Source organism: Marmota monax, unplaced genomic scaffold, assembly GCF_021218885.2.
Source record: "Marmota monax isolate L192 unplaced genomic scaffold, Marmota_monax_Labrador192_F-V1.1 WCK01_AAM20220418_F8-fsc00253, whole genome shotgun sequence".
NCBI lineage: Eukaryota > Metazoa > Chordata > Mammalia > Rodentia > Sciuridae > Marmota > Marmota monax.
The window spans coordinates 2,768,066-2,840,154 of NW_026695237.1; the positions used below are offsets into that span (position 1 = coordinate 2,768,066).

General features: G+C 41.3%; 1 long non-coding RNA gene and 1 pseudogene across 1 annotated transcript; one reads left to right on the top strand and one right to left on the bottom strand.

The window, feature by feature from the left end:
- The first annotated feature begins 5,216 nt into the window (after positions 1-5,216).
- On the top strand, positions 5,217-7,500 carry LOC124089458 (testis-expressed protein 38-like; annotated as a pseudogene).
- Positions 7,501-16,115: 8,615 nt separating this feature from the next.
- LOC124089435 (uncharacterized) lies at positions 16,116-38,417 on the bottom strand. Its single transcript, XR_006850734.2, has 3 exons — positions 37,597-38,417; positions 20,010-20,055; positions 16,116-19,231 (listed from the first exon to the last, which is right to left on the bottom strand). It is a non-coding gene; the product is annotated as an uncharacterized LOC124089435 (long non-coding RNA).
- Between the last annotated feature and the right edge of the window lie 33,672 nt (positions 38,418-72,089).

Below are 72,089 nucleotides of genomic sequence, written 5' to 3' on the forward strand. Positions count from 1 at the left end.
AACTTTTTACTTTACCACACAGAGATTATCTCATCTAGAAACATTTCTTTTTCTTCCGCTTTCATATTAAAACATATTTCCACATCTTGAATCTTTTTATATCTCTTTTTTAGCTGTTAACCCTTTTTATAAATTCACATTCTGAAACAACCCTTATAAAATTTCTGATTTAGACAAATTACTCCACTTTAATAAGATGAAAGACTTTCATGTTTTTTATGGTACTATAATTCTATAATTGAAACCCAACTGAAACTTCTTATACTCTTTGTATATAAATTACACCTGATAGAATCTTAACTCTTAGTAACCTTGTTTCAGCAAAGACACAGACACAAAGCAATATTAAACTTTTTTTTCCATTTACCAACTTATGAAAACACACATAATGTTTAAATATATTACCTTATGTAACTTAATAAGTAAAGTGTACTTGATTTTATATTTAGTGGTTGATATTTTAACACTTTAGCTTTGTAAATTAATCAGATGTCTGTAAAAACCAAGATCTTAGACAAGTATAGTAAACAGAATTAGCCATCTTTTTCTTGTTGAAGAAAAATCTTTCTACAGGATCACATGATGGTCCCATTGTGATATTTTTAACAACTCCTCTTTAAAAAGCCATGGGCTACATTTTTTTATTGTATCAACATATGCCCTAACTGTTCTTGGTCTTACTGGGGTGCCTCCTTCCTCTAACAATTTCTCTTCCTCGGAGGTGAACAACTTCAAACCTTGAGTCAACCATTTTCCCCAGTTTGCCTGAGAAAGTTCTAGGAACAGGCAACTTGAAATAAAAACAAAATAAATCAAAACAAGAACACATTGTTTTTTGAAATGGTCACCCATTCTCTTGCCTTTCCTCAGGGGCGAGCAATTTCATTTACCTCTAAGCTTCAGACTTTCCCCGTACGGGCCACCAAATGCAGCAGTCTGTCTGGGCACAAAATAACCGAGCCACCACAAAAGCCTTGTAGATTCAAACAGCAACTTTTTATTCCCGAACTCTCACCCGCACTCTACACGCACGTTCAGGGAAAAATACACTCCCTCCACCAGGCTCTGAGTACCAATTTTCTCAGAACCCTGTGAGAACTCAACGGGAACTCAAGGAGCAGGTGCCTGAGGCAGCAGGATACACCCTATTCCCAGCAGGATCCACCCTAAACCTGGAGCCACCCTAATCCAGCAGGATCCACCCTAAACCTAGAGCCATCCTAATCCAGCAGGATCCACCCTAAACCTGGAGCCACCCTAATCCCTGAGCAGGGTCTCCTTAACCAAAAATGCCATGTCATTCCTACTTGGCTATGGCTCTCAGCATCCAGGTATACAAGTTTTTAAGGTAGGATCTTTAAAAGAACATTATATCAAGTTGGTGTTCTCCAAACTAAAGTTGCATGGTAATTTTGGGCTTATTAGAATGATAAACTTTATTAGAGATTTATTTATATCATTTAATATTCTATAACTGGACCTATTATAGATAAGATCTCAAGTTTTATGTTACTTTTTACACTGAGGTACAATTTAAATGTATTTTTAAGTTAATGAGAGCCTAATGTATGTAAAAGGTTAATATTGTAAAACACAAACATTTTGCAACATTTTCACAAAAGGGTAAAAGTTTTCAGCCTTTCTGTAATTTGTATTTTAAATGTAATACCATATTGTGTTAACTATTATTCATGTGACCTCAAGCAACAATACATATAAACTTTATATAATGATATTTAAAAAACAAAAATCAGCTTCAAAACTAGAACAATTTACTTAAGATTTATAAAGAGCCCCACCTTACCTGAGATAAGGCTCTGCCTCCCATCTTAATACATGTCAGAATAACCTCACAGCAGGCTAGACTTCACTTCATTTAAAGTTGTATTGAAAATATTGATTTTTGTTGTTAAGATTATTAGGATCTCAAATAGGGGTTATAATATAACACAGTTGAAGTTCAAGGTAGCTATTACACAAACTAAACACATTTTTACTCTTATTAATTTTATTTCGTATTTTCCTTATAAACTGTATACATGTTGCCTGTTAATGTTTTACAAAAGTATTGCTTCAAGAACACACAACCTGGGTTAATTTAAGATAAGCAATCACTTAAATGACAGATAAGATATCACAGACCTCAATTAATGTGAGGTTATATACATTAAAGTTAAACCACAGTATTCTTAATTTAAGACTGGTGAGACTGACTTGCTAGATGTATAACATCAAGTCTTAAAAATTAAAGTTAATTCACCTATAGGGAAGAGGGGAGGGAAGGAAGGGGAGGAGACAGGGGATTAACAAGGATGGTGGAATGTGATGGACATCATTATCCAAAGTCATGTATGAAGACATGAATTGGGTATCAACCTACTTTATATACAAACAGAGATATGAAAAATCGTGGTAGATATGTGTGATAAGAATTGTAATGCACAAAAAGTACATGTATAAAGACATGAACTGGAGTGAACATACTTTGTATACAAAGATATGAAAAATTGTGCTCTATATGTGTAATAAGAATTGTAATGCATTCTGCTGTCATGTATTTAAAAAATAAAATCAATAATAAAAATTAAAGTTAAATTAAAAGGGACAAAAAACCCTATATTTGGCTCTTGCCCTCTGAGTCAATGTAAACCCAAGGAACAGGGAACTTCTCTAGAGAGCTTTGCAACTCTGGGCCACACAACCTCCCAAACAGAGAGATTAATGAGACTCCTGGAGAACAGAAAGCCAATCAATGCTCTTGCCATGAAATGGAGAGTTATTGGAGAAGGGATATATTTCTGGTGTTTTCAAGGGAAGCCACATGGTCAACAAGACCTGGATCCCTCCTAGTGCAAATGGCAGTAGCAGAACTAAAAAATTGCTCCCAAGTTCCCCCAAGAGTGACTCCCATGGAAACTCAGCTGACTCTTAATAATAGACAGAAACAAAAGTCAGTTTGACTTGCTTCATCTTAAACACCTAGTAAAAACAGTTAAAACCAGAACATAGCCATTCCTGGGTATTTAAAGATAAATAATAATAATTAAATATAACTTAAGATTTACACTTATGTTAGCCCCCAAAATAAGTAAGACTGGAGACTACAAAGAAGGATTCTCAGGCAGGAATGCCTGATTAAAAGAAAAAAATACTATCAAGAGAAACGGCCAGAGTCAGAAGTTTTTAGTTAATTTAAGGCCTACAGATATTCCTAACCTACACAGGTAGGCTTGATATTTGCTAGTATGATATTTACATTCCCAAGAACCAGAAATAAAGGGTTCTCTACTAGACACAGAGGTCACACAAGCAAAAATTTTACAAGATCAGATGACATTGAGTAGTTTAACTACATCTCATGGGGGTGGACAGCTATAACATTAAAAGTTAAATGTTGTGTTTACATTCCTGATAACTCTAAAGATGTTAAAGATTTACATTCCTATATAAAGGCCTTATACACTCTGCCCTTATTATGGGGACAGCTTCTCAATCTCCACACTTCCTGGTGAAAAAATAGTACCTTCTGTCATCTTCATGATATTCTTTGGCAATATTTGTTCAGTACTCATTTTTTTTTCCTCTCTTACATAGAAGCACCCATTAACATAGGAATTTACATCCTGTTCTTCTCCAACCAGACTGAACTCCTAAGCTGCCTCACTTCACATAGCCCCCTCTAAGCTCCAAAGTAGCCAGAACAATCACCTCCACCTTTCTTACAACAATGGAGATAGAAATAGATACACAATATAAATAGGTAAATCCAGTCAGGTTGCATCAGGGAGGCCAGTTTTGGGTGCGTCTGAGAAGTTGGGAACTGTTACCTGAGGGATTAAAATTTCTTCAGAGTTCTTCCTCTGCACTAGCAAAGTTTTGGAAGGGACACATAAGACAAGGAAGGAATGATAAACCCAGCCTAATTCCTCCTAAATATTGGGAGCAATTTCATCAAAAAGCCATGAAAAGTTCATTTCTGCTTTACTATAAATTACTATGATTTCTAAAATTGCTTGGAATGCCTGCCCATGCCTTGAATGCCCTCTCTAAAACTTTAGTGAAGCTTCATAAATTCTGGCTTTCCCTGGCCAGATAACAACCCTCTTTGAAACCTTAGTGGCACTTCATAATTTCAAAGGTTGGAAACTAAATTTACTCCCTAAGTGCTGAACCATTTATACCATTAACCTATTGCCTACCTTTCTATTACACTTGTCAAAACCCTGTTATCTGTAAGTTCTCAAGACATCTCCCTTTTGAAACTTTTTGTTGTATAAAACTGTGCTATTACAGAGTCATAGCACTGTCTTCTATTACCACAGGTTTCTGGAGAGAAACAGTCCTAGAGGGTCGAAATAACAAGCTTGCTTTAATTTGAATTAAATTGGACTCAGTGGTCTTTTCTTTTTCTTGTAGTTTAACAAGATTAGCTCTGCTATGTGCTTTTGGAATGTAGTAGATAAGTAATAAGTCTAGGAGGGCTGGCTTGTATCTGGCTCAGGATCATTGCAGTTTTTCCTCACAGCATCCATCTTCACTGGCTAACTCATCATCTCCTAGGGCTCAGGTCCCATGTCCACACCTCAACTGAACCTTCCTGGATGAAGTCTAACATTCTTTATACACCAAAATTGTCTCTTTTATTTTACCTGCTTCAATCCCTTCATGGCAGTTTCACACTTTGAATTGCCTATATCTTTCTTTTCTTTAATTTAACAGGTTTCCATACCAATGGATACAGATATATATATATATATATATATATATATATATATATATATATATATATATATACACACACACACACACACACACACACACACACACACACACACACACAAAGCAGGCAAAGAAAAACAGGGATAAAGAGACACTTGAGCAGGGAACTAAAATAAATGAGTAAAGGATCTCTATGAATATCTGAGAGACAAGATTCACAAGAAGGGGGAAGAGACACATGGGAGTGGCTGATGAGAATATTCAGGCATTTGGAGGCCTTGGTCAAGGATTGTGGTTTTTCACCTGAGGACTATGGGAAGTCACTGCATGTGGGAGCAGACTAGCATGATCTATGCTGTCAAGGCTCATTCTGGCTACTGAAGAAAATGGGAGGAACTCAATGGTGCCAAGGATCCAAGCCAGGACCAGTGGTACTAGCTATTGGAGGCTGCCATAGGCTTCATGAGAAAATTTCCCTCTAACTGAGCTGGTCCAAAATGAATCCAGATGCTCCAGGAGATGGTAAGCAAGTCCCCCTGAATTCCAGCAATTTTCAGGGATTTGGAGGTGAGTAGGAAAGTACTAATCTCATTACTCCATTATCTGATGGAAGCTGAATTAAACAGGTCTCCAAGTCTCCTCCAAATGGAGACCATAGGGTGCTGGGATTGATTCAGTACCATCAGGTAGCATCAGAGTGCTGCTGAGTTGGAGTTTTGACCATGTGGGAGGACGAGGATGTGTTCAGAGCTAGAAATGTGGTGAGAGGCACTCCTGAGTGAAGGAGTAGTTTGGGCAAAAGTCCAGAGTTCTTAGTGGACTCTGGGATGCCCAGAAGGGAATGGTGTCTGAAGGATGGGGAAGAAGATGAAGCTGGAAAGAAATACAGGATAAAGGAGAGCACCCACAGGGACAGATGATGCCCAAGAAACACTGGTAGAAGAAAGAAAAGAGACATTGGAAGAGCCACAGAAGGAGGTTTCGACTACATGAAATTTTGGAGCTGTTTGTCTCTCTGACAACTTGGTCAGAAACTTCTTGATGACAAGGCTGTCCAAAGATCACTGTGTTCTCTACCCCACTCCTCTCTGAAAAATCCATGTAAAGGGCTGGGATTGTGGCACAGTGGTAGAGCACTAGCCTAGCATGTGTGAGGCACTGTGTTTGATTCTAAGCACACCACATCAATAATTAATAAAATGAAGGTCCACTGACAATTAAAAAAATAGAAGAAGAAAAAGAAGGAGAAGGAGAAGGGAGAAGGAAGAAGGAGAAATTATCCATAAATGGCTTTGTAACAACCCACTGAAATAATCCATAAATGGCTTTGTAACAACTCACTGCATAAACAGAAACTCCTGAGGGTGTGAGGGCCCTTTCCTGGGGGCTGTTCTGTGAGTTCCCCATATGAAGTGGGGAACAGACAATTCGGTGTTGGGACTATTCTTTGATGGAAGACAACGATGCTCATGACATGTCACAAAATAGAGTCCCTTCCTTCCATCAACTGTCACCCACTCCACAACCGCCAATCTGGAATTCTCAGTGCTCAGAACCCACTGATCTCATCTTGAGGGCATAATGGGGCTGGGGCCTTCTGAGGACTCCCATTGGTGGAATGAGCAGTGGGGGAGTTCATTATTTCCAAAGCCATAGGACTGGTAAGAAGCTTCAACTGATGGATTCCCCAAAGGAGGACCTGGGCCTTCCTGGACATAAGTAGCCCTACTGTCCTTTGAGTGTAGGGGAATACCCTTTGTAGGGATAGGGTGGTGGCTGCCTTCCTGCAGGAAGTGCTAAGCAGTTAAGAGGTAGGCTCCACCAGAAGAGGAGGGACTCCTTGGAGACATAGATCATGCTCTGCCCAAACAGAAAAGCAAGGAGTCTTGCCATCAAGTGGGGAGCTTGAATTGCTCAAGGATATTGTGCATAGTGAGGCATCTCAGTCTGAAGGACAGGATGGGGTCTGGGACTGGGAGCCAGAAGTACTGACTGAGTCTGGGTAGGTCATGGCCCCTGTACACAAGCATTCCTTATCTATCAAAGGCGAAAGTGGCCTCTTAGGCTTCCTGCCAAACTAGCTTGGACGCAATGAGAATTCTATGAGATGTGTCTTTGAGGAGGGTGGGAAGGAAGGAATGGATGAATGAGCCAAGTCAAGCAGAGGAAGGAGAAAGAGTTGAGGTCCCATGTTACAGCTGTCAGTTTGCCTCTTCATTTTCAGCCTCAGTGTGGGTGCCACTGTACTTTGGATTGCTGGGTCTGCGCTATGTGATAACTGTGGGGATGCACTGATTTCCTGTGCTGGAAGAAGAAACTGGAGGAGCATGCCCAGCAGTGGGTGGAAGTGCTGAGAGCCACCACCTTCACTTACAGCCCACTCCTGTACTGGAGAAACAAAGGATGGCAATGTGGCATGAATGCAGCTATCAATACAGGCCTTTCCCCGGCTGGTCCCCAAACTGACATTCAAGTGGAGATTCCAGATTCTCTGTGGCAGTCAGACACCTGTGAAGGCAGACACTATGCCATCAGAGGAAGTAGCACCAAGGCACAGGCCCCTGTTCCTCTGCAACATGCTCTGCTGGCCACACAGCAGCTCTTATCTAACCTGATGCCACAGCGGCAGTCCAAATCCCCACTCCTGATTATCTTTCAGGAGATACCTTTTGCTCCACCCCTCCGCTGAACCTACCTTCCATGCTGGACCACTCTGCCTCCTACCCCTATCTCCACTGGAAGTGGAAAGAAATGTCCATTCTCATTCCTTTCCCATTCTAGTCCTTGGGGTGAATGTTTCAATGCATACTTTGTTCTTTAGATTTTCAGTCTCTGCTCACTGAAGCTGAGAACTTCAGGTACCAGGACTATTAGAAAAAGGAGCTAACCTCAGGCAATTGACATTGCCACCCAGGTCAGAGCCCTGATAGATGTTACAATAGTAAATGTTTTGTGTCTCGATGGCTCTTAATAGGGCAATGCTCTTCCCTTCTAGGATGGGGGAACAGGTCTTACCAATAAAATGAGATTTGGAGGGTGGCTGTGAAGAGATACATGGAAACAATACATGTGGAGGAGCTCAATTCCCTCCCCCAATCACTGGAGCTCCAAGGTGTACCACCCCTGGACAAGGTCCCCAGAGGCACTGCTCTTCTGCAGCATGGCAAGTGGATGTTGAAGATCTTCCACTTGCTGGGAGATGTATGATTAGCCTGGTGTGGGAGTACTTGCTACCAGGTAAGCTGATGCCCAAAGAGAGTTGCCACAAGATTAGGGAGCAAAAAAGGTTAGGACCACGTCACCCAAAGTTCTTCTGTTGCCCAAACAAAAGGTTTCAAGGGAGGCTACATGGTTCTTCCAAATCCAATCATACTTGTCAAAGGAGGGGTGGAAACCTTCACACTCTAGTGCCTTTTTTATGAGCATCATCAAAAGAAATGCATCTGCTCATAGTATAGAGTTAGTTCCCTATCCAAAGTCAAGCATTCTTCTGCTCCTAGAATCCTTCCCATTCAATGGGAATGATTTTCAGAATGACTCCAACTGATGTTTAAGTCCATTTTATACAGAAATGATGAGTCCAAACTAGGGCTGGTGGAATATGTGTTTGCCTATTTGTGGATGCACACTGCATGGCGAATTCTATTTCCAGCTCAACATTCCCCATTCTTCCCTTAATTCACCAGATTCCAAATCAAGTATAAGGTGGCCTTTTTCTAAATGGAAAGAGTACATCAGCTTCATCTTGGTGCACTGAGGCATCCCTCCCCTGTTGGCATTAGTGCTGATGAAACACCTCTTCCACCTCCTGTATGGGAACAAACTGATTAAGTCTGTGTGAAATGTTCAGTAAGTGTTCAGGTCTCAACCTACAGCTGTCAGTCAACTTTCCTTTATTTTTTTCATCCTCAGTGTGGGAGAAAATTGTACTTTGAATTGCTGTAGCTATGCTCTGTGATCACTGTGGGCTGCATTCTCTTTCTGCACTTGAAGAGGAAACTGGAGGAGCAGTGGGTGGAATTGCTGAGAGGTGCCACCTTCACTAACAGCCCACTCCTGTACTGGAGAATCAAGGGACGTCAATGTGGTATGAATGCAGCTATCAACACAGGCCATTTTCTGGCTAGTCCCAAAACTGAGATTCAAGTCAAGATTCCAGATTCTTTGTGGGAGTCAGACACCTGCGAAGGCAGGCAATATGCCATCGGAGGAAGCAGTGCCAAGGCACAGGCACAAGAGAACCAAAGTATTCCAGTGCACCTTCTGCAAATGCAAGGGTCATTGCAGACACAATTGTCCCCATTGCTTCCAAGAGAAGCCATGTAAGATCATCCAGACTCAGACCCCTCCTGACAAGGGGCACCACTCATAGAGGAAAGCTAAAGTCAGAGGTCTTCATAAATGTCCTCAAGGTGATGTCTGAGGTATCTCAGCTAATTCTTAGGAATAGATAGGAACAAGGTAAGTTTGGACCAATTTGGGCAGGGGAGGATAGCCTGAAATCACAGGAGTACATGGATGTTGAAAAGTGAAAATAATTTTTTTTTTGTTTAAAAAAGCAGAGATACACTTGTGGCAGCCCTACAAACAATAAGTAATTCTGAAGGCCTTGGAAAAAGGGTTCTTCTCTGAAATGAAGTTCATGAAATGCCACAAAATAGCTTCTTTTAGTCTAATTAAAAAAGACTTGGACATGAAATTGTAATGGGCAATGAAAATCAAGGCATATTCAGTGACCTAACAGGCAGACTAGATGATGAGCACTTGGAAAGAAGAAGATCAGTTTGTGGAATGCTGGAGGATTACAAATTTCCTAACATCAAGAAGAAAGAAAAATTGAGAAGTTATGAAACATTTGTAGGCAGGTTCCCAATATAATATTTATTTTTCTTCATTGCAGATGAAAATTGCAGACAGGTTCTAGAGTCTGTATTTGTACAGGTATGCTCTGCTTTCCTATAAGACAGGCAGAACTTTAGGAGTAATCACCTGCTGAGAGAGGGAGAAATGCGAGCAGGAAACCTATTGGAAAGATAATACAATCATCTACGCATAGGGTCTTAAAGGCTTGGAATGAGATGGAGGCAACAATAGTGGCATAGGAGAAATACGAGTTGGTCAGGTATATGAGAGCAAGACATTGAAAGATGAGTTGGCTTATTGCACAGATCACGTTCTGTCCAAACAGAAAAGATACATGGGAGTGTTAAACCATGACACAAAGAAAAGACCACTGACTCCAATTTAAATCAAATTAAAACAAGCTTGTAATTTTGACAGGCCAGGATTGTCTCTCCTGAAACCCATGGGAATAGAAGACCAATGCTACAGCTCTCTAGGAACACAGCTTTATAGCACAGAAACATGCATACAAAGGGGGAGTGTCTTTAGAACTTACAGATAACAGAATTTTGACAAGCATAACACAAAGGCAGGTAGTAGGTTAATGGTCTAAATGTTTCAGCATTTAGGGAGTAAGTTTAGATCCCAGTATGAGGATTTATGAGGTGCCACTAGAGTTTCAGAGAGGGTCATTATCTGGCCAGGGAAAGCCAGAGATTATGAGGCATCACTAAAGTTTCAAAGAGGGCTGCTATCTTGTCAGTGAAAGCTAGGCATGGGTGAGTTCAAGGAATGGGCAAGCATTCCAAGCAAGTTTAAAACATCAAAATACAGCCAGGCTAAATAGAAATCCTAATATTTTACAGAAAACACAAATGAATCTTTTATAACTTGTGAAACGTTGGCTCCTGATCTTAATACGGAATTAGTCTGGGTTTATCATTCCCCCCTTGTTTTACGTATCCCTTTCAAATCTTTGACATGGAGCAATCAGTAATGTCAATCATATATGTTAATACGGTCAATTATACATAATAGAATTAAGTTGTAGTCCTCCAAACCTGAGCACATAGTTAATGATTCATGGGACAAGAACTAATAGGAGAGGATGCAAATTATAGGACCTACAAGGGAAGTTAACCATGGAAACCAGTTTCCCAAGCCTGGCCAAGAGTTGTCCATTTGAATTTTGTTGATCTCCGTTTTTATTTCATTCCTCTGTTGTTGGATAACACTAGAATAATCGGTAATATTAAAACAACACATGCCTGGAAATTGTTGACAGCCCAAATGATATCTCAGAAAAAGAAAGTCAATAGCTCCTCTATTTTGTAGTACTGAGATTCAGAGTCCTTTCATCCCCTGATTAATTTCTACTAAGAATTGTGCCATAAGGTTAGCTGTTTTGCTAAAACTACAGACTAATTTCATGATTTCTCTGTATTCCTACCACTAGATCCACAATTGGCAAAAAGAAAGCTGCTGCAATTGCGAAATCTAGGGGGTCCAAGTGGATTAAATTGTTATTGCAATTGAGGGGCAGACTTCGGATGTCTTGGTGGGGAAATGCCAGGGATGGCAGTAAGGGAAAGATCCATCCAATAGAGCAGATCCCACAGAAATTGGTAGGCAAAGCCTGGAAACTCATCTTATTACAGAGAAAAGCCCATCCTGTAGGAAGTCATTTGCCATTGGGTAGGGAGATATTTTGTTTAATAGAACAATTAGGTGGGGTTTGGGGAAGGATGCACTCTATGCATAAACAATGTTTTTGGACATCAGTGAAGCTGGCAAGGCTGACTCTGCATGGGACACAGGTCAGTCTTGCTGTGTAGCCCTATCAGCAGTGACCTTAATATAGTCATCATATTTTATAGAGAGGTCCATAAGATGATTAGCTAACAACTGATGGATGGAACTTCCTTCTTGTATGCAGAAGGAACTTTTGTTCATAGTATCAACAGCCAATTGTAACCAAAAGGTTTGATTGTTTGTAGAATTTAGGAGGCTCATGGAAATATCCACATTTAAAGTAGCACTTGAATAGTCGGTATCCACTATGGCCCTCTTTTTAAACTTAATAAAAGAATATTGTCCTGAATCTTGAGGGTGAGCTGAGTATTTATAGATTCCAAAATTTATATGATCCCCTTGAGACTGGTCTGTAAGATTTTTACATGGTCCCTCCCTGAATACCAGACTGAAAATTTCTTGATTTTCTTTACACCATCTTATAGGGCCTATTATTGGATCCTGACAGGAGTAAGTACAATTTAATATTAGTGAGGATCTTACAATGGCAGGTCCTACCTGCGCTACAAAGGGGTGCAAGGTTGGTTGAGGCTAGCATAGCTAACACCCAAGAATACATATATATTCCAACAGGGAAAAATTATTAGCATAATGTTTACAATAACAAGGAAAAGCAATAAGAAGTTAATGACAAAATATTAACCCTTAGAAATTTTAAAATTTAAAGGTCCATGCTCAGTCACTTTCCATCTTTGGCAGCTAGATTCTCCTCCAGTGGGTTCTGAAGGTGCTTTCTTAAGCTAAGAATGATGAATCCAAGCAGGAATACCAGCAACTTTGAGGGCAGTGGGAATGTGGAGAATCACAATAGAAGGGCCTTTTCACCTGGGTTCGATGGTATTAGTTTTCAAACATTGTATGAGCACAGCATCGCCAGGTTGGAATGAATGATCAACCAATCTATGTCCAACAGGCTGAGCAGCCTGAACCTGAAGAAAGATCTTATCCATGAATAGTTGTGACCCTGAGATTGGAATGTCTCCTAGCAGATCTAGGTGTACTCTGGAAACTATAGGCAGTGGCCGCCCATAAATTATTTCATATGCAGTAAATTTTTCCTCATAAGGAATGCAATGGGCCCTCAATAGGGCAAAAAGCAGGAGATTAACCCAGTTAACACCAGTCTCAAGGATTAATTTAGACAGTGTTTACTTCTATTCATCCTTTCTACCTTCCCTGATCTTTGAGGGTGGTACATACAGCATAATTTCTAGTTTATATTAAGGGCCTTTGAAATCAATTGAGATAATTTATACATAAAGGCCAGGCCATTGTCAGACCCCAAAATTAGAGGGAAGCCAAATCTAGGAACATTCTCATTTATTAGTTTTTTATCTGCTATTTGTGCCATTTCCATCCAGATTGGAAAAGCTTCTGCCCAGCCAGAGACAGTTTCAACAAAGACTAACAAGTATTTATATTCATATAGTCCAAGTTTAATTTCAGTAAAGCCTAATTCCCAAAATTTACCAGGTACAGAATCTTAACTCCTGTTTCCTTGTGGAAGTTGATCCTTCTAGCATTTACCTGTGCACATGTCATGCAACAATTTGAGATATCTTGAAACATCCTTCGATGTCCCCGAAGCCAAACATAGGATGAGATTAATTATGACATCTTCTTGGGTGATAAATGCATGGCTGGATGAAGATCAGTTAACCACTTTCTCCCTAGTAGCTTAGATATGCAGATTTTTCCATTTGGGAGGTTCCACCAGCCATGACAGTTTTGTTGGGCACCCAATGAGAAGATAAGTTTATTTTTTTCTGTAGTGTGTGAAGAGGCCTCCTCCCCAATTTTAACTGAAAATTTTGGATAATTGGAGAGTTGTTGGATAGTTTGGTGTCTCAGATCTCCAAGGGCTATTTCCCTGGCTGTTTGATCAGCCAAGTTGTTACCCTGAGTCTGGGGACTATCATCTTTGCAGTGTCCAGGCCAGTGGATAATTATCTGGCAACCAGATAGATAGCCTCCAGTAATTGAAGAATTTCTTGTTTATTTTCAATGGTCTTACCACATGAAGTTAAAAGTCCCCTTTGTTTATATATCTGTCCCTGCACATGTGCTGTAGCAAAAACATAGTGGCTGTTTGTGTAAATATTCACCTGTTTTTCTTGTGCTCATCTCAATGCCTGTGTGATAGCAATGATTTCTGCTTTTTGGGTTGATGAGCCCCTGGGCAAACCCTGTGCCCAAATAACTTCTTTTTGGCCCATATCTACTGCTACTCCCACATACCTCATTCCATCTCAGATGTAATTGCTGCCAGCAGTGTAAAGGTCTGCATCTCTGACACTGAGAAGAATTTCAGTCAGGTCTAGTCAAGTACATTGGATGACATCCAGCATCTATGAGCGGTCATGAATTGGCTCCTACAGGTTGTTGTCTGGCAGCAGGGTTGTTGAATTGACTGCCATGGATTTATTGAATGTTAATCTGTCCTTGTCTAGGAGGAAAGCCTGTTATTAAGTGATGCGGGCATTTGACATCCAATGATTTGTGGCATCCCTCAATAGATCTTCCTCTGTGTGTGGAACAGTCACAGTAAGAGTCTGCCCCAGAGTTAGTTTGTCTGTGTCCGTTATCAGGAGTGCAGTAGCCACTCTGGCTCTTAAACAAGGAGGCCACCCTGATGCTACCAGATCAAGCCTTTTTGAAATTTAGGAAATTGATCTTTTCTATAGCCCTAGATTTTGGGTAAGCACTCCCTTTGCAATACCCTTTATCTCATGAACATACAGATGGAAGGGCTTAGAGGGTATCAGGGAAGCTTAGGACAGGAGCCTACCAGAGCCTTTTTTAGATTTTTAAAGGCTAATTCATTTTCTACAGTCCAAGCTAAAGGTCAGTTGCCTCCCACAGTTGCAATATAGAGAGACTTGTCAATATCAGCAAATCCAGGTATCCAAAGGCGGCAGTATCTGACTGCCCCTAGGAATTTCCTAACCTGCTTTTTAGAGTGGGATTGGGATCTTCATTATGGCCTCTATGTGGGCTTGGGACAGCAGCTTTTTCCCTTCCATCAGTTCATATCCTAAATAAGTAACTTGAGGAGAACAGATTTGTGCTTTGTTTTTGGAGACTCAATACCCCAATTGAGCCAAGGTCCTCATTATGCCCCAGGTGGCCTTTCAACAGTCCCTTTCATCCCTTGCTGCTAGCAAAAGATCATCCTCATATTGAATCAAGGTTATCTTGGGGTACTCACTGCAGAAAAGGCTCAAATCTTTGTTGAGTTCTTCATAGAAGATGGTGGGGGAGCTCTTAAATCCCTGAGGTAGTGGAGTCCAGGTTGGTTGTCCCAATATTCCCTGCTCCAGGTCAGTCAATTCAAATGCAAAGATGGGATGACTCAGTTTTGACAAAGGAATGGAGAAAAATACATCTTTCAAATCTAATACCATATAGATCTTATGTTCTGATGCCAACAGACTGAGCAAGGTATAAGGGTTTGGGACAGTTGGGTATATGGTTTCTACCCATTTGTTCACTTCCCTCAAGTTCTGTACTGGTCTCTAATCATGAGTCCCAGGCCTTTGGACAGGCAGCAAAGGGGTGTTCCAAGGTGACTGATATCTAATTAGTATTTCCTGTTCTAGGAGACATCTAATATGGGTTTTGATTCTTTCTCTCGCTTCAGAGCTGATGGGGTATTGTCTAACCTGAATTGGCATAGCCCCAGATATTAGTTGTATTACAACCTAGAGGGTTATCCTTAGCCCAAACTGTAAGAATTTCTTGGATTAATAGTTTTTTTTTTTTTCCATTTTCCTTCTAAGCTTGGGTAAGATTTTGAGAGAGCAGATATTCCTCCCTTAATGGGCATGATATAGTTAAAGCTCTTGTAGGACTCCCTGATTGTAGGGAATTCATATCCCCTGAAAATGATATAGTTTCCTAAAGTTTGCTTAGAAGTTTCCATCCCAGCAATGGGAAAGGGCATTCAGGGATAACAATGAGAGAGTGAGTCACAGTTCCTTGTCCTACATCAGCAGTGGTCCATTTATAATTTTTAATTTCTCCTATTTCTCCTTGTACTTCCATATTTTCATTAGTGAGGGGTCCTGGTGGCTTCTGCAACACCAAATGTGAAGCCCCTGTATCCACTAAGAAATTTAGAGGTTGGCTCCCAGTTTTGAAGGTTACCATTGGCTCTTGGGAGCCTAGTTTGTAAGAGCCATGGTCCCCCTATTCTTCTAAAGTTAGAGCTGGTTTTAGATGAGGGGATTTGGCCTGCAGCTGGGGAAAGTCCTTTTGATTTTGTTGGGGGCATTTATTTTTTCCAGTGTCCGAATTCCCAGCAATAAGAATACTGATCTGTCTTTTGCCTCTGCTGTATGCAGTCTGCATCTGTCTGGGATTGAAAATTTCAGGAGACTGTAGCACAGCCCCTATGGCCCAATTTATTTCCTTTATCAGTAGAGCATCCTGGCTGTTTCTGTTTTCAAACACCTTTTGAGCTATCTCCAATAGCTCTGACCTGTTCTTCCTCAGAAAGCCATCAATCTTTTGAACATTTTTATGGATGTCTGGAGCCCGCCGAGGTATAAAAGCCAGGTTAATCGCCTTCAGGTGTTTTGGGTTCTCAAGCTCTATAGGAGTATATATAGATGGTATGCCTACAGGAAGGAGCCTTATCAGAAATGCTGAAGGCGACATGTCAGGGCTTTGTTTTACCTGTGGCAGTGAGTGGAAGTGCTGAGAGCTGCCAAATTTGCTTACAGCTCACCCCTGTACTGGAAAAACAAAGAACGGCATTGTGGCATGAATGCAGTATCAACACAGGCCCTTCCCTGGCAGGCCCCCAAATTGAGATTCAAGTCAAGTTTCCAGATTCTTTGTGGCAGTTGGACACCTGTGAAGGCAGGTACTATGCCATCAGAGGAAGCAGCACCAAGGCACAGGCCCCTGTTCCCCTGCAACCTGCACTACTGGCTGCACAGCAGCTCTAATCTAACCTGATGCCACAGCAGCAGTCCAAATCCCCACTCCTGATTATCTTTCAGGAGATATCTTTTGCTCTTCCCCTCTGCATGCTTATCCTGACTCCCATGGTGAACCATTCTGCCTTTTACCCTGTCTCCATTGGAAGTGGAAGGAATGTCCACTCCCATTTCCTTCCCACTCTAGCCCTTGGGGTGAATGTTTCAATATACACATTTTGCTTTAGAGTTTTAACCTTTGCTCAATGAAGTTGAAAACTTCCAGGGATATTAGAAAAGGGAGCTAACCTAAGGCAATTGACATTGACATAGAGGTCAGATTCCATGCAGTTTTTACTGTAGTAAATGTTTTGAAAATATTCAGAGTCATTTGCATCTCAATGGCCCTTACCTGGGCAATGTCCTTCCTCTCTAGAGTGGGGGAACCAGTCTCACCAATACAAGGAGATTTGGAGGGTGGCTGGGAAGAGACACTTGGAAACAATACTTGTGGAGGAGCTCAATTCCCTCCCTCCATTACTGGAGCTCCAAGGTGTGCCACCCCTGGACAAGGTCCCAAGAGACACTGGGACCTCTTGGTGGATATCAAATATCTTCTACTTCCTGGGAGATGTGTGATTATCCTGGTCTGGGAGTACTTGCTACCCAGTAAGCTGATGCCCAAAGAGAGTTACCACAAGATTAAGGAGCAAAAAAGGTTAGCACCACGTCACCCAAAGTTCTTCTGTTGCCAAAACCAAAAGGTTTCAAGGGAGGCTACATGACTCTTCCAAACCAAATCATACTTGTCAAAAGTGAGGTCCAAGCCCTCAAACTGTAGTGACTTTCTTATGACCATCATGAAAACAAATGCATCTGCTCATATTATACATTTAGGTCCCTACCAAAAGTCAAGCATGCTTCAGCTCCTAGAATCCTCCCATTCAATGGCAATGATTTTTAGAAGAATTTAAACTGATGTGTCAGTCCATTTTATACAAAAATGAGAAGTCCCAACTAGGGCTGGTGGAATATGTTATGTCACTAATGTGTTTGCCTATTGGTGGATGCACACTGCATGGAGAAGTCTATTTCCAGCTGAACATTCTCCATTCTTCTCTTAATAGACCAGATTAAAAAATCAGGTACAAGGGGGCCTTTTCCTAAATGGAAGTCGAGGGCATAAGCTTCACCTTGGTGCGCTGAGGCATCGCTCCCTTGGTGATGGCATCATCACCTCTTCCACCCCCTGTATAGGAACAAAACCATCAAGTCACCTTAAATGTTCTCAAGCCAGCCCTGTGCTCACATTTGTGTGAACTCCACAGAGGCATTCCCCTTTATAACTGTTATCTGTTAGTGTATGGCAAATGTATTCCTTCTAAACAACAACCTGGTTTTAGTGCAGATCATAAGCCATCACCTACAGTACAGGTAGTACAGAATGCTGACATCCAATACTCATGCTGACTCTGATTAAATGGAAGGGATAAGGGAAAGTTGTAAGATGATCCATAGAATCTGCAGATCAGAGAGACTGAGAGGACCCCAGAGAACAGGAAGCCATCCCGTGCACCTTCTGCAAAGCGGAGGGTCATTGCAGACACAATTATTTCCAATGCTTCCCAGAGAAGCCATTAAGGTCAGCCAGACACAGACCCACCCTGGCAAGAGGCACTACTCATAGAGGAGAGCTAAAGAAGTCAGAGGTCTTCAAAAATGTCCCCAAATTGATGTCTGAGGTATCTCAATTATTGCATAGGAATACATAGGAAAAAAATCAATTTGGACCAACTAGGTCCTCAAACACAGTACAGGATACCTAAAATCACAGCCCTGTGTGGATGTTGAAAAAGAAAAGGAATATTGGTTTCTTTGATTGTTGATTAAGGTAAAGATGCACTTGTGTCAGCCCTACCTCACACTAAGGGACACTGGAGGCCAAGAAAAAAGGGTTCCTCTATGAGAGAGTAACCCCAATCACAAGATTCACTAACTGGTCTTGAGTTCATTTCAGTGAGAGTGCAATGAAATGCTGGATAGGAAGCAGTAGGCATAATGCCTGGCAGAGTGTGCTACTTTTACTCTTGTTTTGATAATCAGTACACATACCTGAAATGAAGTTCATGAAATGCCACAAAAACAGCTTCTTGGGTTTGAATTAGAAAAGACTCGGACATGAAATTGTAATGGGCAATGAAAATCAAGGCATGTAAGATGACTCAATAAGCAGATTGGGTGATAAGCACACAGAAGGAAGAAATCAGGAAGCCTTTTGTCAATGTTTGTAGAATTCTGGAGGATTAGGAATTCCAAACATCAAGAAGTAAGGAAGGAAGGAGGGGAGGGAGGGAGGGAGGTAGGAAGGAATGAAAGAAGAAGTAGTTATGGAACATTTGAAGGCAGGTTCCCAATATAACCTTTATTTTTATTCACTGAAGATGAAAACTGGCAGACCGGTTCTAGAGTCTATGTGTCAACCAGTATGCTCTGCTTTCCTATAAGATAGGCAGAACTTGAAGAGGATTCAGCTGGTGAGCATCACATATGTAGAGGGGAAGAAATGAGAGCAGAACACCTATCAGAAGCATCACACAGTCTTCTAGGCATAAGGTCTTGAGGAATTGGAGTGAGACGTAGACACTAGTTGTGGAAAGGGGGAAAGAAGAGATGGTCAGCTCTGTGAGAGCAAGATAGTGAAAAGAGGAGCTTGCTCATGGCACTCTTGAAAGAATTTAGCACTTTTGCCTCATAGGATTACTTCTTCATTTGTACAGGAAAGAGACATAAGAAAATGTTGGCTCTTTCTGCATTCAGATTGGTTTCACAGAACACATTTTCATCCAGTATACCAATTCATTTGGATACATCACCTGTTTGATTTCTTCTGCACCTTGCTCTTTCACCCTCTCAACCTTAAAGAGGGAACTGAGGGTCTGAAAAAGAGAGAATAAGAAGTAATCAACACCTAGGGTAGAAACAATAACAACAAATGCCCCTCCCCACACCTTGATTCTGGCTCTCAGGCTTGTTGGAAACAGCCTGTCAGCACAATGGAACAGATCTTCCAGAAGCACAGGAAACCTATGTGAAGAGCTGTAGGCGGGCAAGGCTGGGCTTGTGGCTAAGTGGTCCAATGCTGGCCGGGCATGTATGAGGCCCTGGTTTCTATGGTGTGCACACAGTATCAATGATTACATTCTCTAACTAAGGAATTCCAAAGAAAAACTGTAGGATCGGGAACACTAAGACCTCAGGCCACACAGCCTTTCACAGTCCTACTCCTGGGCAGTACCTATGAGGTCTCCATGTTCAGGCTTCACCAGCACCAATGAGGGTGAAGTCCTGCAGCACTTTGAATCATTGAAAGATACTTGAATGCAACTGTCCTTTGACCAGAGATGCTTCCTCATCTGCACATGAAGTGACAGATTACCCATGTTTTCCTTGGATTTTTTTCAATGACTGGCTAGGGAATGTAGCGGTGTTACTATATTTCCTTCCAGTATGCTCCAGCACCCCTGGAACACATACTGAAACCAGGTGTCATGGCAAGGCCACAGCAGGCCATGGAAATATCTCTCAGGTCTCTTTGAAAAACCATCTTGCACAAAATCAGTGAATCCTGGCCAATATTTTCAAATTTTCAGCCCCTTGTTGGAAATGTCTCCCAGAGCTTTAAACTCGGATCTCTGTGTTTCCTTAGGAACCTACCTGTTCCAGAGTGGGTCCTCTAATGCAGGCTGTTTCCCCAAGGCACCTGTGTGAAATACATGATAAGACACAATATTAATCTATGCTTTCTAATTTTTTAAGAGAGAGAGAGAGAGAAATTTTTAATATTTATTTCTCAGTTTTCGGTGGACACAACATCTTTATTTTATTTTTTATGTGGTGCTGAGGATCAAACCCAGCACCCTGCACATGCCAGGCGAGTGTGTTAACACTTGAGCCACATCCCCAGCACTAAATCTATGCTTTCTTCATAGGGAAAAGAAAACCAATCTAGTTGAGGTGCACAAACTCCAATGATTTTGCACCTAAGAACTCACTCTCCTTTCCACTCTCTCTAACACTTCTACACTTCATGCTGAGAATGATGGATTTGGAAAGAGCTAGTCCCTGACCAAAATTCTGAGGTGCATAGATGAGAGAGGATTTGTCAGTAACCACTCTCTGCTAGTACTGAGGGTCCATTCTAGAGGTGTCACTGTGAATTTCAGGGATGCCTTGGCAGAATGAGCTCTCTTGGGTCTCCTGTGCTTGGCCATTTCACCTCTTTCCCTTGGAGCTGCAGAGGGGGTAAGAAATAGAAAGATACCTTGGGAAGAAAAGATACTTGGGAAGATGTTTCCCATTTCGGACAGCATTTCAAAGGGCAGGTGGCCAGAGTGGACTAGAGTCTACTAAAGGGTTGTGCTGGCCACTCCAAACCCCGCCTGTGGGCTCTCTCTGCTCTGCAGGTGCCATGGCCCCCCTAATCCAGAGAGCCTGCCCTGATTCATGCCTTCCCTCCTCACAACCAGCCCTCTTTTGGTGCCAATCCTGCTCTGGGGAGGTGACTGAACCCGAGGGTGCTCACGAGCTAGCTCCTCGGAAAACGTTCTTGGCACTCATATCACTCATTCCTCTAGCATCAAAGGTTGTTTCCCCAGACATCCTCACAGGAGCTGCTTCTCTCTACTGAAGTTTCTAGGTGACTTCCATTTTGTCAGAATCAGGCAGGCATTATCCTCCTTTTCCAGATGAGGAAGCTGAGGCTGAGGACCTTATATTAAGTGATTTCTCCCAGTTATATCCCAGAGCTGATCTTTAGAAAATACTCCCAAACTTCAGTTACCCTATACTTCCTAAAGCCAAATTGCAGCTCCAACCACATGGGAACTACTTCCTGGAGTCACCCAGAATTGGGCCCAATGACTTCTTCTATAGGCTTGTTTGGATACCTGCAATGCATGTTGCCTCTCTCAACCCCAATGCAACTATCCTTTTCACCTCTGAGACCAACAGTGAGTTCCTGAGGTCAGGGCCAGTGATGTGCACATCTGTCTGGCTTGCTCCCCACATGAGCGCATCCTCTGTGAAGGCACTCAGTGATGTGCATTGTGTGCAAATCTGGCTGAGGAAACCCTTCCTGAGGCAAGTTCAGATCCTACAACTCTGCTCTCTCACACCTGTACTTAGAAAGATCAGATCAGCCCTGCTCTGTGCTGTTTAGAATGAAGTAGAGGGTTAAAAAGTTTAGGTGTGCTGGCCTGTAACTGGCTCAGGATCATTGCAGTTAATCTCACTGCATCCAGCTGCACAGGCTGCCTGATCATCTCCTAGGGCTTCGTTCCCATGTCCACTCCTCAAGGGAACCTTCATAAATGAACTCTCTCCGTCTTTGCATATCTTAATTGTCTCTTTGACTTCAACTCTTTTATTCCCTTCATGGAAATTTCACTCTCTGAATTGCTTCTATCCTTCTTTTCTTTGATTCCACTGGTTTCCATTCCACTGGATACAGACAAAAAATAAATATATGTTGTGTGATGAGAATACTATGTTGATGAACAAAGCAGACAAAGAAAGATGAAAATAAAGAGACACTCAAGCAGAGAACTAAAAATTGAGCAAAGAGTCTCTATGAAGAAGGGAAAGAAAAGCTTCCCAGGAAGTGGAAAGAGACACATGGGAGTGGCTGGTGAGAATGCTCAGGCATTTGGAGGCCTTGGTTCAGGATTGTGGTTTTCCATCAGAGGGCAATGAGAAGTCACTGCATGTGGGAGCAGACTGGCATGATCTGTGCTGTCAAGGCTCATTCTGGCTACTGAAGAAAATGGGAGGAACTAAATGGTAACAAGGAGCCAAGCCAGGACCAGGGGTACAAGCTTCTTGGGGTCTGCCCTCAGCTTCATGAGCAAATATCTCTCCAACTGAGCTGGTCAAAAGTGAACCCAGCTGCCTCAGGAGAACTCAAGCAAGTCCCTGAGTGACAGCATACTGTGATGATTGGGTGGTGAGTAGGGTTGTCCTAACCTCATGACTCTGCTATCTGATGGGAGTTGGATTAGACATGTCTCCAAGTCTCCTCCTACTGGAGACCACGGGGTTCTGGGAAATCCATGGAAAGCACTGTATGCCACCATGTTGGGGTGTTTGCCACGTGGGAGGACAAGGATGTGTTTGGTGGTAGAAATGTGATGAGAGTGAAGGGGCAGTCTGAGCCAAAGTCCAGAGTTCCTGGTGGACTCTGGCATGCCAGAAGGGAATGGTGTCTGAAGGATGGGGAGGGAGATGAAGCTGGAAAGGGATACAGGATCACATAGGAGATAGCCCCCACTGGGACGGATAATGCCAAAGAAACACTGGTTGAAGAAACAACAGACAGAGTCCAGGAGCCACAGAAGGAATTTTGCACCACAAGGTAATTTAGAGCTTGTGTCTCCTTGACTACTCATGCAGAAACTTATTGTTGCCTGGGCTGTCCAATGTTCACTGTGTTCCCTGACCCACTTCCCTCTGAAAAACATCCACAGGGCTGGGATTGTGGCACCGTGGTACAGCACAGCCTAGCATGTGTGAGACACTGTGTTGGATTCTAAGCACAACACATCAATCAATTAATAAAATGAGGGTCCATCCACAATTAAAAAAACATAAAAAAGAGAAGAAGAAGAAGAAGAAGAAGAAGAAGAAGAAGAAGAAGAAGAAGAAGAGGAGGAGGAGGAGGAGGAGGAGGAGGAGGAGGAGGAGGAGGAGGAGCAACAACAACAAGAACAACAACAAGAAGCAGCAGCTATGCAGAAATGGCTCCCTAACCACCAACCCCATACATAGAAACTCCTGAGGGTGTGAGGGCCTTTTCCTGTGGGCTGTTCTGTGCATTCCCAATATGAACTTGGGAACAGACAATTCTGTCTTGGGACCATTGTTTGATGGAAGACAACTATGCTCATGACATGTCACAAGATGGAGTCCCTTCCTTGCATCAACTGTCACCCACTCCACAACCACCTATCCTAGAATTCTCAGTGCTCAGAACCCTCTGACCTCATCTTGAGGACATAATGAGGCTGAGGCCTTTTGAGGACTCCCATTGGTGGAACAAGCAGTGGGGGAGTTCATTCTTTCCAGAGCCTTAGGACTGGTAAGAAGCCTCCAACTGATGGATTCCCCAAAGGAGGACCTGGGCTTTCCTGGATGTAAGTAGCCCTCCTGTTCCTGGAGTGTAGGGGAATTCCTTTGGAAGGATGGGGAGGTGGCTGCCTGTGGGAAGTGCTAAGCAGTTAAGAGGTAGGCTCCACTAGAAGAGGAGGGACTCCAGGTAGACACAGACTACATTCTTCCCAAACAGAAAAGCTACATGGGAGTCCTTGTCAAGAGGGGAGCTTTGACTTCCTCAAGGACCTTGCCCTTAGTGAGTCTGAAGGATCAGATAGGTCCGGGACTGGGAGCCAGAAGGTCTGACAGAGTCCGGGTAGATCATGGCCCCTGTACACCTAGTGTTCCTTATCTGTCAAAGGTGAAAGTGGCCTCTCAGGCTTCCTGCCAAACTAGCTTCGACTCAATCAGAAGAGAATTGGCATGTCTTGGAGGAGGGTGGGAATAAATGAATGGATGAATGAACCAGGTCAAGTAGAGGAAGAAGAAAGAGTCCAGGTCTCAAGCTACAGCTGTCAGCTTGCCTCTTTCTGTTTCAGCCTTAAATTGGATTCCCTTTATTATGGATTACTGGGGCTGTATTATGTGATCACTGTGGGCTTCCTTCTCTTTCTTTGCTGCAAGAGGAAAGTGGAGGAGCATTCCTGGCAGTTGGTGAAAGTGCTGAGAGCCGCCACCTTCATTTACAGCCCACTCACTCCTGTACTGGAGAAACAAAAAACAACAATATGGCGTGAAGTCAGCTTTCAACACAGGCCCTTCCTCGGCTGGTCCCCAAACTGACTAGCCAGTGGAGATTCCAGATTCTGTGTGGTAGTTGGACACCTGTGAAGGCAGGCACTATGCCATCAGAGGAAGCAGCACCAAGCCACAGGCTCCTGTTACTCTGCCACCTGCGCTGCTGGCCGCACAGTAGCTCTTCCTTCACCTGGTACCACAGCACCAACCTACATCTCCACTCTCGATTATCTTTCAGGAGATACCTTTTGCAACACCCCATCCACATGCTGAACCTACCTCTCATGCCGGATCACTCTGCTTCCTACCACTGATTCACAGGGAACAAACATACCACATTAATAGGGCCGGAGTTCTAATTCCTATCCCTCTAACCCTAAGACGCTATCAAATGCATTGCTCCGTTTTTCAGATGATCTTCCAATAATCAGCAGATATCCACTAGAGAAAAATCACTCCAAAAACTGACCTTATTTCCCTAAGCATTTATTTTCTCCTAGATATTCATCCTCTTATTGCTTCTCAAATACCTTCAAATAGTTGGGTAGGGGAGGAACTGGCTTTTTTATTTGTTGTATGAAGAAAGATTTATTTCCAAATATTTTCTATCCCATAACAGAGTAGAAACAGCAACCTCCCTCTTTAACTTTCATACTCAAATGTCTTACATTCCCGACTTCCTCCAATATAGACTGACTTTTCTCCCTGAGCAAATTTCTCTATAACTACCTTTCTTCCTGTCCTGTATTAGAAGCAAAAATACCCCTTAATGTTTGTAACCTAACATTCTCAATTCAATTTTATCTATGTACTCTAAAACCGTACCACCACACCCATTATTCTCTCCATAGCTTTCTTTCCAGTCATACCCAGCCAATCTAATAGCTGCCTCTGTTTGCCTTCTTCACACTTTAAGCAACCAGCTACCATTATATTGATCTCATTCTCACCCCTGAGAAAAGTTTTAAAACATGGCCTAGACTCACCCCCTCTATTACCTCCAGTGCATCCTCTTTGCTCTTCCTTGGAGTAGGACTTTTACATTAATCTCTATAACAAAATTACATTTTTGGTATTGCTAGGGAAGATCCTCATTACTTAAATATTGGCATGCTTTTAGATTGAGGAGGAGTACATCGGTTTGCTTGCTGTATTTTTTATGTGTGTTCAAGAAGACACTGACAAATCCTTCAGACTACAAATTTCTCACTTTTGACCTCTGGTATACCTCAGTCTTCTGGTTCTTCTAACTTTCTTTGAAATTCTCAGATTTTCTGCTGATTCTTCTTCTTTCAAAGAATGACCTCTGATGTTTCTATTATTTGCATGGTTGTATTATAAGACTCATTTTGCTTCTCTGCTAAACAGTTAAATCTACATTTCTAGACCTCTTCCTCATAGCTCCTCTTTAATTTTACAACTTCCTACTGACTTATATTGGCCAGCATTTGAGTGCAACATGTTTGTAATTCAATTCAAAATTTTCCTCAAATTATACTACCCACCTATGTAGTGCATCCAGATTAATGACAGCATTATAAATTCTACATAGTAAACAGTACTCATCTTTTTCATCCATTAATAACCTATGGACAAATTGTGTCTATTCCATTTTCACTATTTTCCTGAATAGATACCTTCCTTTCCAACTTGATTAGCACTGTCTGCATGCAGGTTGTTGTGATAGTAAGCATAGAGATGACAAAAGTTTAACAAGTCTCTCAGACATTAATCTCTTGTCTGAAATCCATGTTTTACCCAAAACACAGAATATATTTTAGGAAATGCCTTTTTGAAACCCTTCAAAACATCCATAGAAATAAAAATTTACTTTAAAAACTAGAATTTTAAAGCTAATGAATACATTATCTTCAATGAAAGAGTCAGTGGGTAATCTTCATAGCTAAATGGAAATAAAAGAATGAAGAGTCAGTGAGAATGAACTGTATCAATGGAAACTACACAACCTGAAAAACAGAAAAGAGACTGAACAAACAGATAGACTGAACATAATGGACCTATACAACAATATCAAAAAGTCAAGCATAAGGATAACTGGAGTTCCAAAACGTGAGGGGTGAATAGGTCCTTCAAAATTAATGAAATAAGGACTAAACATATCCATGTAAAATAGATAAACATATAGAATCAAGAAACTGAGTGAACCTCCCCCCACTCAAAAAAAAAGAACTTCAAAGTATATAATCAAGCTATTGAAAACCAAAGATACAAAGAAAATCTAACGCAGTCAAATGAAAATGAAATCCTCCATTCAGAGGACACTGAATTCTCTATCCAACAAAAATATCCTTCAGGAATTATGACAAACTGGAAACACCTTCATACTAAGGAGAAAAATCCATCACCTGCAGACATGACTACAAGAAATGTGGAAAGAAACTTTGTAGACTGAATGCAAATGTTACTAGAGCCCAAACTGAAAATTTCATGTGTTCTTCCGTAGTTAGGTACTAATGTACATGTCTTGTGAAAAAAATACAGTAAACTGGGCTGGGGATGTGGCTCAAGTGGTAATGCGCTCGCCTGGCATGTGTGCGGCCCGGGTTTGATCCTCAGCACCACATACAAACAAAGATGTTGTGTCCGCCGAAAACTAAAAAATATTAGAAAAAATTCTCTCTCTTTCTCTCTCTCTCTCTCTCTCAAAAAAATACTGTAAACTAAGAAAGAGGTTGATGTAAATATAATGAGAACCAGAACAAAATAAGTGTAAGGAATTTTCCAAGATGAGAGAGAAAGAAAACCCCAGGATAGCAAATGTGTATCAAACATAGAGGGCAACCTCTACATTAGAGGATACCAATTTAGATTGAAAAAAGTGCCAAAAGAAAGAATGTTATTACCAAGATCACCACACAGAACTGCCATAAAAACAAACATGCAGATACATGGAACAGAATGAAGAGCCCCGACATAAATATTTATGATCTACTGATCTTCAACAAAGATGCCAAGAGCATACAATAGGAGAGCACAGCCTCTTCAATAAATGGTGCTAGGAAAACAGGACATCCAAATGCAAATGTATGAAATTAAGACAATATTAAAAAATTATCTCAAATTTGTTTAAGGCCTAAATAGAATACTTGACAGTGCAAAATTATTTGAAGACAAAGAATAAAGCTCTATGAAACTGGATCTGGGCAAACATTTTTTGGAATATAAACCCCAAAATACACATACCAAAAAAAAAAAAGCAGAAAAAGCACAAATGAGATTGTATCAAACCAACCAGCTCTCCAGCACAGCAAGAGAAACAATCAATAAAATAAACAGAAACATATTAAGGAACTCAGAACAACTCATGAGTAAGAAAACAACCCTAGTAATCAATCTTATGGTGTGTCCTTTTTTTAAGCCTTTAGTTCCTTAAGATGAAGAGCTAAAGGCTTTAACTGAGCCCTGGTTTAACTGGAGGGAAACAAGACTCCCAAAATCTTATCAGCTACTGAGTTTTATAAATCTTAAATACAGATTTGGCAAATTCAAAGTACAGAAACAATGAGGGCCTGGTCACAGAGGGTGGTACAGGCCAATCACATAAGCTGAGGCATTCAGGCTCCTACAGCTCTGCAAACTCTTCTGCTTAGAAAAAAGGAACAGGAGGCTGAGCAGGGACCTACTGGGAGTCACATGGTTGTTAGAAACAGACCTCAGAACAAGAACTCAGGCCTATTCATGGCCCATCACTGTTCTGAAGCCTTAGCAATTGCAGGCTAAGATGGCAATAAACATGCCCTTTCCTTTATGCTAGACTCCTACAAAATGCTCCCACTCCATGAGGCTTCTGAAGGGAGACACAGCTGGATGGAACTGGAGACAAAAGCAAGTAAGAAGGCAAGGCCCCTCCTGCCACTCTCCTCACTGAGAACAAGAGCAATCAAGTTTTCCACAGATGGCCATCACTATGTGGACCTCTCAGGAGCTGTGCTGCCAGAGCCAAGTAAAAGTCTCAATAAGCATCAGACAGATGGGTCTGTATTATTCATAAGCTAAATTTCTGCCCTCCTACAGGCATCAGGGGGATCAGAAATTACCCATTTGGAAGTTCTGTACACATTCAATGGACAAGCATTAGGAAACATCATCTCCACATGGTGGGGAGTGGAGGGAGGACCTGGGGTTCCCAACCCAGAATCAAAAGCTCTGTGAAGATCAGGCAGAAGTTTCTTCTCTTGCCTGATAACCTGGCATCCTTGCTTACTCCCTACTCATCGCTAATACTTGCACTTCATCTTCTGCCCAATACTCCCCCAGAGCCAAAGACTTCAGCAGCCACAAGCTCTGCATGACATCTTCACTCTCCTTCACTCTGCTCTCGTTTCACAGGCCTCCTTGCTTTTGTCTATTCCCAATTCAAGGTCTTTGCATATGGCTTATCCTTCTGCCAGGAACACTCTATCTGCAGATGTCTATGTCCTCTCTTCCTTCAGATCTCAGCTCAAATATTATCCCCTCAGACATCTAGCAGACAATATCCACCCTTGTTCTTGATATCAGCTCAAACATCTTGAATGATAGCTTTAAGTAAACCCTATCTTGCCCATACAATCTCTATAGCTCCCTGCTAATTGTTCAGGTGAGTTAAATGATGTGGGCAGGTTTTAGTCCTACATAGACTGAGATAAATGTACCTTTCTGCCTCATTTGTTTCTTTGAATGTACCTGATCCAAGCCATGTTTCCAGTGACCAATACAAAAATCCGAAGCTCTTTCCTGCTGCTCTCTATATGCCAGGACTACAAGAGCCTGTAAAAGTAGTGCTTCAATTCTAACTGCTCCATGGACTAGCTGGGTGATCTCAAAGCAGGCTGATTAACACATGCCTTTGGGTCCTCACATATCAAGTAAACAAGATGGTGGTTCTCCTCAATGGGCTGTGGTGGGGAGTTAAAGAGAGGTGGCTTGGGGTCTTCTTGGAACAGTGCCAAGCACCACATAATACTTCCACAAGAATCGAGGAATTAGACCTGAATGTCAGCACAAAGTCCATCCTCATCAATGGGCCAAGCCACTTTACAGGTGAGATGCTGAGGCATCTCAGGAAATTTGTTCCAGACAACACATCAAAGCAATTACAGCCCCCACATTTCCTCTGAACCCTAAACATGCATATGAAAAAATTTAAAAGAAGTGAGAATCATTTACTTAAGAAGAGGATGCACTTGGAGAATGAACAATAGGTTACTGAATGATCAATGGGTTATAGAAGACATCAAGGAGGAAATTAAAAAATTCTTAGAGATTAATGAAAACACAGACACAACATATCGGAATCTATGGGACACATTGAAAGCAGTTCTAAGAGGAAAATTCATTGCTTGGAGTTCATTCCTTAAAAAAAGAAAAAACCAACAAATAAATGATCTCATACTTCATCTCAAAATCCTAGAAAAAGAAGAGCAAAACAACAGCAAAAGAAGTAGAAGGCAAGAAATAATTAAAATCAGAGCTGAAATTAATGAAATCGAAACAAAAGAAACAATTGAAAAAATTGACAAAACTAAAAGTTGGTTCTTTGAAAAAATAAATAAAATCGACAGACCCTTAGCCATGCTAACGAAGAGAAGAAGAGAGAGAACTCAAATTACTAGCATATGGGATGAAAAAGGCAATATCACAACAGACACTTCAGAAATACAGATGATAATCAGAAATTATTTTGAATCCTTATACTCCAATAAAATAGAAGATAGTAAAGGCATCGATAAATTTCTTAAGTCATATGATCTGCCCAGATTGAGTCAGGAGGATATAGACAACCTAAACAGACCAATATCAATTGAAGAAATAGAAGAAACCATCAAAAGACTACCAACTAAGAAAAGCCCAGGACCGGATGGGTATACAGCAGAGTTTTATAAAACCTTTAAAGAGGAACTAACACCAATACTTTTCAAGCTACTTCAGGAAATAGAAAAAGAGGGAGAACTTCCAAATTCATTCTACGAGGCCAACATCACCCTGATTCCTAAACCAGACAAAGACACTTCAAAGAAAGTAAACTACAGACCAATATCTCTAATGAACCTAGATGCAAAAATCCTCAATAAAATTCTGGTGAATTGGATACAAAAACATATCAAAAAAATTGTGCACCATGATCAAGTAGGATTCATCCCTGGGATGCAAGGCTGGTTCAATATACAGAAATCAATAAATGTTATTCACCACATCAATAGACTTAAAAACAAGAACCATATGATCATCTCGATAGATGCAGAAAAAGCATTCGACAAAGTACAGCATCACTTTATGTTCAAAACTCTAGAAAAACTAGGGATAACAGGAACATACCTCAATATTGTAAAAGCAATCTATGCTAAGCCTCAGGCTAGCATCATTCTGAATGGAGAAAAATTGAAGGCATTCCCTCTAAAATCTGGAACAAGACAGGGATGCCCTCTCTCACCACTTCTGTTCAACATAGTTCTCGAAACACTGGCCAGAGCAATTAGACAGACGAAAGAAATTAAAGGCATCAAAATAGGAAAAGAAGAACTTAAATTATCACTATTTGCTGATGACATGATTCTATACCTAGCAGACCCAAAAGGGTCTACAAAGAAACTATTAGAGCTAATAAATGAATTCAGCAAAGTGGCAGGATATAAAATCAACACGCATAAATCAAAGGCATTCCTGTATATCAGCGACAAATCCTCTGAAATGGAAATGAGGACAACCACTCTATTCCCAATATCCTCAAAAAAAATAAAATACTTGGGAATCAACCTAACAAAAGAGGTGAAAGACTTATACAATGAAAACTACAGAACCCTAAAGAGAGAAATAGAAGAAGATCTTAGAAGATGGAAAAATATACCCTGTTCATGAATAGGCAGAACTAACATCATCAAAATGGCGATATTACCAAAAGTTCTCTATAGGTTTAATGCAATGCCAATCAAAATCCCAATGGCATTTCTTGTAGAAATAGAGAAAGCAATCATGAAATTCATATGGAAAAATAAAAGACCCAGAATAGCAAAAACAATGCTAAGCAGGAAGTGTGAATCAGGCGGTATAGCGATACCAGACTTCAAACTATACTACAGAGCAATAGTAACAAAAACAGCATGGTACTGGTACCAAAACAGGCAGGTGGACCAATGGTACAGAATAGAGGACACAGAAACCAATCCACAAAACTACAACTATCTTATATTTGATAAAGGGGCTAAAAGCATGCAATGGAGGAAGGATAGCATCTTCAACAAATGGTGCTGGGAAAACTGGAAATCCATATGCAACAAAATGAAACTGAATCCCTTTCTCTCGCCATGCACAAAAGTTAACTCAAAATGGATCAAGGAGCTTGATATCAAATCAGAGATGCGCCATCTGATAGAAGAAAAAGTTGGCTACGATGTACATACTGTGGGGTCGGGCTCCAAATTCCTCAATAGGACACCCATAGCACAAGAGTTAATAACTAGAATCAACAAATGGGACTTACTCAAACTAAAAAGTTTTTTCTCAGCAAAAGAAACAATAAGAGAGGTAAACAGGGAGCCTACATCCTGGGAACAAATCTTTACTCCTCACACTTCAGATAGAGCCCTAATATCCAGAGTATACAAAGAACTCAAAAAATTAGACAATAAGAGAACAAATAACCCAATCAACAAATGGGCCAAGGACCTGAACAGACACTTCTCTGAGGAGGACATACAATCAATCAACAAGTACATGAAAAAATGCTCACCATGTCTAGCAGTCAGAGAAATGCAAATCAAAACCACCCTAAGATACCATCTCACTCCAGTAAGATTGGCAGCCATTATGAAGTCAAACAACAACAAGTGCTGGCGAGGATGTGGGGAAAAGGGTACACTTGTACTTTGCTGGTGGAACTGCAAATTGGTGCAGCCAATTTGGAAAGCAGTATGGAGATTTCTTGGAAAGCTGGGAATGGAACCACCATTTGACCCAGCTATTCCCTTTCTCGGTCTATTCCCTAAAGACCTAAAAAGAGCATGCCACAGGGACACTGCTACATCGATGTTCATAGCAGCACAATTCACAATAGCAAGACTGTGGAACCAACCTAGATGCCCTTCAGTAGACAAATGGATAAAAAAAAATGTGGCATTTATACACAATGGAGTATTACTCTGCATTAAAAAATGACAAAATCATAGAATTTACAGGGAAATGGATGGCATTACAGCAGATTATGGTAAGTGAAGCTAGGCAATCCCTAAAAAAGCAAATGCCAAATGTCTTCTTTGATATAAGGAGAGTAAGTTAGAACAGGGTAGGGAGGAAGAGCATAAGAAGATTAACATTAAACAGGGATGAGAGGTGGGAGGGAAAGGGAGAGAGAAGGGAAATTGCATGGAAATGGAAGGAGACCCTCAGGGTTATACAAAATTACATACAAGAGGAAATGAGGGGAAACGGAAAAATAATACAAGGGGGAGAAATGAATGACAGTAGAGGGGGTAGAGAGAGAAGAGGGGAGGGGAGGGGAGGGGGGATAATAGAAGATAGGAAAGGCAGCAGAATACAACAGACACTAGTATGGCAATATGTAAATCAGTGGATGTGTAACTGATGTGATTCTGCAATCTGTATACGGGGTAAAAATGGGAGTTCATAACCTACTTGAATCAAAGTGTGAAATATGATATATCAAGAACTATGTAATGTTTTGAACAACCAACAATAAAAATTAAAAAAAGAAGAGGATGGGCACATATGACAGCTAGAAGGAGCATAGTGGGCATGGGTTACATTAGCGTCAGATGACAGCAGACTTTCCAATTTTACCATTGCAGATTAAGCATCCCTAATCCACAAATCCAAAATCTCAAACCTTTTGATGTCAACTTGATGCCACGGGTAGAAAATTCAACACCTGAACTCATATGACAGTTCACTTCAAAATAACAGACCCAGAATAGCCAAAGGAATCCTTAGCAAGAAAAGTGAAGCAGGAGGCATCACAATACCAGACCTTAAGCTATACTATAGAGCAATAGTAACAAAAATACCATGATATTGGCACCAAAATAGACATGTAGACCAATGGTACAGAATAGAGACACAGAAATCAACCCACATAAATACAGTTATCTCAAACTAGACAAAGGCAACAAAAACATATATAACCTCTTCAACAAACAGTGCTGGGAAAACTGGAAATTCATGTGTAGCAAGTTCAAATTAAACCTCTATTTCTCAATACACACAAAACTCAAAGTGGTTCAAGGATCTAGGAATTAGACCAGATATACCTAATATAAGAAAAAGTAGGCCCAAATTTCATCATGTCAGATTAGGATCCAACTTCCTTAACAAGAGTCCTAAAGCACAAGAAACAAAAGCAAGAATCACTAAATGGGATGGATTCAAACTAAAACAATCTTCTCAGCAAAAGAGATAATCATCAAGGTAAAGAGAGAGCCTACAGTATGGGAGTGTAATTTTACCACACATACATCAGATAGAGCACTAATTTCCAGTATATTTAGAGAACTCAAAAAACTTAAAATCAAACAAACAAACAAAAAAACAATCCAAACATTAAATGGGCTAAGCAACTGAACAGAAATTTCTCAGAAGATATACAAGCAATCAACAAATTGATTATTTGTATTTGTATTGATATACAAGCAATCAACATCTTTAGTGGTTAGAGAAATTTAAATCAAAACTACTCTAAAATTTCATTTCAACCCGGTCAGAATGGAAGTTATGAAAAATACAAGAAATAATAAGTATCAGATAGGATGTGGGGAAAAGGTACACTCATACATTGTTGGTGGCTGCAAACTAGTGCAACCTCTTTGAAAAGCAGGATGGAGATTCCTCAGAAAACTTGGAATGGAATCACCATTTGACCCAGCTATCCCACTCTTTGGTCTATACCCAAAGGACTTAAAATCAGCATACTATAGTGATATGGCCACACCAATGTTTATAGCCACTGAATTCACAATAGTCAAACTGTAGAACTGACCTAGATGCCCATTAATAGATGAATGGATAAAGAAACTGTGGTATATTTACACAAAGGAATATTACTCAGCCTTAAAAGAGAATAAAATTATGGCAATTTTAGTTAAATGGACGAAGCTTGAGAGTATGATGATAAGTGAAGTAATCCAATCCCAAAAAAACTAAAGGCCAAGTGTTTTCTCTGATTATGGAGCTGATCTATGATGGAGAAGGGGCCATACAAAGAATGAAAGAACTTTAGATTGGGCAAAGGAGACAGTGGGAAGGGATTATGAGGATAGGAAAGATGGTGGAATGAAATGGGACATCATTACCCCACTACACCATGTACAACCAGAGAATTGAAATGTTGCACTCCATTTTTGTACAGTAAATTAAAATGCATTCTGCTATCTAAATGTATTCTACTGTCTACTTGTACAACTAAGTAGAACAAATTAAAAATTTTAAAAAGCCTCCAGAATTTTAATACAGCTCTGGCTGAGCCTGAAGTACCTTCTTAACCTGCTTCACTGGTCCTGGGTCCTGATGGGTTTCTAGGTCAGCACTAGACATATTTTCCAGCCTCATACTCTTATGCCAAGCCCTTAGTGGCTGCCGAGGGTCAGGCCAAACTTGGAAGTTGTTCAGCTTATCTAGGAAAACTGATTAAGACTCACCTTTCAGAAAAAAAAAAGGGGTGAGGCACTGACAATCAGGGAAACAGCTCCTCTGAACCCAGAGGGAGGGAAGAGGGAAGACCTGATTTGGTGCTCAAATTTCTGAATAAGAGCTTTCAATACTATCCCACTGAAAACTGGCCCTCTGACATTGGAATAGATGTCTCTTGCCAAGGAGGTAAGTAAAGGAACAAAAGAATGGAGGAGGTCTGCTTTGATGGACATAGATGTTTTTTAACCAAGCCCTTAGGGAACCCATGCTCAAAAGAGAGCTCAAAGATTGCAAATTTGAACCAGTTTCCCTCCACTGGGTTTGTGTCCGTGGACCATTGCTTACTCTCTCAGGGCCACAGGATTCCAATCTATACATTACAAATTATGCTCCCCTCACATTCCAAGGATGTGGCGATGTGTGGGATTGGGTAGAAACATCTGTGGTGTCGGGGCAGTGGGTAAGCGCTTGGCTCTGATGTCAGACAGACCTGGGAAGTAAGTCCTAAATCTGCCCCTTTTTGACGGGATGCTCTTGGGCAAGTCATTGCCCCCTGTGAGCCTCAGTTGATCTCTCTGTGAAATGGGGACAAACTACCCAACTCATAAGCCTATTGTATACTCGAGAGTATGGTGCATACTATTCACTGATAAATGGAAACTCTTATTCCTAAAATGAGGGCCCCCACCAATTCCGAATATTGAAAGCACCACAAATTTGCAACTGTGATTCCAGATCTGGAGTTCAACAGATCTGTCCAATGTAGCAAGGTTAGGCCCCTGCCCCTCCAACATACCAAGCAGGGCGACTAGAGGTCTCTTTGAGTATGAGTAGCTCTCAGCCTATAGCCACACAGAAAGCTTATTCCAACCCTAAACCTTTTGGACAGAGGCCCAGAACTCTGGCCACTAGGTGCAATGCACAACCCACAGCCTGTTCTCTAAACCAAGCTGCACTGACAAGGACCAGACTGGGACATCAGGATAAACTCATCCTGCATATGATAAATTGAATCCTAGAGAAGGAAAGAAATTAGGGCACAGTTCTGAGGAAGCTGGTGGAAAATCTAGGACCAGAACCTGAGCCAGAGCCCTCCCAGAAATTTTGCTGACACTCTCCCATGTGCCATTTCTCAATTCTGCCCTTCTCATTTGGACTAGCCTGCAATTTCCTTACAAACCTGGGCCATTCTGAGGGATCCCAGATATCTTGCATATTTCCTTATTGGAAAACACCGGGATTACAAACAGCCCTGGATCTGATTCATAACACAAAAAAGGAAAATCCACACACAGAGACACATACACACTCATGCTCCCTGCACAGAGGGCAGCAACAGATCCCAGTCTCCAGGCTGCCCTAGGGGGCTATCTGCCTCCACACAGAAAGGGGCTCCTTCATTGTGCTCTTCCACTACATGCTTCAACCCCTAATGCACACATGCACACACACATAAGCACACCCATGCACACACAAGGAGCAGGTTGGCCCACAAGGTCTACAGCCATGCATACTCTTGGGCTTACAATTCCTAAGATGCAAACATGGCAATGTAGGCCAGGCTGAGTGATGGAGGGCTGACAAGGGAAGGGCTACACACACACTCCACACAAATACATAATCATACCCTTATTGATTCACACATATTCACATTTCATACAAATACAGACTCACAGAAACAGATCACACATACAGATTCACATACACACAATACCTAGATATACACTTGGACATCTCCAGACAAACGCATATATGTTCTCACATACTCCACCCACATGTCCTTACACACCCACACAAATACACACACAATCATAGCCTTATTGATTCACACATACTCACACATATTCACTCATAGCCTTATTGATTCACACATACTTATTGATTCACTCCTTTCTGTATGGAAATGTTTTCCTTAGCCCCTACAACTATAAACACCCCCTACATCTACAGGTACCTGGGAGGTGATTGTTATGAATCCAGAGGCCAGACTTGCTCCAGGCTGGCCCAAGGGAGAGTGAAAAGGCAGAGGAGCAGCAGAAGCCTGTCATCTTCCTGTGGGGTGGGGGTAGAGAGGAGAAGACCCTGCCTAACAAGAGAGCAGTCCAGACTATGACTTGGTACCCTCAGTGAGGGAGCTTCCTGGAGATGGCTCTAAGGACTGAGAATGTGGAGGTGCAGGAGGGAATCTTTATGTTCCCAAACTGAAACTCTCTCCTTTGCTGAAGGCTGGGACACTTTTGGCAGCCCCTTTAAACATTCTCCCCCAACAGGCCTGCTTGTCCCCAGGAGCTTGACTCTCCTTTAAGATCACATTACTGAGACCCACACACATGTTCCATCACAAAACAGGCTCCCACCCAGACACCTCAAGGCATGCCTCCCACCTGAATAATCCTCATGCTGCATCTGAACCTGCATATATCTTTTTTTAATATATTTATTTTTTAGCTGTAGGTGGTGGACACAATTCCTTTATTTCATTTTTATGTCGTGCTGGGATTGAACCCAGTGCCTCACACGTGCTAGGCAAGCCCTCTACCACTGAGACACAAGACCAGCCCCCTACACAGAACTTAAAGATGCCAGAGGTATACCTTGCCTCTAGCCCCACAGACCTCAAACTCACAGGCCACACTTCCAGCCCTGCTGAGGTAGACACCCACAAAGGGTAAGCCCCCTTCTAACATGGCGAGTCCTGTCACCAAGTGACACCTCTAGAGAAACTTCATTCTCCCACCCAAGGCACCTGCACCCTTTGCGATTAAGTCCCCGTACCTACCACCTTCTTCAGGTTGTTCTCCAATTTCTGCTGGGTCTCCAACCCTGAGAGACAAAGCAAGAATGCTTTTGCGATCACGCTGTGGGAGCGGCAGAGGCTGTCCTCCCTCACGCCTCCCTTACCCCATGGAGGTCACAGCAAAGCCTTGCACAGAGTTCATTCGGCTTGGATCCTGTCGTGAGCCGCTTTAAGGTCTGGCGGCTGCAGCGGCTGCGGCGACTGGGGCTCCTGCCTTCCTGAAGCTCCTGTGCTTCCTGGAAGCAGAGATAGCAGAGTCCTTGTCTCCAGCTCTCTGGTGATGCCGGCGGGGGCTCTGGCGCTCAGGACACAGCAGGTGGCTTTGGCTCCTGTGCTCTAAAGGTGGTTGCAGTGACAGTGGCAGCCTCTGCGTCCTGGAGGCGGCTTTGGCTCCAGCGGACCTTTGCTATGGTGGCAGCAAGGCTGCGGCATTGGCTCTTGGCTCCAGCAGCGGCAGCGGCAGCGTCGTGGGTTGCAGCGTGGTGGCTCAACAAGGTGTTGGCTCCAGTAGTTCCTGTGCTCTGGCAGAAGCGATGGCGCTGGCATTGGCTTCTTGATCTGGTGGCGGCAGCGGCATTGGCTCCAACGTTTCCTGTGTTCTGGCAGCAGTGGCGACTTTGTGCTCTTGGTGGCGAGGATGGCTCGGTGAGGCGGCCTCAGCGGGTTCCTACGCTCAGGACTCCGCATTGGCTCCCAACAGTTTCTGTGCTCTGGCGGCCTTGGCTCCGGTGCTCTGGGGCTCTGGAGGTGGCGGGGGTTCCTGAGCTCCCGAAGAGGCGTTGGTGCCAACGGTTCCTGCGCTGCGGCGGCGGCGGCGGCGGCGGCGGCTGGGGGTGGGGGGTGGGGGGCGGCGACCAGAGCAGGGGGCGGCGCCGGCGGCCTTGGCCCCAAGGTTCTTGTGCTCTAGAGGCAGCTGTGGTAGTGGCGTTGGCTCGGTGTTCTGGCGGCGAAGGTGGAGTCAGCTCCCTGCTGTGGAAGTGGCAGGGGCGTTTCCTGCGCTCCCAATGAGGCAAGGTGTTAGCTTCAACAGCATTGACAAAAGAGGTATGTACATGCTAGCTGCACACACTCAAGCACCAAGCCTCTGTGCAATGTTAGGAGATAGATTTTGGCGTTTGGATTCAGCATACTCAGCACCCCCTAACCCTGTAAAACAAAATTGGTGGTGAGCTTCTGTGGTCTGCTTGAATACCTGTGAGTAGAGCCTGCTATTAAGAGCTGCTTAGCTGTGCGGTCCTGTCACTTACTAGGAATTCATCCATCAGTACAAGCAGGAAACTACTCATACTACAGGGACCTTTTAGCAAGGTGTACTTATTCATATATATCAATACAAATAGGATTTTTATTTTCTTCATATAATTTCACATATTATTTATTCAAAAAAATTGATTTAAAAATTAGACACAGGCAATACATGGTGGCACATACCCGTAATCTTAGTTATTGGGAGGCTGAGGAAGGATGGTTGCCAGTTCAAATTACCTTGTTATTTTAAATGACCAAGAGAAAATCTATTTCCTGGAATTTATGTGTTTTACATAAATTGCCAAATTTGGGGATCAAGAGTTCTCTAGTATTATATCATTTTCATATCAATATCTATAGGGTCATTGAAGTTGCCTTTTCTTTTATGTAGGATATTGACAAATTTTGTCCCACGCCTTTCTATCAGTATGGTTAGAAATTTATCAATTATGAGGGTTGTTTTAAAATCCAGGTTTACATTGAATTTTCTTTATTCATATTATTTTGTCTGTTTTACTGATTTGAGTTTCATATTTGTAATATTTTGCCATAAATTTAATGTTTTCTTTTTTCACTGTGAATGCTCAGGTTAATTATTTTAAAACTATTTTCATTCTAATAGAAACGTTAATGCGACACACATTCCTCTCAACACTATATAAAAGCACTTCATAGATTTTACTTGTATCTTCAACCGCGTCTAAATTTTTAAAAATTCTATTTGTACCTTGGATTCATCGATTATTTACAGTTATACTCTTTTATTGCCAAATTGTAGGGATATTACACATTAACTGCCTCTCTTTCTTGTGTGTATATGTGTGTTGCCCATAAATAGACCCAGCGCCTCAAGTAGGCAATGTGAGTTCTATACCACTGACCTATTATCCCAGCTCCATTACTATTGAACACATACTTTGTATGATATCCAGAATAAAACATTTTGAGGTTTGTTTTACCTGTGGTCTAGATTGTTAAGTATTCTGTGTGCATTTGAGAAGTGCGCTTTTTGCTCTTGGTGGGATTTTTCTGTAAATAGCTGATGGTTTTGTAAAAGTCATTTCTTCTATGAATTTGCTGAATTTCTGTGTAAGTTTTCTATGCATTGTTGAACAAGTGCTGTTGAAATCTCCATCTTTGTCATTGGATTTAAATAGTTTGCTTATAGGTCTATCAATTATGCTCAAAATATTTAAAACTTTTGGGGAGAACATGCAAATTTAGGATTGTTAAGACTTATGGAATTTTTCAGTTTATCAGGTAATATGCATTCTATCTCACATAGAAGTTTTTGTTCTGAGGCTTATTTCACGTCACTAGACCTATTTTAGACTTCTTTTGGTCAGTGATTTCATAATACAGATTTTCTTCCCATTGCTCAAAAGATAATAAATGATTTTAACTAAATGCCTGCCAATACAGAAATATCCTTATTGTAGTAAGTTTTTATTTTATCCTACAGTATCATGGAAAACATTTTATAGCTTTTTAATTTTGAATTATGTAAATAAAGTATTAATATTACTTTCGGACCATGCTTATTAATAGTGTGAATTGTCTATACTGTAAAAAAATTCAAATTTTATGGTAGTAAAATTTGCACTGATGTTGACCAGTTATACTGACACTAAATTTGCCTTTCTATATTTTGTAAATGTTTGACATAAACTGAAGCAAATCTGTCCAGAATGAAGAATGTTTTTAAATTGAGTGTGAAAATAAAAATTTGATTTTTACTCTTGAAGCTAGCATTCTGCTATTTAAGTTGAAAATAGTAGTAAAAGGATAATACTATATTGCTAAGCTAGCACAATTTAAAAATAAATCTAAGATTATGCAGGCATATTGGAATTGGAACATAAAATAAATGAAGGACAAAAGGTAAAAGTCAAGTATCTCACCATTGGAGTGGAATTTTGTTCTGTCTTTTCAATTTTTCTCTAAATCTTTAAAGATTTACCCTAAAACTGTGTGTGTGTGTGTGTGTGTGTGTGTACACACATACACATAAATACACACACATATTCATTCAAGAGGAAGGGTTCTAGAATATACTTTATGGACAACCCAGAGAAAAGTTTTAACTGAGGAAAAAAGAAATGTTAAAAGCAGTAAAATGTGAAAACTTTTTTTTTTTTTTTTGAAGGTAGAAAACAAAATCTTCTTAATAAAATAAAATACCAGAACTTCAAGAAGGCTTGGGGCAGTGAGTCTTCTATGGAGTTGCTTTTCACTTAGGGACACATGTTGACTCCAGAGAGAGTTACTTAAAAACAGGATCTACTTTACTTTTGACAGCTAACATTTAAAAAAAAATATTGCCCAACTAGGTTGAGACCCAAGTAGCTATAAGATAAAGAAAGTGGAAAGTCAGAAATTGATAGGCCCTTACAGAAGCTGTAATTCAGCTTGTAATCATTACATCCTTTGAAATTGCAGTCGTGTATTTTCAATTCCTGGAACTCTGAGTCACAATAGCAGAATTAAATATACATCCATTTTAAGGAAAATCATATGAACTAGCTGTGTGTACAATGATTCCTATACTGAGCACTTACAAGCTTCTGCATTCACATGCACACTCATACAGACATGCACACAAACAAAATACTGAATGAAGACATGGAAGATATAAAACATGATTGTAAAACCAGTAGAAAAAGAAACCAGCCCATAGATATAGGGTTCTAAGACACAGGTTTTATAATTTTGTTTACTTTATTTAAAAAGTAAGAAGTACATTTTGAAAATGACTGCAAACATAAAATAATAAAATAGCCTAAAAGGAAATGCTGTTTAGCCAAAAGGCAATTAAAATATTTTATATCTCAGTGGCAAGGTTATCTTAAATTTAAATACACTGAAGCATGAATTAAAGTACATGGGCTGTGGAGTAAGGTTTAAAGTTGGAGGAGACAGAAATAAACAAAGAAGTACATATTTAACTGTGGTACAGTGCCAAGTTAGGATAAAAGATAGACATTAAAAATTGCATGTTAGGGGGCTGGGGTTGTGGCTCAGTGGTAGACGGCTAGCCTTGCATGGCCCTGGGTTCAATCCTCAGACTACATAAAAATAAATAGAAAAATAAAATGTATTAAAGAAATAATCTATTTTTTTTAATTGCATATTAGGACTGGGGTTGTGGCTCAGCGGCAGAGTCTTCACCTAGCACATGTGAGGCCTTGGGTTCAATCCTCAGCACCACATAAAAAGAAATAAAATAAACAAAGGTATTTTGTTCAACTAAAATATAAAATAAACAAAGGTATTTCGTTCAACTAAAATTTAATCTTATAAAATATAAGATTAAAATAAAAAATACATGTTAATGGATGGATGAATAAAATATATTCAGTGAATTATCAATTATCATGTATTTGTTTAGCATTTATTTTTCTGTGTTTGGTAAGTAAGATCATCATTTATGATGCTATTCTTTTGACAAAATTTTTGTTTTTAATTAGTGCTTGGAACGTAACTCAGTTGAGGGGTGCCCACTTAACAGGCATGAGTCCAGTGTGTGATCCTTAGCACTGAAAATAAGGAGAAAAAGCTTATTGTTTAAACCAAAACAATATCAAAAACTAGTTATGTGATTATGGGAAATTCAGAAATACCAATGAAGGTCTGCGATAGATTTATAAAGTCTCTGCCTTTATTTTTGGCACATGAACCATATATCCAGTCATAATACTCTTAATATGGTCTCATTTTATGCCAGTACTTTGACTTTTATCAGCACCTATATGGAGCCTAAAGGGAAGGCATTGACTTCTCCATTCATTAGATATAAGAAATATTATTTCAGTAAGAGAGTTCCTCAATATTATCTTTCAGAGATATTTTTAACTAAATCATTATTATTTAAGTGAAGTCAATGAAAATCATTATGACTTTAGTATAGAAATGTTTAGTATAGAAATGTTGCCCCATAAAGAAAAAAACTCCAATAGTTGACATTATTTAAAACTGAAAGTCGGGGCTTGGGTTGTAGCATGTGGAAGCCACTGAGTTCTATCCTCAGCATCACATACATATAAAAATAATGGTATTGTGTTCACCTACAACTAAAACAAATATTTTTAAAACATTGAATGTCTTGAGTAAAATTTATGATGATTTTATGATGATTTTACTCTAGAATTCGTCTCCGAATGAGACATATAATTTCCCCCACGTTCTGGATCAATAGGATATTTTTAATTTTTTTTTTAGTTGTAGATGGACACAATATCTTTATTTCATTCATTTATTTTTATGTGGTACTGAGGATCCAACCCAGCACCTCACATGTGCGAGGCAGCACTCTACCACTGACCTACAGCCCAGCCCCCCCAATAGGATATTATGTCACCTAAAAGCAGTACTTAATTTGTGGCCAACACTGATGTCATCTTTCAGGAAAACTCCTACTGAATATTTCCTAACATTTTCCCTACTCTTATGTCTTTTCCAGACTATTTCATACGCAAACAACAACAACAAAATGCTCAGCATGTTTCCTGAAACTCCATTCTTTTCACAGAGAGGAAAGATAAGTTGGTCTGACCATTTTTTTCTCTTCCTGCCTAACCTGTCATGAATTGAGTCTTCCTACCTGAAAATAAATCAGAGTGTATGAAATTAACTTCTGCTATTTAATTCTGTCTGCTTCAGGAAATGAAATGAGTTATCAAACCTGAAGCAAATGTATCTTCTTCCTCTTATTTCCCCCCTTCTTTTAGAAAAACCTTCATGCAATTCTATTTTGTATGAATGGGATTTAGACCCCATCACTGAATTTAATCTTTCTTAAAAGATTAGCATCAAACACTGCTTGAAAATACTTGACTCATGTTTTCAGTCAGTAACATTTACAATTAACTATGATTTTTTGGAAGACTCCAAAAGTTCTAGGCATTTACTGCTACTTATTTAGATTCACTTAATTACATGCAGACCTTCTAATTTTATTGCAATGCCCTACAAAATATTTCAGTGTTTTAAAACTATTTTACCAGTGGAGACTCATTTCACCAAATGAAGAATTATAACAGGTGGTAGAAAAGAATTGAGAAATGATATTATAGTACTAAAAGAGAGCTTAGAAATCAGTACAATTCCCTTATTTTTACAAAAAGATAAGGCTCAGAAGTGAAATGAAATGAAATTTTCAAAAAGTATAACATTTTTGTATGATCTCTGGATTCAAAATCCTGAATTCAAAATCCTAATTTCTACCCCCATTGGGTTCTTTCTCTTACTACCCATACTTTTCATTATTTACTACCTCCATTCATCATTCCAACTAACATTGATGAGTACCTATTCTATATCACATACTGTTCTAGTCTTTGAGAATTAAAAATGAGGGAAAATTAAATTTTCTTTATCATCTGGATTTATATTCACATAAGGAAGATGGGACATAACAAAATGAATAAATTAATTGCATAAAAGAGGCAAATGAACCATGAAGCTAATAAAGCCCAATTTTTCAAAAAATCTCCTAACAGCAATTTCTAAGATTATAATAAATTTTATTTAGTCACTATGTAGTAGAACATACCTACCTCTTCATCTTATTCCTTCTGTATAATTAGAAATCTCTGTCCTTTGACCAACATCTAATTCCCCAACTCCCTCTCCGTTCAAATTTTTAGATTTCACATGTAAATAAGATTGTGAATATTTATCTTTCTGTTCAAGCTTTGCTTCACATTAGAAATGTCCTGATCCATTCATGTTGTCACAAGTGACAAGACTTCTGGAAAAAGGAAAAAAAAAAAGTCAAGTAGAAATCCATTCTGTATATGTACCACATTTTACTCATTCTCCAATTGGTGGATAATTTGGTTTCATCCAAGTGTTGAATATTTTGAACTATGCTGCAGTAAACATGGAAATACACATATCTTTTCAAAATATATGAGCCATATATTTGTAGGTAAGTAGATAGGTAGATTGATTCATTCCATGGAATATTGCTAAATCACATATGACCTCTTTAGTTTTAATTTTACAAGAAGTCTCCACAGTGTTTTTCATATGGCTGTATGTACATTCCTACCAATAGCATATCAGAGGTTCACAGTTTTCCATTTCCTCTCTGAAAATTCTTATATTTTATCTTTTTATAACAGCCATTCTAATGGTGTGAAGAGACATCTTTCTTGTAGTTTTAATTTTCATTATGTTTATGATTAGGGATATTGATCATTTTTTTCATGTAAAATTTTATCATTTTCATCTCTTCTTTAGAGAAGCATTCTTTGCCCTATATTAAATAATTTTTTCATGTGAAATTGAGTTATTAGATTTTCTTATATACTTTACACTTTAGCACCTTATCAGGCATATATTCTTCAGATAATTCTCTTCCATTCTATAAGGTTTCTCTTTACTCTGTCAGCTGTTTTCTTCCCAGAGCAGAAGCTTTTAGTTTGATATAATCTCATTTATATACTTTTACGTTTGCTTCTGTGTACATATCTTGGTCATTCTGATGTTCTGAAGTGTTTCCCCTACATTTTCTTCTAGTAATTTTATAGTTCCAGGTTTTGTCAAAAGAGTTATTGCCAAAACCAACATTATGGAGCTTTTTCTCTATATTATCCTTTAGTAGTTTCATGATAGACCAGAAATATTTACTGTCATGTGATTTTTAATTTAATTTTAATTTAAAATTCTAATCCATTGTGAAATATTTTGGTATATTATGATAGACAAGGTCTAAATTTATTCTTTTCCATGTTGCTATCTAATTGTCCTAACACCATTTATTGAAGACACTGTTCTTTCCCCATTGTGTTTGGTACTTTTACTGCAAATCACATGACAGTAAATATATCTGTTCCATTTGTCTATGTATCTGTTTTTATGTCAGTACCATGTTGTGTTGGTTACTATATCACTGTGGTTCATTTTAATGTCAGGTGGCATGATGCCTACAGCTTTGTTCTTTTTGTTCAAGACCATTTGGGATACTTGTGGTCATATTTCATATACATTTTAAGATTGAATTTTCTGTTTTTCTAAAAATTGTCATTTCAAGGGGCTGTGATTGTAGCTCAGTGGTAGTGTGCTTGGCTAGCATGTGCGAAGCACTGGGATCGATCCTCAGCTCTGCATATAAGTAAATAAAAGTCCACTAACAAGTAAAATAAAATATATTTTAAAAATGTCATTTTATTTTTGGCAAAAATTGCATTGACTGACTCTTTACGAGAACTTTGTGAATTGTAGATCTTTAAATATTACTAGTTCTTCTAATTCATGACCATGGGAGGTTTTTCTTTTTTGTATCTTCTTATAATTACTTTCTAACATATTTTACAATTTTCAGTGCACAGATATTTCACCACCTTACTCATTTTATTGCTAATTAGTATTACTATTTTTTGATATTATTGTAAGTGAGGTTGTCTTCTTTCTTTTCTCTGATATTTTTAAAGTACAGAAATACTAGTGATTAGGTAGTCCCTGGGGGCCAAGTTGGCGCAGATGTAAAGCAGCACAGAACGCAGAGGCTTTGCTTGTGGGTTACCAGACAGAGCTCTGAACATAGCACAAGAAATGGCAAAATAGAGCCTGGGAACCCACCGCAGATGGATGGAGTTGAGCACTGCAGAGATCTGGCAGCGTAGAGACCCAGACTTACTGATCCTTTAAGATTCGAGCATGCCAGACTGTGAACCATGTCACCGAAGGGCACCAGACTGAGGACCGAACTTGGGTCATAGTGGACGAACAGCCTAGCCCCCCACCCCATACACCCTAGCATGGAAATGGGTGGTTGCCATGCTTCAAAATCTATCACATCAGCTTTTGGTTGATGTAGCAGACAGCGAGATTGGCATCTGAACAGGTGTGTGAGTCCCAGCCACCCCCCTACAGCTGTGACAACTCAAAACCATTCTTGCCAGCTCTTGGTGGGTGTTTATATCAGAGCCCAGTGAAACTGAAAAGGTGCCTGATCTCCAACTCCCCCTCTCCACAGCTGTGATGACTTGGTGACTACCCAACACAGAGGTAATGCTCAGTTGATCAGGAGCCCGGGGCAGCCAGGGCACCGCCCACCCAGAGTGAACCCAGGGCTGCAGAGAAGTGTCCCAGTAATTGGGGCCTGGTGGGCAGGAGAAGTGAGGGAGATAGAGACAAGAAGCAACCCAAAGAGACCAAGATTGGAGAGGCACCCGGCAGGGGAGGGAGAGCCGCCTCACACAGATTGCTTCCCCCACCCTGGGGGCAGTGACTCAGCCTGGAATGCACAATGCCACCTACTGGAAGAGAAGAAAATAGAATTCTAAGAGTGAATTTTATTTCTTTTTTCTTCTTTCCTTTTTTCTTTTTATCTTTCTCTTCTCTCTTTTCCTCTCTTTTTTCATTCCATTTTCTCTCTCTTTCCCCCTCTTTTTTCTTCTTTTCATTTTACTTTTCTTCCTCCTTCTCCTCCTCTCCCAACCTCCCAAGTGTTACTATTTCTACTACGTGTAAATTACTAAATGCAAATACGTGATTGTTTCTATACGTCTTATTGTCCTCCCTTGTACTTAGCCACCCTAAAATACCTCCTGTCTATTCTCCTGTTAATAACCCCCTTCCTTAGAGTTCTCCTCCAAAGTAGCTAAGATATATTAATCCCCATACCCTCACATCTTTCCCCCTAAACATAAAGTCCTACACCCGACCCTCAGTTCTCTATATGCCACCAGAATCTATATGCCTTTAATGAAGCTAATGAATATATTTTAAACTACAATTGAATCCAACATCTTTAGACATTGTCTCCCATCACAAAGGAGAGATCTTGGAACTATACAAGAGCAATACTAATATATAGGAGAAAAATAATAACAAAAAAGTCACACAGATCTGGAAAGAAACATGAGCAACATGAAGAAACAAGGAAAGAAAGGGCCACAAACAATGCAGGACAACTCAAAAATACAGGAGATAATAGCTACAGCAGAAAAAAAATGTCAGATAAAGATTTCAAGATATACATGGGTCAGATGATCTGGAGTCTTAAGGAGGACTTTATGCAGCAAATGCAGACAATGAAAGATCACTTTGACAATGAATTACAAAAACAAATCCAAGAAGCAAAAGATCAACTCTACAGGAAGATAGAAGTTATACAAAAAACAAAAACAAAAACAAAACAAAACAAAAAAAAAACAAACAAAAACCCCCCAGAAATCTGGGAAATGAAGGAAATAATAAACCAAATTAAAAACTCAAATGAGAGTATCACAAGCAGAGTAGAACACTTAGAAGTCAGAACATCAGACAATAAAGACAAAATATATCATCTTGACAAGAGTGTAGACAGCTCAGAAACCATGAGCACAACATCCAGGAAATTTGGGATAACATAAAGAGACCAAATTTAAGAGTTATTGGGATAGAGGAAGATATAGAGGTCCAAACCAAAGGAACGAGCAACCTCTTCAATGGAATAATTTTAGAAAAAATTCCAGAAATGAAATTTTGGGAGTCACCCTGGCTCAAAAGACTAACTTCCCCATCCCCCAAGACAGCAGCAGGAAGAGCCATCCAATGGTGAGACCTGCTGATTCACATGATCCTTACTCACCAATTAGAAAGTGCCCCATGCCAACTGTCAAACCGTTAAACCATTAAACTGTCAAACTGCCCCCGGCTGTATAAATGTGCAGAGCTATTCCTCAATAAACGGGCACTTCTCTGACGAACATTCTTCAGTTGTTCTTTCATTGGTGCCGAAACCCAGGAGGGGGAAATCCTTACTACTTGAGGGCCCCCTCTCTCAAGGCTTACTGACCTTGTCCACTCTTTCGAGTGCTGCTATTACTTGCACAACACTGGCTCTTCCCATATTGGGTATCCAATTTCAGACGGGCTATACACAGGGGTTTTGACTGTGATTGCCCTGCAAACCTCTGACACCCAATCTGGAAGAGAGAAAACACCCCACCACGACCTTCATGGTCATTGTGGACTCTGGAACCTGGTTGTAATTCTCAGAGATCTGTTAAACCATTAAACTGTCAAAACTGTCAAACCACCTATCAAAACTGTCAAACCCTATGTTGAGGCTTTTTCTCTTCTTCGTTCTCACCCCGATCTATCCAGCAGTTGAACCTCCTCCCTACAATCTCCTCCATAGGCTCTATCCAGCCACTTAGGTGACTCGGCTGACACCTTTAGTCCCCCCCAAACTAGGTCCCGCTCCCTAGTCCCACAAACCATGGCCCCCTTAAGAGAGGTTGCTGGACCTGAGGGCATTATCTGAGTACATGTCCTGTTCTCCATGAATGACCTCATGCAACTCGAGCGAAGGTTGGGCTCATTCACCACAGATCCACCACTTACATAAGATAGTTTCAATGGGTCCTCCAGGCTTATAGCTTCACTCACCATGATATATATATATATATATATATATATATATATATATATATATATATATATATATATATATGTTATTGGCTAATACATTATATATATATATATATATATATATATATATATATATATATATATATGTTATTGGCTAATACTCTCCTTCTTGAGGAATGTACCAGAGTCTGGGAACTTGCCAGAGCTCATGAGGGTGAAATTCATCGAGTAAATCCCAATCACCCTCCCGGGCCACTTGCTTCCCCAGATCAAACTCCCGACTGGGATTATAATACACAAGCTGGCATACAGAGTAGGGACTGATTCTCCGAATTTATTATTGTTGGACTCAAAAAAGTGACACGTAAGGCTGTCAATTTCCAAAAATTACAAGAGATTATTCAAAAGCGAAAGGAGATCCCATCGGAATTTCTGGATTGGCTTAACCTAGATCCCAAAACTCCAGATGGCTGTCATGTCCTTATGACATATTTCCTCTTGCAGAGCTACCCCGACATCCGGGCCAAACTCAAAAAGCTCAAACAAGTCCCTGCCACCCTGCAGACTGAGATCTTGGTGCTAGCCTTTAAGGTTTTTCACAACCTGGATGAGGAAATTGAGTGCCACAAGCACAAGGCTGAACACAATAAATTTCAGATGCTCACCCAGGCCCAGCAGGGTGCTTCTTCGGGTCACTGCCCATCACCACAGGTCAAAACCCCCCTGGGCTCCTGCTTCAAGTGTGGCAAGGAGGGACATTGGGCCAGGGCATGCCCCGCATCACGCACTCCACGTACCCCATGCCCTAAATGTCAACAACAAGGTCATTGGAGCTCTGACTATCCTAGATCCCATAGGAGGCCTATGGCCAGGGAACCCTCCGACTTTCTGGGCATGGCAATCGAAGATTGATGGAGCCTTAGGCCCTTGTCCCTGGCTGTAACGATCAATAGTCAGGAACCCAGGGTGCGGAAAGTCAAGGTTGACTTTCTCCTTGACACTGGGGCTACCTTCTCAGTCCTGACAGGATTCTGGGGGCAAACAGTGCCGTCCACCTCTCCTATTGTTGGGGTAGGCGGAAAGACCATCTATCCAAGAAAGACTCCTCTATTACTCTGTTCCATAGAAAACTTCCCATTCTCTCAGATGTTCCTAGTTATGCCCCAATGTCTAGTTCCTTTGCTCGGCTGAGATATTCTCTCTAAATTCAATACAACAATCAACATCTGGGTTCCTGGCATCAGTCAGGCCCCAGAATTGGCCTGTTCATTTTTTTCTGGCCCTTTTGGCACAAGACTGGCCATTCTGCTCCACTTGTGAGGCTGACATGAAACACCATACTAAAAATGACCCCTTTACTATGAACCTGGTTGACCCGATTGTACAACCTTTTATTCAGGATCTTCTTAGCAAGGCATACCTCCATCCTGCTCACTCCCCTTACAATACTCCCATACTAGTGGTATAAAGGCCAGTGGGTCCTACTGCTTAGTTCAGGACCTACAACTCATCAACACCTCCATTAGGCCCATACATCCTTTGGTTCCTAACCCATACACCATGCTGTCTCAGATACCCCACATTGCCACCCACTTCTCTGTCATAGATTTAAAGGTTGCTTTCTTCTCCATTCCCCTTGCCTCTGAATCACAAGATCTTTTTGCCTTTACCTGGACAGATCCCACCACCAGACATTCTTGACAACTAACCTGGACTGTTCTTCCTCAGGGATTTTGAGATAGTCCACAGTTCTTTGGACAAACCTTGGCCTCTGACCTCCAATCTTTTCACCCCCAGTGCCCTGAATCCATCCTCTTGCAATATGTTGATTATCTCTTTGCCCACCTGCGGGGAGGAAAAAACCCCCACCACCGCCTTTAAGGCTATGGTGGCCCTCAGGGACTCCTTCCTTGGGCAGACTTGAAAGCCCTAGTCCTCTCACCTTTAAGACTCAGCTGCTAGAGAGACACTTACCCTCCCCTTCCTCTCTCTTGCCCTGCCTCTCTCTCTCCCCTCTTTCTGGCCCTGGGAGTATACGGCCTCTCCAGGAGGGGTCCCAAAAAGCCTTGGCCAAGGTCTTCCATGGCTCTGGCTCCATCCAGGATGAGAGCTTCGACTGTCAGGATTCGGTGATGACCGATCTCTGCAGCTCAAACCTGCCACTTAGGCACTCCTGATTTTTGGCTCTAGCGGGGATGCCCCTTTTGCCAATAAATCAGTTTCTTCTTTCTCTCTTATCATGCTTACATCCTATTCCCTCCTCTTCCTATGGGTAATGTGTCCTCTCTGCCGGTCGGCTGTCCCCTACAATGCCTCTTGGATCAAATATAGCACCCAGGCCTGGCCTACTTATCCCTTAGACAACCAAAGCAGATGGCCCCCTTTTTGGGACCCTGGATCCCTCCATTCTAAGGGATCTCTACAATTACTGTGAGTATTCAAAAAAATGGGTAGAGATAGCTTATGTCCAGGCTTTCTTCTTGCTCCCATCCAATCCTGCTCTTTGCACCTCTTGCAAACCTCTACAAATTCTTCTAGCCCGTCCAAGGGCGCTCAACAGATGACACAGTTCTCCTACTTAATTTCATGGCCTTTGAGGGATATCGGGCCTCTTCACAAAAGGCCCAAATATCATGTAAAGAGATCACTTATCTAGGGTTCTATCTCTCAAGGGGAAAAGGCCATTACAGTAGACAGAAAACAGCTTATTGTGTCTGTGTCTACAACAAAGACCAAAGATGACATACTCTCCTTCTTGGGTTTGGCTGGGTACTTCAGGGCCTGAATTCTCCCTCCTCACCAGGTGGCTATATAATCTGGCCAAGGGCCCCCAAGATGAACCCCTACCCTTAGAGGTAGGGAAGCCCTTTACAATCCTTAAAAAGGATCTCCTCCAGGCACCTGCCCTGAATCTCCCTGACCTCTCCTGACACTTTACCCTCTATGTACATGAAAAACAGGGACAAAGTCTGGGCGTTCTGGGTCAGGAATATGGCCCCACATTTGCACCAGTGGCCTACCTATCCAAACAGCTCGACCCCACCATCAGGGGCTGTCCCCCATGCCTCAGAGCCCTAGCAGTGGCCATAATCTCCAGAAAGAAGCACACAAGCTTACCCTTGGCTCCCCGCTAACCATCTCATCTCCTCACCATCTAAAGGATTTCCTCACCTACAAGGGGCTGCAGTCACTTTCTCCTTCCAGGGTTCTATCCCTCCTTGTCTCATTCCTTGAAAATCCCTCCATCTCTTTTCAGCCCTGCTCTCTATTAAACCCTGCCTCCTTCCTCCCATCTTCTCCCTCACAAGATTCCATCCATAAATGCCTGGAGGTATTAGAGATGATTTTACCCTGCCCTACCACCATTTTTGAGGGACCCCTGCCCTCTTTGGACCTCGTCTGGTTCTCAGATGGTAGCTCCTTTATATACAAAGGAGTTAAAGTGGCAGGGTATGCTGTCGTTTCCCTCTCATCCATCATAGAGGCAAAACCTCTCCCACCCAATACCACCAACCAACAAGCTGAACTCATAGCTTCCACAAGGGCATGTGAGCTAGCAGAGGAAAAAACCCTCTCCCTATATACGGATTCCAAATATCAGCCACCCTATCCTGAAAGAAAGGGGCTATTGACCACCAGAGGGATGGCAGTCATTAATTCCACACTTATTTCTGGCCTATGAGCCTCCAGGCTGCCTTCCCAACTGGGAATAATCCATTGCAAGGATCACCAAACTGACTCCTCCCTTACTACTATGGGGAATTCCAAGGCCGATCAAGTGGCTCAATCAGCCGCCCTACAGAGCTTTATCTCCTCTCTGCTACTCTTTGTTACCACTGGGGATTGGCCCCATCTCAGCAGGAAGCAGCCAGAATGAGTCAACACCCCACTCTCATTTAATAACTAAGAGGGGGGAATGTTGGGAGTCACCCCGGCTCCAACATTATATGAAGAGGAAATGAAAAATAACAAAACATTATATGAACAGGAAATGAAAAATAACAATGAAAATCAATAGTAACTCTAAATGTCAATGGCTTAAACTCACCAATCAAAAGACTAATTTCCCCATCCCCCGAGACAGCAGCAGGAAGAGCCATCCAATGGTGAGCCCTACTGACTCACATGATTCTTACCCACCAATCAGAAAGTGCCCCGTGCCAATTGTCAAACCTTTAAACTGTCAAAACTGTCAAACCGCCCCCAGCTCTATAAATGTGCAAAGCTGTTCCTCAATAAACAGGCACTTCTCCGACGACAAGCCTTGTCTGGTCATTCATTCATGAAGAATCAAATGGAAATCCAAATCCTAGAAGCCTACAGGACTCTGCATGTACAAAACTACAAGAGATCCACACCAAGACACATTATAATGAAAACACCCAACATATAGAACAAGGAGAAAATTTTAAAAGCCACAAGAGAAAGGAAGCAGACTACATTTAGGGGTAAACCAATTAAGTTCATGGTGGATTTTTCAACACAGACTCTGAAAGCTAAAAGATCCTGGAACAATGTATTCCAAATGCTGAAAGATAATGGGTTCCAACCAAGAATCTTGTATCCAGCAAAATTAAGCTTCAGGTTTGAAGATGAAATAAAAACATTCCATGATAAACAAATTAAAAAGAATTTGCAGATAGAAAACTGGCGCTTCAAAACGTCATTAGCAAAACATTACATAACAAGGAAATGAAAAATAACAATGAAAATCAACAGTGGGAGGTAGTACAGTAAAGGAAAAACTAATCAAAGAGGAAAAACAAATGAAGTTAAATAGCCAAAATAAATAAACATGGCTGGAAGTACAAACCATATATCAATAGCAACTCTAAATGTTAATGGATTAAACTCACCAATCAAAAGATATAGGCTAGCAGACTGGATTAATTAAAAAAGATCCAACAATATGCTGCCTATAGGAGACTCATCTGATAAGAAAAGACATACACAGACTGAAGGTGAAAGGTTGGGAAAAATCATACCACTCACATAGACCTCAGAAGCAAGCAGAGATGTTCATACTCATATCAAATAAAATAGACTTCAAGCCACAGTTAATCAAATGGGAACCATTCACCAACAAGACATAACAATCATTAGTATATATGCCCCAAACAATGATGCAGCTATGTTCATCAAACAAACTCAAGTTCAAGAGACAGATAGACCACAACACAATAATCATGGGTGATTTTAACACACCTCTCTTACCACTGTACAGATCTTCCAAACAAAAATTGAATAAAGAAACTATAGAACTCAATAACACAATTAATAACTTAGACTTAATTGATATCTATAGAATATATCAAACAACATCAAGCATACATACTTTTTTTCTCAGCAGCACTTGGATCCTTCTCAAAAATAGACCATATATTAAGCCACAGGGCAACTCTTAGCAAATACAAAGGAGCAGAGGTATTACCATGCATTTTATCTGATCATAATGGAATGAAATTGGAAATCAATGAGAAAATAAGGAAGAAAAATTCCTATATTACATGGAGAATGAACAATATGCTACTGAATGAACAATGGGTTTCAGAAGATATTAGGAGGAAATTAAAAAATTCTTAGAAGTAAATGAAAACACAGACACAACATATCAAAATCTCTAGGATACTATGAAAGCAGTACTAAGAGGAAAATTCATTGCATGGGGTTCATTCCTTAAAAGAAGAAAAAGCCAAAAAATAAATGACCTCACCCTACATCTTAAAGCCCTATAAAAAGAAGAAATCAACAGCAAATGCAGTAGAAGGCAAGAAATAATTAAAATCAGAGATGAAATCAATGAAATTGAAACAAAAGACACAATTGAAAAAAATTGACAAAACTAAAAGTTGGTTCTTTGAAAAAATAAATATGATTGACAGACCCTTAGCCATGCTAATGAAGAGAAGAAGAGAGAGAGCCCAAATTACTAGCATATGGAATGAAAAAGGCAATATCACAACAGACACTACAGAAAAACAGAAGATAATTAGAAAATTATTTGAAACATTATAGTCCAATAAAATAGAAGATAATGAAAGCATCGATAAATTCCTTAAGTCATATGATCTTCCCAGATTGAGTCAGGAAGATATACACAACTTAAACAGACCAATATCAAGTGAGGAAATAGAAGAAGCCATCAAAAGATTACCAACCAAGAAAAGCCCAGGACCGGACGGATATACAGCAGAGTTTTAGAAGACCTTTAAAGAAGAACTAATACCAATACTCAGTTCAATCTATTTCAGGAAATAGAAAAAGAGGGACTACTTTCAAATTTATTCTACAAGGCCAACATCACCCTGATTCCAAAACCAGACAAAGACACTTCAAAGAAAGAAAACTCCAGACCAATATCATCTAATGAATATAGATGCAAAAATCAATAAAATTCTGGCAAATTAGATATAAAAATATATCAAAAAGATCATGCACCATGATCAAGTGGGATTCATCCCCAGGATGCAAGGTTGGTTCAACATATGGAAATCAATAAATGTAATTTGCCACATCCATAAATTTAAAGAACCATATGATCATCTTGATAGACACAGAAAAAAAGCATTCGACAAAATACAGCATGCTTTATGTTCAAAACACTAGAAAAACTAGGGATAACAGGAACTTACCTCAACATTGTAAAAGCTATCTGTGCTAAGCCTCAGGCCAGCATCATTCTAAATGGAGAAAAATTGAAGGCATTTCCTCTAAAATCTGGAACAAGGCAGGGATGCCCACTCTCACCATTTCTATTCAACATAGTTCTTGAAGCACTGGCCAGAGCAATTAGACTAAAGAAATTAAAAGGTGAAAAGAAGATTACCAACCAAAAAAAAAAAAAAAAAAGGATTACCAACCAAGAAAAGCCCAGGACTCGAAAAGAAGAACTTAAACTAGCACTATTTGCTGATGATATAATTCTATTCCTAGAATACCCAAAAGGCTCTACAAAGAAACTTCTAGAAATAGTAAATGAATTCAGCAAAGTGGCAGGATATAAAATCAACACCCATAAATCAAAGGCATTCCTGTATATCCGTGACAATTCCTCTGAAATGGAAATGAGAAAAACTCCCCCATTCACAATATCCTCAAAAAAATAAAATACTTGGGAATCAACTTAACAAAAGAGGTGAAATATCCATACAATGAAAACTATAGAACTCTAAAAAGAGAAATAGAAGAAGACCTTAGAACTTGGAAAGATATACTTTGCTCATGGATAGACAGAATTAATATTATTAAAATGGCCACATTACCAAAAACAGATTACAAATTCAATGCGATTCTGATCAAAATCCCAATGGCATTTATCACAGAAATAGAAAAAGCAATTATGAAATTCATCTGGAAAAATAAGAGATCCAGAATAGCTAAAGCAATTCCAAGCAGGAAGAGTGAAACAGGTGGTATCACTGTACCAGATCTTAAACTATACTACAGAGCAATAGTAACAAAAACAGCATGGTACTGGCACCAAAACAGGCTGATAGATCAATGGTACAGAATAGAGGACACAGAGACCAACCCATAAAATTACAACTACCTTATATTAGACAAAGGTGCTAAAAGCATGCAATCGAGAAAGGATAGCATCTTCAACAAATGGTGCTGGGAGAATTGGAAATCCATATTCAACAAAATAAAATTGAATCCCTAACTCTTACCATGCACAAAAGTTAACTCAAAATGGATCAAGGATCTAGGAATCAAACCAGAGACTCTACATCTAATAGAAGAAAAAGTTGGCCCTAATTTCTATCACATGGGGTTAGGCCCCAAGTTCCTTAATAAGAAACCTATAGCACAAGAATTAAAAACAAGAATCAACAAATGGGATGAATTTAAACTAAAAAGTTTTTTCTCAGCAAGAGAAATAATGTGAGATGAATAGGGAGCCTACATCCTGGGAACAATTTTTTACCCCTCACACATCACATAGAGCTCTAATTTCTAGGGTATACAAATGACTCAAAAAATTAAACACCAAAAAAAATCCAATCAACAAATGGGCCAAGGACCTGAACAAACACTTCTCTGAAGAGGATATACAATCAATCAACAAATATACGAAAAAATGCTCACCATCTCTAGCAATTAGAGAAATGCAAATTAAAACTACTCTAAGATATCATCTCACTCCATTAAGAATGGCAGCCATTATGAAGTCAGACAACAACATGTGCTGGCATGGATGCGGAGAAAAAGGTATACTCATACATTGCTGGTGGGACTGCAAATTGGTGCAGCCAATTTGGAAAGCAGTATGGAGATTCCTTGGAAAGCTGAGAATGGAACCACCATTTGACCCAGCTATTCCTCTTCTCAGTCTATACCCAAAGGACTTAAAAACAGCATACTACAGGGACACAGCCACATCAATGTTTATAACAGCACAATTCACAATAGCTATACTGTGGAGCCAAACTAGATGCCCTTCAATGGATGAGTGGAAAAAAAACATGTGGCATTTATACACAATGGAATAATACTCAGCACTCAAAAATAACAAGATCATGGCATTTGCAGGGAAATGGATGGCATTAGAGCAGATTATGCTACGTGAAGTTAGCCAATCCCCCCCAAAACAAATGCCAAATGTCTTCTCTGATATAATGGAGACCACTCAAAATGGAGTAGGGAGAAAGAGCATGAGAAGAATATCACCTGTAGGTAGGGAAGAAAGGTGGGAGGGAAATGAAGGGAGAAAGGGAATTGCATGGAAGATGGAAGGAGACCCTCATCTTTATACAAAATACATGTATGAAAATGTGAGAAAAAAGAGAATTGTGTCACCTTATATTGGGTAGAAAGAAGTGATGGGAGGGGAGGGGAGGGAAAGGGGGAAAGGAAGGACAGTATTATGAATAGACATTATTATTGCTGTGTGTATACATGTGACTGCATGACCAATGTGATTCTGCAACCTGTACATTCAGAATAATGAGAAATTATATCCCATCTCATTAAAATGTATGATATGTCAAGGTCATTGTACTGTCATGTGTAACTAATTAAAACAAATAAAAAATTAACCCCCCCCCCAAAATTTTGTTTAATATTCCTGATTAAAGAAATTATACTGCAAAATATGTCTCCTTAATAATGGTAAGATTATTAATTATCTCCCTCTTCCCTCTTCCCTCTTCTCTCCCCCACCCCAACCTGGACAAAGTTGAGAGTACTGCTAAATACACACTCCCAGGAGATGGTGCCAGCACTGTTTTTACCATCAATGAAACCACAGACAACATTCATGCAATAAGGAACCTAGATAGAGAAGAAAATCCTTTCTACAACCTTCATGCATAGGCCATGGACATAGAGACCAGGAAACCCTTGGAGCCTCGATCAGAGTTCATCATCAAAGTGCAGGATATTAATGACAATGAGCCAAAGTTTTTGGATGGACAATTATGTGTTTAGAATTCCAGAAATATCTTCTTTGGGTAAATATGCATATGAAAGCCCTGTTAAATGTTAAGGGACTTCTCCAACATTCACATTTTTCAGATGCATGTAACATCTGACTTGTAACCCCCAAATAACTCTTCAACTCTAGAGGATACAATTAATTTTTAGGGCATTTTCTAATTCATTTTTTCTTCATTATGAAGATAGCAATTAGAATGTATAATAGTCTTCCAGTTTTTGTTCCATTTGCTGTTTTCCTGATATCCTAACAACCCTGTATTCTTCAAGTGTAAAAACATTTTATATTGAAATTGATTATCCTTAACAATTCTAGACACCAACTGAATGCTGGGTAAAACTGCTTCATAAGACCAAATAAGAGAGAAATTATGGCTCAAGTATGCAAATCTTAATTAACTGAAGTGTATATTGAGTCTGACCTAGAAAGAGTCTGAAAAGAGATTTTTTAAATCATTTTTAGTATGGATAGAGATTCAAGACTGGTAAGATGATTTATTTTGTGATATAAATATTCCATATTAGTTATACTACCAAAGAACAAAGCAAATAATATTGTGATTTCATTATTAGAATGAATCTACATTTTGACTATGGTGGCATCATCATTCTTAATAATCTGTATTTAATATAAATTCATATTTCAATATCAACCTGAATTTACAAAGTCCTATAATATATGCTATAAGATCAACTAAGTTGATAATTCTAAATTAATGACAATTTTCTAATTAAAATTTTTAGTCCTCAGTCACAATTGCCAATTCCTTAACTTCTATCTCCTTTCACAGATATACACAGTACATGTTTTTTTTCAAATTTTCTGAGTGTTTAAAATTTGTATATGCAAAAGAAGATGGAGAATAAAAGAAAGAGACTTTAAGTTCTTGTTTAATATTTATGATTAAAGAAATTATCTTTAGGAACTTCTAGTTCCTATTACAAGTTACTGTTTGCAAATAGGTTAAACTTGACACTTGTAGTGAGCCATTGCTAATATTTCCTAAGTCTGAAACATCTCAAAGGGCTGCTGCTCCCCTACAACCATTCAGGACATACCATGAAGATTGCATACACTGCCCGGAGAACAGAGGCAGGTTAGTGGTTTTAGAACTTGTCACATAGATTTACTATAAATGCACTTGGAGTTGTGTGTCTGACCTTATCAGTCATTCAAAGACCATATCCTCTCCTTTGCCCAAGAAATCAAATGAAAGTAGTTCACTTAAATTTCAAATTTTAATTTGTGTACTCAGAGCTGCAGATCTCATTCATTGTCAGATACATTTTGAGTTGCCCATTTTATGCAGTGTTATATTTGTCAGAGATTTAGAAGTGCAATTGGGAAGCAGCATGCCATATTAGAAAATAATCTTAGGAAATGGGGGAGACTATTTAATTAATTCTGCCTTTATTTTATAGAGGGGGGAAAATAAAGGTAATATACTTCTTAAAAAGGCTGTTAAGAAGATAATACTATTCAGTAGATAAGTAGTTTATCCCAGCCACTTTGTATAAATTAAAATATCAACATGAATTTGGAATGCTCAGTGACTCTATTACTAAAAGAACATCCTTAAAGTGAACACACACATCTTGTTACAGTATTAGAAAATTCTATCTCATTAGGTAAACAATTAGGTCTTTTGATGATTAGTATAAAGCTTAGGACTTCAGAACTGCAGCCTTTATTTAGAAAATTGGCAGCTTGTGCCTAAGACAGAAATCAGTCTGGAAAATCAGGAGAAAGGTAGGTAAGTGAGAAATCAAAGTGGACCCAGCTTTTGCAGTTTGGGACTTTGACACCAATTACTGTGAGGTCATGAGACATTGGAAAGGTCTGTGGAAAAGGAGGATCTGTAAATTGTGTTGTCCTTGCCATTACAGAAATTTCTCATTGGTTATTCAAGAGACTCCAGTAAAAATGTAACTCAGTTTGCAACATATCTCCTCCCCATCCCATGATAGTGGGAATGGATCCAGGGCCTTACCCAAAGTAGGCAAGCACTCTACCTCTGAGCTGTACCTCAGCTCTTTTAATTTTATTCTGAGACAGGTTCTCAGTAAGTTTCTTGGGCTGTCTTTCAGTTTCTGATCCTCCTGTCTCAGCCTTGCTAAGATGATAGCTAAGATTATAGGCCTGCACCACCCTACCTACTTTCCCCCTTTTTATTTTTTAAATCTGTTCTCTTTAGATATACATGACAATACAGTGAATTTTAACATATTATATGCCCATAGAGTTTAACTTATTCTAATAGTATCCCTGTCTTGTGGATGAACACAATTGTGAGATTCACTGACGTGTATTTCTTTTGAATCTGAAACCATTTTACATGCTGTGAGTTAGCCTGGGTATTCTTGGAACACATTAACATACTGTGCTTTTTTTTTTTCAAATGAATACAAGAGGTACAAGAGGTACAAGCACCACCTGTGAATTAAATGTTAAATGTAAAATATGAAACACACATTCTGTTGTCTTTCTTCATAATCCCCCCATACAGATAAAGCCCCAAACCCTGGAAAGCCAGCTGGACTTGTGGCATCTGTTGCTTCTCTTTTTTCCATGACTAATTTAAAGCTCACCAACAACAGTTGTGTATCCTGAATTTATATTTACTGTACATTCCCAGAGTACTTGAATTCCATTCTCAAGTACGCCCTTCTTACCTGGTAGAAATGTTTCACTGGTCTGATAAGTAAAGATAAGTTTATTTTTCTCTACTTTCCTGATCACCACCTATTCCCATATAATCTAAACAATCTTTTCTCTTTACCAAATTTTCTGGGAATATTTAAATAATTACTTGTCAAGACTAGATTGAACTCTTCATGTTAAATTGACAATGTAGCCCTGGTTGCAACACATCTCACTGTTCGCTTTAGGTGTTTGTGTTTGAGGCATTCCCTATGAAATAACTTTGTTTCCAAACCAGTGAGAATGTGGCAATTTAATTTTCTATAAAAAGGAAGAAACAACAAATTTAAAAATACATACAGTAAAATAGTTTATTGTGTAATACAAAACAGAGCATGAAGTAGCATTGGAATGAAGTGTCTTATGCAAATGTCAATTTGGCAACAGTGGATTAGAAACCTGAAATCATGGTACTTAAGTAACCTGCAATGAAATTAAGTGAAATGAAAATTACATGGAAGGGAAGTGTACAAAGAGAGAATGGTGTTGATCAGAGTGGGTTAAGGTTTTAGAGGAAAATCAATATTTAAGACATACACTATGGAGTGTATATAATTCCATAAGTTGAAGAAAATAATAGTGAATCTATGAATTGTGTAAGAGAAAGGCCACTCTGTTACCAAATTCTACTATATCCATTATACCATGGGAGTAATATTTAGAGACAAAGTGATTTTACTTTAACTTCAAGAAATTACTTAATGATCCAGATATTCTCCAACTCAAAGCTATTCCTTGAAGACAAATTTGGATTTTATGAATGTGATCTTAATTTGGTCTTAATTCTTTAAGATTGCTAGAGTTACAATGAATTGCAGGCATGTGAACTCTTTGATACCTGATGATTGTGCATCAATATATTATACAGAATACTTTCCATGGAGCATTAGAAGGCTTTAAGTGTTTAAATCCATATTCACACTCATGTTCTCTTTCTCTGCGTCAGCTCACTTTGAGAGGGCTTGTTACATTAATAATAACCATGTCTCTATGACATGTTTTTGTAGCTGTCAATTGTGACTTATGGATCATAAATTTACGTGGTAAAATGTACTGCTTCCTAAGCATTACCAAGGTACCAGATGATTTATCTTTATTTTATTTCATCTTAACAACAACAACAACAACAACAACAACAAAACTTGTGTTTTATTTTTATATATATTTTTTTTCGAACACAAACCCAGTAATTCCTACATCTAAGAAAGTAAGAATAGCTCGCGGGATCTGTGGTATGAAATTAATCATAAATATACTGTTTTCTAGGGTTAATAAAATATCCTGGGTTTGTGTGTGGTTTCCTCATGTATGAATTAAGGATATATATTAAGTGATATCAGAGAATCAGTGCAGTATTCTTATTATTCCACCATCAGACAGGACATGATTCTGATTTATTTCATAACTAATGATATGTTTTTAGTACTTGATGAGGGTTGTGTATCTGTTATCTATTTTTACCTAATGCATTGACCCCAACTGAGAGATTGTAGCCAAGCTATTGGCTGAGGTTGGCTTAATATGGGGTAGGTGGGAATTTGCTTCTATGCTAACTCATGTGATCATTATGAGTCTTCAGTCCCTTGCTACATAGTCTTCACAGGGCTACATCACATCTGGGAAACTGATTTCCCCCATGGGCAACTGAGAGACAGAAATAGAGAAAGAGAAACTTTGATTCAAAGACACAGTTTATAAACTGAACTTGAAAGTGAGATCCCATAACTTCTGCCCTATTCTAATTGTTAGAAGTAACTTCAGCCCTCATTTAGGTAATGGGATGACACAAAAGCATGAACACAAGGAAGCTGAGATAATATTGACCCTTTTACATTCTGTCTAACCCCTGTGGCTCCAGCACTCCCATGATTCTGGACATTCCTCCGCTGCAATATATATTCAGCCACTTCTAGGACCCCAAGTTTTTAATCCTTTTCTGGCATTATTCAAAGTCCAGGAGCTCATCTAAATCAAGTCCAGACAAGCACAAGGTCCTTAAAGTCAGGTAATCTCCATTTGAGATCTGTTACCCCAAACACACCTAGCACATGATGGTGAGGTAAACATGAGGAAATTTCTGCAGACATTTCTATAAAAAAGTGGGATAATGCACAGTATAAAAGACTTACAGTTTTGCTATAATTCTGAAATCTGGGTAGTCAAATGTGGAAAATAATTTGACTAACTTTAATGCCTGGGAATAATTGCCCATGACACTAATGTTCACTGTCTAGGCTCTTGGTTTCTGCATCCTCCTTGCCTTTTCACAAAATATAGCAAGAACTTTATATATGTGTGTATGTATATAAATATGTATATATGTGAAATATATATATATATATATGTATATGTATATATATATATATATATATATATATATATATATATAGAGAGAGAGAGAGAGAGAGAGAGAAGGTGTTTCTAAGTTGCTTAGGACCTCACTTAGCTTCTGAGATTGGCCTCAAACTTGCAATCCTCCTGCCTCAGCCTCCCCATTCACTAGGATTATAGGTGGTTGCCACCATGCCCATCTATTATAGCATGTACTTGAAATCATATGTGGGTTTTGAATTTGTTAAGATTTCAAACCACTTTTTTAAGAGTCCAAATACATTTTTTTAAATTTCATCTGGATATGAATCTTTCCTGATTGTACTTTGCTTTTCTTACCTGCAGGTTAGGAATAAAATATCTTATTCTCAAGAGTTATTGGAGGTATCAAGGAAAAATGTATGCATTCCACTTGATACAACCCCTGGAAAAGTGCTGTCAATAAATGGGGACATGTCCTGGTCCTGAAGTGGTGATCATTCTGAGGAGACTAGCCAGAGAAAGCCTAATTGCAGATATTCCTGCTAATAAGCATCTTCTCTTTTCTCAGTCTCTTATTCTGATGCACAAACTTCAATATTTACCATCTTCCTACAAACTAAACAAAGTTTATATAAAAATAGATTTTCTATTCCAATTTACATTTTCTTTGGTATAAATGATCCCAAAAGAGTATTGAGAGCCACAGCCAGAAGGGGCCCCAGCAAACTTCCAGCTGCCAGCAAACTTCCAGCTGCCAGCTGATGATTGGCTCACAGAGGCCCCAGCAACTTCTAGCTGCCAACTGATTGGCTCCTCTGCGGTGATGCTCATTGGGCTGTTTTCCCACCCTTTCAGACCATGGAGCTGCTCATTGGGGGACTTTTTTGGCTCCGCCCACACGACCCAGCCAATAGGCCTCAAGAGCAGGAGGAGTGGGGGTGGTAGAGAGGCTTGTGGGAAGCCGGTGGTGTCAGTTGGGCTCTGAAGGTTTTTCCTGAGGAGCTGGGTGGTTTGGTGTGTGGTTCTAAAAATAAAGGTCGTTTCTTTTGACAAGTGGCTCCTGAATTGTGCCCAGCGAGACTGCGAGAGGACCGTAAAATAAGAAGCCCAATCACAAATTTCCATAAAACAACTTATAAGAAGGGAAAACAGCCTCCTTTATCCAATTCTCCAACAGCATGGCTAAAAAACATCCACCAAATGCAGAAACAGACTATAAGAATTTTCATAAGAGTTATGGCTGGTTGTACAATGATACACAGAAGCCAGCTTTTTAAAAATCTGTCATTGCTCCTTAGTCTCATCAGAAGAGTCTGACATTTATTCACCACCTATTAACTCATTTTCTTGAGGAAAAATAAAATCTTCCTAATGATAAACACAATAGAGGAAATGCAGTGCCAAGGAGCAGCTCTATTTGTCATCACCTCCGGGTTTTCCAGACCTCATTGTGGTTGTCTTCTATCCCTGCTCACATGTATCAGGCCACTTAATGTACACACAGCCAGGGTGCCTGCCCCAGAAGGCTACTACTTCCCAAAGACTAGTGCAGGTTCACCTTTGGCTTTCATGACATTAACACCTTGTGAACATCCTTTCTTCTTAAAAAATAGGTTGATGAACACCCTGCAGTAGCTCTTGCATATGAATGCTGATACCTATCAGTTATGGATAGTGGTCCCATTCCTAGGGTTGTCTACTATAAAAAGTCAAGGTCACTGGGGAAGCACTGAGGACTCCCACCCTAGCTTCCTGCTGAAAACACATAATTGTGCTTCAATTCTAATCCTGCTACTTTTCCAGCCACATTCTAATGACATGATTCTACAAAGAGGAGGAAATAATGAAATGTACTGATGAGCTGAAATACCTAATGAGTTTACTATGGCAGGTGACTAGGTACTCTTCCAGTCTGACCCCCTTGAACAGCTTTAAAAGAAAAACATTCTTAGACAAAGAAATCACTTGCTAACAAATGTTGTAGTTGTACGATTGAAAGCACTCCTGACAAAATATTTAGTTACCTGTCAAGTCCAGCAGTCCTGTGCCAGCAACTCAGGAGGCTGAGACTGGAGGATGGAGAGTTCAAAGCCAGCCTTAACAACAGCAAGGTACTAAGCAACTCAATGAGACCCTGTCTCCAAATAAAATACAAAATAGGGCTGGGCATATGGCTCAGTGGTTGAGTGCCCCTCAGTTGAATCCCTGGTACCAAAAAAAAGTAATTAGATAAATAAAACCTGCACTACTGGGAGTTTAGCCCAGTTTTAGCCCAGTCTCAGTAAGCAAGAAAAGGGTTATGACTGAACTCAGACCATGGGAAACACTCAGCAATCCATGGTTCCATGGGGCAGGAGGAGGGGCAGGAGGAGAGGCCAGTACAACTTGGATAAATTAAATGGACGGGTCATTATTATTTAAGAAGACTGTTGGATTAATTCAAACTACAACCCTCAGCTCTTTCCAATAACAATCCATTATAACCCAGTCTTCCTCCATCTGGCCTTTCCTTAAGAAAAATACTAACTAGCAAATTCCTGACCAAAATAAAAGACAAAGCTACCATGTGTGTAATCCCCTTGGCTACAGAGGCTGAGTCAGGAGAATGACCAGTTCAAAGCCATCCTCAGCACATTACCAAGGGCCTAGACAACTTAGCCAGATCCTGTCTCTAAATAAAAATATAAAAAAGGAATGGGGATATGTCTCAGGGCTTATGTGCCCCTGGATTCAATATTCAGTAAAGAAGAAGGAGGAGGAGGAGGTGGGGAGGGGCAGGGGGAGGGACAGGTGGGGAGGGGGAAGGGCAGGGGGAGAGGGGGAGGAGGGGGAGGAGGAGGAGGAGGAGAGGGAGGAAGAGGAGGAGGAGGAGATGGAGGAGGAGGAGGAGAAGGAGAAGGAGAAGGAGAAGGAGAAGGAGAAGGAGAAGGAGAAGAAGGCCCCTAGATTCAATATTCAGTACAGGAGGAGGAGGAGAAGGAGGAGAAGGATCCATTAAATTACTAGCCTTCCAGATGGTCGCAGAATTTAGCTTCCAGAAAGTCACTTCTATTGACTATCCCAACATTCCTCCCTGCAAAAATATCTCCTACCCTGGTTTTGATTTCTCAATGAAATGCCTAACTGTGCTAGCAATGCTCCTCTGAAGTAATGCTAAATACTTAAAAACTAGGACTTTAAAACTGGAAAAGGCTGGCATCCAGCAAATTTTGGATTCAAAGGCCTGGCAATTCCAGGACCTGGTAGGAGACTACACTTGCCTTTTCTCCCCTGTGGCTCCTTCTGGACCTTGGGTGCCAAAGATCCCACTTAGGACCTGCTATGACATCAGCTGCTTTCCTGGTAACTCCTGATGTCACCGACAGCCTGACCAACAGCACTGTGACCTTACTGCACCCAAACAAGCAGAGGAGCTTCTGGTCCTGGCCACTCCACAGGAAGTTTCAAGACAAGTGCCAGCTCAGCTCTGATGGCACACAGGAGTACCTCAACACTGAGCCCCAAGAGCCTGTTCTTGGCAACTGGACTCCAACTTTTTCACTCACTGGAAGTGGAGCATGGGTCTGTGCTGCATGCAGTCCTTCTGGGCCATGGGTGATCTTGCTCCATCCAGGCCCCTGGTTCCTATTGCAGCCTATAGACCAGCATCACCCCCCAGGGTCTGGAGATCCATGGGCCAGGGTAACTGTACTAGGCCCACTGAGCACTGTGACACCCCACACCGCAGCAGACTGGCAACCAGTCCTAGTAGGTCCAATGGACATGGGAGTCCCAGTGGGCGTGAGAGTGCATGAGAATCAGCCATCTTGGACACTGGCCTTAGTTGAGATACCCTCCTGGGCTCCTCCAGGACCAGACTCACTGATATTTTACCCAGTCTGGAAACTGGCCCAGCACACCACCAGTGAGCAGGAGTGGCAGCTCTTGACAGCTGAGGGTGGTGGAGTATGCAGGATATCTTGGTGGATTATGGGAAGCTTGAGCTGGAAAAATCACACAAACTCTGGCAGGATCCCTTGTGTCTAGAGAAAGACATTACCAGTGACAACTCGAACCTCCTAAGAGCGAATGCTAAGAGAATGTCTAGGTCTGTAAGGTTTCTGTATTGCATTCAATCAGACAAAGTTGAACACATCTTACACTGTGGAAACAATAGGAGACCTACTATTATTCCCAGAACAGCTAAGCAATGAAGAAACACACATGCACACACACACACACACACAAAAAAAAATAGGAGAATTTTGATGCCAAAATCCAAAGAAAGCAGCTCAAACATGAATAAAATCAGATTTTGTGAGAAAATGATCTCCTTTTTTTTTTGTTTCCATACCATTCCTCTGTACACAGGATACCAGTTCCTCCCACCCTACGTTGCTGAACTCCTCAGCCAGATGCTGGGTGGCACCCACACTGTGTTCTCAGAACTGTCCCTTCCAGAGTTCCTAGAGGAAGTACAGAAAGACACAGAGGCCCTGATTCCAAAACTATCACCACCTGCAGGAGCCCCTCAGTCAAGAAGGAACCTTGCTCCCCAGCAGTTCCTCTCTGTTGGGCCAGGCCCAATCGGGACAGCAGACAGCTGTCTGACAGATCTGGGTCCGGTACATGGGCGGAGGGATCCCTGCCCTTGCAAGAGCTCCTATGTGTCAAACCTTACACTGCCCACTCTCACCAGGGTAAGTCTAGACACAAATGCCATTTCACACCTTCACTGCTACAGGAGAGGATGGAGAGTCCTGTACCAGGTGCAGCAAGCGAGATCCTGGTGATGCTATCTCCACTTGCTCACTGGCTGCACACCTGTGGACCAGTCCTGTCCTGGCGCACCACCTACCCTGTCGTTCCTTCCCCCTTCAGAGGGTGGCTCCCCTCTGCCGTGGCATGTGAGTTACTCATATTGGGGCCCCGCACCAGGGTCCACCTTGTGGAAGAAGAGCACCCGGAGGAAGTATGACCCTGTGCTGAAGGTGCAGGTACCACCTGTCCAACACATGTGCGTAGCACCTGCTCTAAGCCCCCAGGGCGGCCCTCTACCTGCCAGCCAGAGGCTGCTCAGCCCTTTTGCCTCCTCCCACCTCCCCTGGATTCCAGCTCACCTGTGCAGCCATCCTTGCTGCCTCCCTGGAGGGGTGAAGGCCCTGCACCACCTGGAGGGGAGGGATCCCTGCCATTGCCATAGCTGCTGACCCTCAAACCCAACATCTTCCACCCTTTCCAGAAGATCAGGAAACCTCACTGGGTCAGCTGGTGTTATCAGCAGGATCTGGATCCTCAGGCCCAGTGCCAGGACTCCACAGTCTGCCCAAGACCCAAGGGCACAACCAGACACCAAGTTCCCGGGCCCATCCCTCTGGCCTCTAGTGTGTCTACACCAATATTGCACGTGCACCCTTCCCGGTACAACCCTGCCTCCTGCCCTGGGTCGACGGTTTTCTGTATGCGCCTGCAGGTTCTCTATTCATACCTTCCAAAGAGGGGCCCTGGCTACAGGTCTGACATTGCCGTAGCCTGAAGCCGCCTTGGCAGCAGAAGAATGAATCTTTGTGCCCTCTCTGGAATTCCTGAATCTCACCTTCTCTAATCGATTTCATGGGCAAGCTTTGTCCCTCACCCCTGCCCCCAGCCCTGGGAAGCAGGGTCTACCATAAGGGGCCCGATGAGGCCGGTTATCACAGTGCTAGCAGACTTCCCTTCACTGTTGATCACCCTGTGGTTGCCTAGGCCTCGGGATAACTCACAGGTCTTCTTGCTGGCATCCACAACTGCTATAGGGCAGGTGAGAAACAAGCCTCCTAGGTGCATGTCCTGGGTCCTGCAGTCCCTTCGATCCTTTCCGGGACACCTAGTCATTACCTGCATCTTCTGCATGCCTGATCTCCTGAAGAAGATATTGCTGTCTGCTGCACCTTTCAACATTTCCGCAGTTCACCCCACTGATTCAGCAACCTGACAGCTTCTATAGCACAGGGGCAGGAAGTTGCTCCTTGCCAGCTTCAGCACCATGGTGTACCCTAGACCCTGCCCAGGGAAGACTGTGCTCAGAGCCCCAGGAAACAGTGGCCAATGGGTGGTTGAAAAAGTGGAAGATGGGCTGGGGATGTGGCTCAAGCGGCCCCGGTTGGACCCTCAGCACCACATACAAACAAAGATGTTGTGTCTGCTGAAAACTAAAAAATAAATATTAAAAAATTCTCTCTCTCTCTCTCTCTCTCTCTCTCTCTCTCTCTCTTTCTCTCTCTTTAAAAAAAAAGAAAGAGAGGCCTATGGGGAAGGAAGATGGCGGCGAGGGGAGTGCATTACCCCCGTGTGCTGCTTCACTGTGTGGGAGTATGACAAGTCAGGACGGCTAAAGGATATCTTGTTAGGAATTTCCAGCAATAGTGGGGTGCGCCGGAACCTGGAGGAAGGATTTCCATCGCACGAGGATCGGCTACGGGGACTCAAATGCGAGAGGTTTGTCGCACGGAGGGTAACACTGCTTATTCAGTAAATCGCCCCGCGGCTAGAGTCTGCAACGCGCGCTGGGATAGAGACGCAGGGTTACAGTGCTGCAGTTTCTGCCAGCCGCGCAAGCACCGCACTCAGGGCTGAATTCTGGGTTCGAGATGGGGGAAGGAAGCGGTCCATCTCGGTTCTCCACACAGGTCAGACCACAGAGGAGGCCAGCAGCCACCATGTTGGTAAACTGATGTCACCATACCTGCTTTCGACTGACCGTGTCTCATTCAGCCATAGAACAGGTAATTTCAGGCTGCCATTCGCCTGCGGCTTGCAGACAGATTGCTAGGGTTCAGTGCCTGGGTGCTTCTTAGAACCTGATCTTATCGGAGCGAACACCGAGCGCGGGGTGGCCGAGTTCCGGCTCCCGGAACCGTCCCGGAACCGCCCTGGCTCAGGGCTGCGGAGCCTGCGGAGGCTGCTTCTTGGACCCTGCTACTATCAGAGCAAACACCAAGCACTAAGCAGCCGAATTCCGGCTCCCGGAACTGAGCCCGCGGGGGCTGCTTCTTGGAGCTTACACTTATAGGAGCTTACACCGAGCACGGAGCGGCCGAGTTCCGGCTCCCGGAACGTCCCTGGACCGGGGCTAGGAGCCCGCGGAAACTGCGTCTCGGTCCGGGTCCTGCTGAGGGCCGGTCAGGACTCACCTGTTGCTTGGGTTGCCCGGCAAGGGGAACGAAATGCTGCCATTCGCATAGGATACCAACATGGCAGAGATCTGATGTCAGCAGAAAGCGGTGGAGGAGAGATCTTCATCAATACCAGCGGTGACATAAGCAGTTGGTCTCCTGGTAAGGGGGGTGAGGCTCAGTCACCCGAGTCTCCTCAATTTGTCCTCGAGCCAGAGGGGAGGAGCCGGGCCGCCGCCAGCCCCCGGAGCAGGCCCAGCGGCTCGCCAGCGTGGTGACCGCATGACCCCAATTGGAGAGGGGGCGGAGCGGAGCCGCCACCCACACCCGCCAGGTGGGCAGACCCACGACCCAGTGGTACATGGGCGTGGTAGGAGGGGCAGGGCAGAGCCGCCGTTCGCGCTTGCAAGGTAAACAGACCTGTGACAGCCTGGCGGGTCAGGCCCAGTGGCCTGCCAGTGTGTTACACACGTCACCCCAACTGGAGTAGGGGCAGAGCATATCCTTCTCCCACGCCCGGATCAGGCCCTGCCGGTGTGGTGGTCACGTGACCCCAATTGGAGTGGGGGCGGAGCGGAACCGCCACCCGTGCCTGCAGGGTGAGCAGACCAGTGATCAACCTGCAGATCAGGCCCAGGGGTCCGCAGGCGTGGTAGGAGGGGCAGGGCAGATCCGCCACCCGCGCCTTCAAGGTAGGCAGACCTACAACAGACCGGAGGATCAGGCCCAGGAGCCTGCCGGCATGGTACAAACACCACCCTAATTGGAGTAGTGACAGAGCAGAGTCGCCTCCCTTGCCAGGAACAGGCCCAGCATCCTGCAGGCGGGGTAGTCACGACACCCCAATTGGAGTAGGGGCAGAGCAGAGCCTCCACCCATGCCCGAAAGGTGGGCAGATCTGCGACCGACCAGCGGGACAAGCCCAGTGGCCTGCCGGTACGACAGACACATCACCCCATTTGGGGTAGGGGCAGAGTAGAGCTGCCGCCCGCGCCTGCAGGGTAGGCAAACCTGCAACCGACCAGCGGATCAGGCCCGGTGGCCTGCCGGCGTGGTACACTCGTCACCCCAATTGGAGTAGGGGCAGAACAGAGCCGCCGACAGCTCCCAGAACAGGCCCAGTGACCTGCTGGCGTGGTAGCCACGACACCCCAATTGGAATAAGGAGAGAGCAGAGCCGCCGCCCGCACCTGCAGGAAAGATACGCAAGCAGTATGAAAAGACAAGGAAAGAAAGGACCACAAGCAATGCAGGTCAACGCAACTTTAGAAGAGGTAACA